We start from the raw sequence: 51,637 nt of genomic DNA on the forward strand, positions 1-51,637 counted from the left end.
TTGTAATTGCTTCTAAGCTGCGTGTAACAGAGCTAAGGCCATTGGAAGCAAAGGACCCAAGGAGCAGGGAAGGAACAGAATTAGGACTTAATGGACAAAGGGATATTTCCTAACATATGACACTGCAGAAGGAGTTCTGAAGGGAGTGGGAGTTCATCTTATTTTCTTCTTCTGCTTAGGGGGCTACCTAAACATCGGTCAAGGGGTGGTGAGCAATTGCTTGTGCATTCCTTGATATATAATATACATATATGGATTTGTCATAATTATTATCCTCTTCCTTTTCCTTAGTAAATCGTTTCATCTCAGCCCGTAAACTCTACTTTGTTTTTCCTGATTTTCTCTCCTATCCCACTGGAAGGGGGGAAGAAAGCAAACGACTGTGTGATCCTCAGCCACCCGCCGGGTTAAACCTTACCATTGAAGCCCCCAGCATGAGAGGATGCTGTCATAGAATCATAGAAACCTTGGAGCTGGAAGGGTCCCTTGAAGACCATCTAGTTCAACTCTGCTACAATGAACAGGGACACCTACAGCTACATCAGGTTGCTCAGAGCCCCATTCAGTCCAACCCTGGATGTCTCCAGCGACCGGGCACCCATCACCTCTCTGGGCAACCACTGACAGTGCCTCACCACCCTTATCATCAAAAACTTCTTTATATCCACCCTAAATCTCCCCTCTTTCGGTTTAATTAGACAAAACAGAGCGCAATACAGTGCGTCAGGTCGGTGAAGCCTGCAGCTCGAGGCGAAGTGCTCTCACCGCCCGGCTCCCGGCATGCCCCTGCTCGGTACCCGTTACCCGACACCCGATGCCCCGTGCTGGGCCGCTGCCGCCCCGCGCTCCGTACCGGCTTCAAAAGGCAGCGCGGCTCACGCGCACCCGCTAGCCGGTAGGGAACGGCTCAGAGAAGAGCGGCTCGGCTCGGCTCGGCACGGTCGGCCCGGGATGGCGGAGGGCAGCCCCAACTCCCATCTGCACCTCTCCATCACCCGCTGGTGTGTGCTGCTCCTTCCCGCAGCTCTGCCCGCGGCCGCGGGGCGGTGGGGGCCGGGCAGGGGAGGAGGGAGCGCGGTGGGATGCGGTTGAATCCGGGCGGAGGAGCTGCCCCCCTCCCACTGGGGGCTGCAGGATCTCCTCGCTGGGAGAAGAGTCTTGAATTGAACGCAATTTGGGAAGACCGAAGTTAAGTTGGGTGTATAGGCTCCGTGGTGGTGGTGGTGCACGAGAGATGTGATGGAAGTGGGTAAAGTTCCCTACAAGTCCATCTTCTGATGTAATTTATGCTGACACAGAGGTGCCTTGATGCTGTAGGACCACCCCAACTGGAGCTGGTTGCTGTGGCTGCCTGGCATACAGTGATGTCAAGCAACTGACACTCTCTGAAGTCATTTCCTTGGGATGAAGGCAGTGGTTGGGCTCCTCTTCAGCAAGGTGGAGTGAGGTAGTCACCATCACTTTTCTGGGTCTTTGAAAAGGAGCATCACCTGCCAGGCGACAGGAAAAGGGAAACCAGGGCTGCTTTCTTCCTGCCCCAAACATGACTGAGTCCAGCTAGTGAGCCATGCTGAAACTTCGATATATGTTTTGAAACCGTAGATATGCTCCTACTTCCACTTGAAAAGACCTAAAGAAAGGGAGTTGTGGAGGTTATCCCACAACTTTGAGACCCTGCATGAAACCACACAGTGAAACAACCCTTCAAAAGATCAACTGCTGTTTCCTTCATCACAATAACCTTCTGAGTCACCTCTCTGTGTTTTGAAGTTTTTTGAGCATTTAGCTCCACTGTATGGTGCACTGACGACAGCAAAGCAGGCTTAGCTCCAGAAGTGGTTTAATAGCAGACCCATACTATGTCCCAGTACAAAACCTCACATATAACAGGTGGCAGACCCCAGAAAACCTGGAGAATGGATCTCATAGTGATCCCAATGGATAATGTGGATAGGAAGTTGTGGTAGAACAGAGGAGATACTTCCCCAGCTGCTTTGTTTTGTTTTAGTTTTTAACCCTCCCTTACCACTCCCTTCCCTTCTGCTCATATTCATTTTGCTATCATTTTGCTACAATGAATGCATGTGTTTGGTTTGCCATTTGTAAAAGGCTCACAGTTTAATGGATGATAAATTCATGAAACAGGATTCCCAGATATTTTGTCAGCAAATGGTTAAATACTGAGATAAAGCTATTGGCAGAAACCAGTTACAGAGCCACAAATTAATTCCTGCTGCACTTGCAATAACTTTTGTGGTGATATATTAAGGATGAATTTGGACTCAGGTTTAATCTCCTCTGAGAGACTGCCCAATAACAAAGAGTTTTGAGAGAGTTGCCTTAGAAGAACCACGTGTTGCTGTCTGCTGGGATGCAGATCCAGGGCTCTGATCTAGAATAAATCTCACTGATTTTTAGCCCCGTGGTGTGAAATATCTCATTGGATCCCTCAACCCTGGAGGTGGGGAGGAGGCAAGAGCTGAAGCGGACATCATGGGGCCATGGCATGGGGATGCCAAAGAGTGTCTGCTGCAGCATACCACTTTGCTGTGGATCTTACTTGTTATCTACTACCAGTAAAACTAGTGCTTTAGACAAACACTGGGCAGCCTGAAATCAGGATATTAAGAACGTGCTGAGTTAAAGTCTGACTCGCTTATCTCACCTGATGGATATGAGAAGCCTGCTTTCTGAACCAACATGATTATTGACAGAGACACTGTGAGGCACTGCGCTATGCCAGCATTCATCTGATGAAATGATCAAATATGCATAAATCATCGGGTACAGTGGAAGTGCAGTCACAGTAAGACAACGCTGTCACACGAGCAGTGTGTCATGCTCTAAAAATTAATCCCCTCTCTGCTTCTTTGCTCTGTGTTAGTACTGCAGGGATCTATTATCCTCTGACATTGAAGACATCACCTCTATCCCATACCTAAAGGCCTTTATTTTGATGAAGTCAATAACTTAGGCTGAAAAGAAATCGAGTTCACATCCTCTTTCTTGGAAAGAGTGGTGAGGCAGTGGCACAGGCTGCCCAGGGAGGTGGTGGAGTCACTGTCCTTTGAGGTGTTCGAGAACCGTGTGGATGTGGCACTGAGGGACGTGGTCAGTGGGCATGGTGGGGTGGACTGGTGGATGGACATGATGATCTGAGAGGCCTTTTCCAACCTTAATGATTTTGTGATTCTAAGACTGCTCTGATGTGTAGGATGGGCAAGGGCTTTAAGTAAAGGATGAATTTTGGTGCCATCAGCTCTGTACATTGTAACTGTAATTTACAGTTTACTGTACATTTTTACTGTAATTTACAATATCTAGCATAATGGTTTTAATGTTAGATTAGTACCACTAAGATGTATTTCTTTATTAAAAACTATTAGATCCTGTTCATTTCTTAGCAGAGTCTCACACAATTGCTCTTACACTTTGGAAAAAAAGGAAGTCAAAGGTAAAAAGCTGAGAACAAACTTAGGATATATACATGCCTATGAAGATGTATCTTTCTTTTTCAACCAGAATACAAATCAGCATAGAAGTAGTAGTTCTTACTTTGATTTTATGCTTCTATAAAATAAGAGTTTCTATTACCAAGTTCACTGTGAGCTATTAAAATTGCAAATTATTAGTTCTTTTTTTTCTAATTCTGACATAAACTGATTGATTCTTCTGTTTTGTTTTAAAGGATAGCCGATAATTTCTGTTTGTGTGAAGGATTCACCATACCCCGTTGGCTGCTGTATGAAATGTATTTAGAAAACTTCCATCCAAATGACAACAAAAAAGTAAATTCAGCCACCTTTGGAAAGGTATAGAATAGAGAGTATCTATAAGATTAGGAGCTGAGAACCAAACAGAAAATCCTATGCTCTTGTATCGAATATATGCATTGTGTTCCAAGAAAAATTAAATAATAGAAAATGGTGCATACATAATGTATTACTAATAGGGGAATTCAGCCTAAGAGCTTAGAAAAGACTGTGTTTAAAGGCCACTGTATTGTCCTTCCTTCTTCTTCAGTTTATCTGGGACTTGTATCCATGTCTTCTGTGGTGGATGCTGATCTAAAAATGACAGCTATGTTTGTGTCTTTGCTAGTATATATCTAGTAAGCCCTCATGTAGATACAGATATACTGGGGAAAAAAAAAAAGAAAGTATTGACTGCAATTGAGTTCATTTTCTTCAGGGAAGATGTGCATGTTATATTGGCAAAGATCCCTGGGCTCCCAAGTTCAAAAAAGGCAGGGATCTCATAGAAGGAGTCCAGCAGAGAGCCACAAAGATGGTAAAGGGCCTGAAGCATCTCCTGTATAACGAAAGGCTGAGTAACATGGGTCTGTTCTGCCTGGGGAAAAGAAGACTAAGAGGGGATCTGATAAATACTTACGAACATCTAAAGTGGGAATGGATGAGTCCATGCTCTTCTTGGTGGTGTGTAGCGATTGGACAAGGAATAATGGTCTTAAACTTGAACACAGGAAGTTCTGTACTAACACATGCAAGAACTTCTTTATGGTAAGGGTGATGGAGCACTGACACAGGCTGCCCAGAGGGGTTGTGGAGCCTCATTCTATGGAGGTATTCAAGAACTGCCTGGACGCTTACCTGTGCAACCTATTGTAGGGAGCCTGCTTTGGCAGAGGATTTGGACTGGATGATCTCTAGAGGTCCCTTCCAACCACTGTTAATTCTGTGATTCTGTGATCTCTTTTGCAAATATATTATAGAAGGCTTTACCAGGGTAAACATTGCAAGGTTAAGAAACCAGTCCTGAGCAGCTGATTCCCCTGTCCTTAGAAGACCTGTTTGGTTGTTACATAATTTTATACTTCATTTTTAAGTACACTTGGGGAGATTCTGCTCCAAACACACACTAAAAATTCTTCACTGCATCTTCCAAGCAAAACAAAAGCAGATGTAAAAAGCAGTCTCCTCCAAGTAGTTACACTCGTCCACTAAGTAGATGTTGATACAACCCACAAGGCAATTACCACTTAGAAATCCCACATGCAACAAATTCTCAAAGCTATTTGACTTTATTTGACCAATTAAGGAAAACAGAATGCCTTGTGATTGATATTCAAGATTTTTTTGTTCAGAACTTCCTGTTTTCACAGCTATTAGTTTTCCATTAGTGCCTGTGGTAGGAGCTGTTTTCGCATTTTTTAAGAAAACATTTAAGTAGAAGTTGTGCCTGAAATCGATTTTGTGTGTGGATACACTCATTTTAGGAATCATTTATCTCAATTCAGTTGAACCTGCTTCATTTTGCTTTGTTTTTACTGGGTGATGATCACTCTTCTTTAAGGTTTGTGTGACTGACTTCACACAACTGTTTTACCCCAGCCTAATGGCTCGTCACCCATCAGCCAAACCATGAGTGGAACTGGTCTGGTTCAGTACAGAGGTCTGCATGAAGCTCGTCACCTTACCATCTCTTGGAAGTCAGTGGAGAAAAATAAGTAGTTATACATGGTTCCTTTCACCATAAATGAGTTGTCTTGGTCAGTTCAGGTGACTCATGACTTGGAACTGACTGTTTTTCTCCACTGACCATGGTGTCTGCCAGGAGTTGCTAATGCATAGGTGAGTCCCACCTCAGCATGAGCTGTGGCTGTGTAGCAGGAGACAGCGGCAAGAGCTGAAGCTTTAAAACACAGGTGCACATGTAAGCTGTTACAAGAGGCCAGTGAATAATATGAGCTATTAATAATTTGTCAAGCTGTAGTAACTTGACCACACTGTATGTAAGGATTTTTGCGATCAAATCTTGTGCGAATGAAACTGTAGTTATTTGAGATGGTGTTAATTTAATCTGCCTGGTCTCTCTGCTCCAGTATGCCACTGTCTGTAGAAAAGGCCTCATTTCACAGAACAGCCTCTTTTGGGAAAAATGGGAGTATGTAACATGTTGAGAAAGGGGGCAGATGAGGTGGATGCACACAAAAATGTGCAAAGAGCAGAACCACACCACTATTGCAACTGCAGGTCAGGGTATGTGATCTGTCCTTGTGTGGGCCCTTAAGCCAACAAGGTGCACTCTGCACAAAGGCATGACTTCGGGCTGCACTGCCTTGTTCAGTGTCAGCATTGTGCCCTCAATCCTGTACTGGTCCAACACCACTTGTTAGGCTCTGCCTTCACAGGAGAGCTCATGCAGAATAATTGTGGTGAAGTGAGGTATTACCCTGACACTATTGTATTATTCTGTAGGGCTTAACCTTGGCAGATGCTGCCTGACCCCAGTTTGCATTACCACGGGGGTGGCCAGAAGGTCACTGCAGTGTGGGGATGCATCCTCTCAGAAACATCAAGTCAGAACCCAGGCTGCAAGTGTTCCAGGTACAAGTGAGAGGGTTGTGTGAATGAACCCTGCTCAGATGAGGAAGGCAGGAGGGGGCTGGAGGAGCACCAGCCTCTCCACAGGCCCCAGACAGATGCCTCTTGCAGATCAAGTTCCCCTGGCTGTGGGTGGTCTCCTGGGCATGCAACAGTGCAGGCAAACCAGGCTGATGTGAAATAAGTCTCACCTGAGGGAGGTAATCCATGAAATTACTCACAATTCAATCAACAAAAGCCTGATTGAGTTCAGTTCAGTGGTTACCATTTGAGAGGTATGTAGGAACGGGTATTAGTCAGCAAGCAATGGAATGAAAAAGAAGTGATTAAGGAGAGAAAACTGTAGTAGGTATGCTTCTGTGTTTTAGAATGAACTTGCTAATGACCTCTAATTTTCTGTTTGTTTTTTAGCTTCTCCGGATAGTTTTCCCAGGTCTGAGGACAAGAAGGCTGGGCACCAGAGGCAATGCCAGGTATTGTTTCTGAATACTTTGTTTGATAAATATTATGAGTGATTGGTCTAGTAAAACTAAAAAAAATAGCTGAATTCTCATCTTCAGCTGTCATGCATCTTCTGATATCTTCCTCCGTCTCCTCTCTTTTCCTTTCCTTCTCTCTCTCTAGCAGAAGCAGGAAGATTGAGGTAGATATACTTTCATTGATTCAATGTCCAGATATATATTCATGCTCTGAACATCCGGACTGGGAGAAACAATGCTTTAAGGGCACTGAGATGTAGTGATTTTACAAGCGTTTGGAGTAGCTGTAGAATACTGGCTTTGAGTGATGGGCCCTTATTTCATCTGTGATTTTTCTCCACTAGCCTGGACTTGCTGTCGGTTTGATACAGCATTTTGAGAGTGCTCGGCCACAAATGCTTCCAGCGTTGGTTGGGACGGTGTGCAGTGCCCCTCAGCCTCATGCAGTTGTTTCCCATCAGCAGAAGCTCACCCTCTACTGGCTGCTGATGGCCAGGAGCCTCCCAGTCACTCTGTACTGGATGCTGACGTACTCTGCCAACACCAGAGCTGTGATAACACCAGGATGGGCATAAAACAATAGCAGTTCTTGTAGATCTAGGAAACTAGGTTTTAGCTTTCACCTATAGGCCACCCAGTCCCTAAGCTATTGTAAACCACCGGGCTGTAAGTGCGTGCTGTCCTCCAGCTTCAGTGGGGATGTGAGGACCTCTGCCTGCTGAGAGGTCTCTAACTTCTCTAATTGTCATCTGCAAAACTGTTGCACCATATTTGCTGGCTTATGTTTGTTCATTTAAAAGAAGATACCATTCAAGGACAAATAATAATAATAATAATATGTAGAAATACGTGTAAATATTTTGTGCCAGGGAAATAAACTTCCAACTGAATTTATAAAGTAAATGTAGCCTTTTTTTTTTTTCCACTTGGTCTTTTCCAGTCTGAACATGCTTTCAATAGAAGAATGTTCATGCTTTGCTAACTGTCTTGAAAATCACGCTTGTCAGTTCATTCTTTTTTATTATTATTATTATTATTTTCTAGATATCATTATGATGGAATAACTATCAAGGAGGACTCTTCCTTTCATGGACGTTATTGCTTTCTGCTGTCTCAAAAAAAATATCACAGGTTTGTTTTCTAAATATTTCAGTCATGAAATATCACATGATAATGTACATACTGTCTGTACGTAGAAGTCTGTTATTGCTGAACATTGTCAACAGTATGACTATTTTCTTCCCCTTACACACACTACAAAAGTGCTGTGACATTAAGCAATTTCCCTAGCAAGAAAAATCAAATTTGAAAAAGTGCCTTGTCTAATCAGATATCCCCAAATTGGATGTTGTTGTAAGGTAAATCATGCCTAAAAGAAGAATGTAACACACTGAGGCTCTAAATGGAAACTCAGAAAAATGTATTGACAATTGCTTCTTGACATTGTAGATGTCAAGATGACAACCATTCTTTAATTGGTAAACAGAAGGCTGAAGAGTTAAGTATTAAAATACAAATAACTGCAGTTTTGAGGAGTCCTACAGCAGTAGTGTTACTTAGTTTTCACTAGAAGATGAGGCATGATACTTTGAAAATACTGCCTCTGTTTTGTTTTAAAATTTCAGGTTTTAAAGTAACCTCTTGTAAGGGGTCAACAATGAGAACATATGTAAGACAGGAGGGGAGACTGCAAAAATGGAAAAAAAAGTCTTAAAGAAACTGATGATAGTGTAGAAGCTAGCTGTAGACTTTATCTCATCTCAGTTGTAGGCAGGACGGGGAAAGTCATCATTAAAGTCATGGTTGAGGTAGATGAGCTACAGACTTGTGTTTCTCCAGGGGAGAAGGAAAAAAAGGAAATGTGTATACAAATGAATTCTGTACTTTGGTTTCCTTTCTTATAAATGGGGATATAATAGCTCTCTATGGCACAAATGTTATAGGGGTACAAGACAGACTATTAAGCACTCAGATATTCTGGCGATGATGAAAGCTGTTTCACTGTCTGTGGTATTTTATTGTATAGTTAATTGAACACATGCTGCAAGAGAATGGAAAAATTATACCTGCGGGTTTGCTGCCTGTCTTCACTGGTTTGATGTCAGAGCAATGCTGCAGCAGTCCAGGCAGTGACAGCAGAGCAAGAATAAAGAATGGAGCAGGGCAAAGGCTCAGGTTCTGCACACAATCAAGTGGCAATCAGTTGTTCTGAGACCAAACAAATTATTCATAGGCAACACGAGGCTCATTTCACATGAGAACCTCACTAAAGTGGTAGCCCTAGCTACCAATGCACATAATATTAAATATATACATATATTCAGATAAACATCAGCTTTCTACCTGCAATACTTTTAGGTAAGTCTTCTAACTATGAAATTATTTTGTCTGACGCTTCCTTCATTTAAGCTGCTGTGTGAAGCCAAACAGCTGCATTTAGAGCAGCTTTCACTCAAAACCCAGCCACATGCCCCCATTTAGAGCCAACATGAGTACCAGCAGCACCTGGGTGTCACTGCTGCTTCTTAGTGTCTGGTAAATGACAGCAGAAGAAAACTGAGAGAAGGCAATAAAAAGTAAACAAATGAAATGCAGCCAGAGACACGTGATTATCATAACCCTCCTCCCACAAAATAACTATGGAAATAAAAAAATTAGGCCACATGCAAAATAAGTGGCAGCCATAATGAAATAAGTCAGTTTATTTCCATCTGTTTTTACAGTTTTGTATATGTTTTACAAATGCACAGAAACACAGTAAGGAAATATCTTCACTGTTTTCTCTAAAAGCTCTGCAGAGCTGTTAGAAATCAGAGTTAATTTTTGTGATCTAGTAAAACCACCACCAAACAAACAAACAAAGAAAACCCCACCCATCCCTGGAATAACCTCTTAAAGTAGAGAAATGAAAGTTAAAAAAAAAAAAAGTCATCAAGAAATCGAGTATTTTTCTACCCACAAGGACAAACATTGTTCTTGTGGAGGTAAATTGATGGCTGCAGCAGAGGGTATTTGACCCATAACACAACAGTCTGAAAGAGTGTGCTGGTGTGAAAAGTTCCAGATAATAGTGAAGCAGATTATTAATAAACCATTATAGTTCAGTCCAAATGCTTGTCTTCAAACTAGATCCAATGAGTAGTAGAGACCTCACTGGCTTGATGCCATGTTCCCCTGGCAGAGACAGGGATGTATGCCTGAGCAGTCAGCATGTCCCAAATGACTACGGCATCCTCCCATGCCTGAATCAAGTCTGACACGCAGGTGTTTCTTCTGGAGCTTCTACCTGAGGGGAAGGTGGAGCCTAGAGCCCAGTGAGAGATGAACGCATCCACCCAAATTCCCTCCAGGCTGTGAAAGAATGGACTGGTGTCAGCACTACTGTCTCCAATTACCAAAAACAGTATTTCTTGGCCTTTTTTGATGTCATCAGCACTTGACATGGTGCTTGTAGTAAGGAACTGGGTCTGTGAAGGGTCTGTGAAGGGTCTCCAAAGGTATTATGGAGATTTAAGGGGGTATGGGATGATTGTAGGAATGGGAGCTTTGTGAATGAGGTCTCCCTAAAATGACAGCTGCTCTGAAAGGTCAAGGAGGCCTGGAGTATGGCAGTGCTAAAAAATGCTAGTGAGTGAGAGTAGAATCATATCATAGAATCACCAAGTTTGGAAAGACCTCTAAGTAAGAGTCACTTCATGATCTAGGAACAGAGGAGGCTTGGGCCTCTGACTTTCTAGTGAAGCAAACCTGTAATTTCTCAGTTAAAAACTCCAGTGTTTCTAAGATATCATCTTTTCTGATCTCAGTGTAATCTGTCAGTCCCATTCACCATTCTTCCTCCATTAATTTTCCCTTCCTGCTTCCTATTCACCTCAGTCTTTCTGCCACCCTATCTCTGGATCACTGCTCTCAGCTCTCATTCCCCAGCCCCATGGGTGGCAGAGCTGAGCTCACTGCCCTCACCTCCCATTCTGTGTGCCCTGTCTTTGCCCAGGCAGTGCTCTCCAAGGAAGAACGTTTCTGCATGGCAGCTGAGCACCCCAACGGTCACTGGGTGAGTCTGAAGCTATTCTAACGATGCTTGCCCTGCCTAGCAAAGGTGAGGTAGCAGCAGGTGGGGGGGACAGTGAGAAGGAAGGCTGTGGTGCCACCCAGCACAGGCAAAGGGGACTAGGCAGCCTGCTGAAGGAGAGGTGAGGTGTGTTGCCATAGCAGCAGCAGCAGAGTGCAGCTGGCTGCCTGCTTGGGGAGAGCGGGAGCTGGAAAATATTTGTTAATTGTATTCCACAGGCTTTAGGAACCTGTAAGGATGAGAGGTTTGACAGCAGTGCCTCTGTACTGACCTGTTCTTTTGTTTGTGGAGACCAGACATTTGCAATATTAATGTTGTGCCCGGCCTTTGGTGGGCAGCGTCCTTTGGCTTCCAGCATTGGAAGTAGTAGTGGAGGGAACAGGAGGAGGCCTGGGCACCAGCCACCAGCTGGGACTGCACGTTTTGTGCAAAACACTGGCTGCCACCTTCCAGATAACAGAGTCCCCGAGGGCCCAGGAGCTTGAAATGGCTTCACAGACAGGCAGCATACGTCAGCAGTGGATGTGGGGGCTGGCTGGAGCATGTCTCCATGTCACAGAATCACAGGAGTTGGAAGACCACTTGGGATCATCTGGTCCACACCCCTGATAAAGTAGGTTCCCTACAGCAAGTGGCACAGAAAAGAGTCCAGGCAGGTTCTGAATATCTTCAGAGAAGGAAGCTCCACAATCTCTCTGGGCAGCCTATTCCAGTGTTTAGTCACTCTCACGGTAAAGCTTTTCCTCGTGCTCAGATAGAACTTCTTGTGCTGCGCTACGTGCCCATTGTCCCTTGTCCTGTCACTAGGCACCATCAGAAAGAGCCTGGCCCCATCTACTTGGCACCTGCCCATTAGATATCCATTAGAGATGATGAGGTCCCCTCTCAGCCTTCTCCAGGCTAAACAGCTCCAGCCTCCCATCTTCTTTGTAGCTTTCCACTGGACTCCCTATAGTAGTTTCCTGTCTTTCTTGAACTGGGGAGTCCAGAACTGGACACAGTACTCCAGATAATATCTCCCTTGTAAGTCTTTCCTTTGACTCTTATGAAGAGAACCCAACCCTTCCATTGCCATTACCCAGCTCCATGCAGTCCAGACCTTCCCTAATGTAAAGGGTTGTGCCACCTCCTCTCCTTTCCTGCCCATCCTCCTAAAGAGCCTTTAGCCATCCATCTCAGCATTCCCACCACATTTCACTGAGGCCCAGGATATCCTGACTCTGAGGCTGGACTAAGGTTCCAATTCAACATCCTCATTTCCTACACTCCATGCATTTTTGTCGAGGAACTGAAGTCGGGACAGAAACTGGCCTACTGCCTGGCATTCCTTTGTGCTGCTCTTCAAGTGCTCTCCCACTGACTCCTGCTCTTTTTTTTTTAACCTCTGGGCAGCCACTGCTGACACTGTCTTCATAGTTCCTCTTCCCCAGCAGTTTTAGGCTTGCCAAGCTTGTAGCCAAAGTTGTTCTTCACTTCCTTCAACAGATGAACCCCATCAGTTCCCAGAATACAAGGTTTCTCAAAGAGAGTGCCACTGGCTTTCTCTCCTGCAGGATTCACCTCAGAAAAGCAGACACAGGAGGGAGGAGATGGCAAAGCAAGAGAGCAGCCTACTGCTGCCTCACTCTTGGTTTTTCAGCCAAAAGTTGATTATTGAGCCTTTGCAGGCCCATGAAAACACTGAGAGTGTGAAGCATCGAGAGAAAGACTTTCAAAGTAGGCAGAGGACAGCCAGATTGTTGTCTACAGTGATAAAGGGAACAGAAACTGAGGTTACTGAGCAATCAAAGCTAAGGATGATTACACTTTCATTACTTCTGTGTCTATGATTTTTATTTTTATTTAAAATGAACTGCTGCTACGAGTTCAACGTCATGAATACATGGTATGTATTCATGGTACAAGAAGTTGGAAGAAGTTGCACTGCTAAATGGCTAGTAAATAGCTGTCTGCAGTGAGTTGCTCAATTTTATCTAGAAATTAGTCTCCAGATTAATTAGAAAATCCTGGGGACACTGAATGATGGGAAAGAGCGATTTTGTTTCTTAAACATACTGCTGTCTACTTCAGCCTAGTACTCTCTATCCACTTTGATCATTTTCTCAATAAACACAGTATAAATTGGTGGGTTTTGTTAAAGGGCTTTATGTTCTGTATTTTACCACAGTGCAGACGCCTGCAGTTCTGGAGATGCAGCTGGTTACAAGAGCAATAGCAAAAGAAAAGGAACAGTGAGTTTCAGATAGATTAGACTTATAATAAAATGGTACTCTGTGTGCTAAATTAGAAATGCTATGTAATGTTGTAACGAAACACAATTAACCCATCACAGTCCCTGAAGTAACCTTTGTCTGTGTAACCTTACTAAATGCTTGCTCCCTCTACTTCCAATGTAGCTAAGTATTTTTATTGTCTAAATGTCAGCTTAAATAATCTTTGCTCTGCTGACTGTTGAAATCATGGCTGACCGCCCAGGTTTCCAATACTGGAGGAGTTAGTTTGGCACTGCCTTCCTTGTCTGAAGCCCACCACTGCAGCTCTCATGCTGTTGACCCAGTGTCATTTCAACTCACTGAGACTATATTGGCATGGGGAGTCTTTAAAACACTGTGAAGCAATCAAGGAAAAAGAACAGCAGACCTGCTCGCCAAATAGGCTGATGCTAGGCTATCTGGTGGCAGTTCTCAAATACACTAGGGAACTGGCCTGATGCTGATTGGAAGCCATCCCACAAATCATGAGCAGCAGGATTATGGGGATCACAGTGAAGGAAAAGGAGAGATTGTGTGTCTTTCTTGTTGTTTTGTTGTTTGTTTTTTTCCATTGTGCTCTGAGACAGTAACGAGTGCAACAAAGTGCGTGTAACAGCAGCTGAAGAAAACCTTGCTGCCACCTTTACAGCAGAGCCAAATATCTCAAGCCTTATTGAGATGATTGCAACTGTAGTGCTATAGAAAATATACCTGTAAAATATGTGTAGCATGAAATATTCACTTGATTTGAAAATAATGTAATGTACCATTTGGAATTTGAACTTTCAGTCAGTCATGCTTGTTTCTTTTACCCACCTCTATTTTCAATAAAAAAGAACAAGCATCTCTCTAAATAATCACGTCTTAATAAAAAAATAGTATCATATGACTTCAAGAAAGTACTTTGTAACTTTAGCAGAAGTGACAAGATAATTGTGTGGTTTTTAATTTTTTTTTAATTCTTTAAAATACATTCTGATGCTATAGAGCAAGGATGTGCACTGTTTTCCATCGTCCACTTATCTGAAAACTGAAGGAGACAGACTTGCGTACGTTGTGCCTGAATTTGGGATAGCCTGTCCTTCGGAGGAAGATGTAGTGGACAAATGCTCCTACAAAATGGTATGTTCAAGTATTCAATAATCAAGCAATTTAGCTCTTTGACTGTATGATCTTTTTTACACTCTTTTTGCTCACTTTCTCCAGGTCATACAGATGGCACATGAGTACAGTAGCCACTGCCAAGACATTTTACAGATTGTAAATATGAAAGAGTTTGACAAGGTATGCCTTTGCTTCAGTAACATTCCTTGTGATGATTGCAAACAAATATGATGATGAAATTGTTTATTTGTAGCTTATTTAGTTGATGGTTTTATCTAAGGTAGATGTTCATTTACGGACAGAAAGAGCACTCAGCCAAGATACTCTGAAATTCTTACATGATCATCTCTTAGAATGTGATGTTGCAGGCACAAAACACAAGGCCATGGATACACATCTCTCATTATATCAACATATCCACAGCACATTTCTTTGTCTCCCTGCTCTTTGTTACGTGTCCTTGCCAGGTTCACTTCCAGGATGCTTCCACTGCTTTCTGAGCCTGGCTCAAGCCAGGTGGGGAGCCAAGCTCTGTGACCATCCTCCTCCTTCTGTGCTAATGTGTGTCCTTTCACAGAGCCACACTTCACATATCACTAGGGTAAAATTGGTGAAAACTCATAAAGGACTCTGCACAATAGGTGGAAGACTGCGTCATGTCATTCTGGAAGAATCTACAGCCTGAAAAAGTAGCATTTCTATCCTTGCCAGATGTACTCCAGCTGTTCAAGCGCTATGACAGATATCTATTCAAGGTACTGTAGACATGTTCGTTGTAATTACATCGTGATTTTTGTCTTCTCTGAAGTTCTACCTGAAGAGAAAGACCAGCTGTTTTTTGTGTACTGCATAACAGGATTTTATCTTCAGTGTATATGCATATATAAATTTTGAGCCAACACAGTTCGAGTTTTGGAAGGAGACAGTAGAATTTGAGACAACAGCCATTTGCTGCCCTATCTTAGTTCATAGTACTGCAGAATATGTCAAGTTGAAAGGGATCCATAAAGATCATGAAATCAAACTTCTGGCTCACACAGGACCACAGCTGAAAGTTCTTAACATCAGTGGAGGATAATGTTATAAATGTGATCTGTGGTTCTGGAAGGAGGGTATGCATCTGAAATTTGGCCTGATACCTGTTTTCTAAACTACAAGGGGATCATTTTTTCCTTTGATAACATTACTGTATTTCTCAGTGAAATTCCATGTAGACATATGCACTTTTCTGCTCAGAATAATTTACTTCTTATTTACAACAGGTCATCAAGCAGCATCTAGTAATTAATTCAGGAAGCAGTGCTTGCTTCTAGGATCTTTTTCGTTTTGTGAATAAATGTAGTTTAATTATTGCCATAAGAGGAGGAAGAATTGAGCTTTTTTCATGACTTAAAACTTTAATCACAACTAAAATACGTTTCATGCTGCTGTAAATATCTGTAGTGCACCAACCATGCAGATCGATGTACTTACATTGTAGGAAATGGATAACATTCTACTTGGTGACTTCCTGGAGGAGGTGCCTGTACAATATTTGAAGTCAATCAGAATATTCAGTAAAAATGTTAAACTCTGGCTGCTTAATGCTTTGGAAGAGCTTCCCATGCCACTCCAAACATCCAAATCCGAAGGTAAGTAGGAGGAACAGAGTGATTTTCGTAAAATAATCTTTGCTTAAGCTGCAGAAAAGATTGGGTTAGAAGACTTAAATTGTTTTAAAAGATATTTTAGCTGCTGTAACCTCGATAGTAGGAAGGACTAGAGTTAGCTGGCACACAGTTGAAAATAAATGATCTCAATTGGTGCGTGAGAACAAATTTAAGTCCAAATCATTCCAAGTTCCTGGTTAATTAAAGAGTACTTGAATCTTTTTAAAGGCCTGTCTTCTGCCATGATCACTTTGTCTGTGTTGATGACTATGAAAAATGAGCACCCTGCCCTCTGAAATTTTGGAATTGTTCTGTTTCTTCACCTTGCAAGTGGTTTTATGCAGATAAATTAATTAATGACTATAGGGCAGTTCAATATAAAGTGGAAAAAAAGCCAAAGGCCTAGAGGGAAAATCTGTCATTACAGCAAGATTTTAAAAAACTTGTAATACACAAAGGTGTGTGTTCTTAAATATGTACATGCATACATATACTCTTAGATTTATGTATGCAAATATGTTCATATGTACATAATGTTCAAGGTCATGTTGGGTGAGGCTTTGGGCAACCCGACCTAGTAGAAAGGGTCACTGCCCACAGCAATGGAACTAGCTGATCTTTAAGATCCTTTCTATCCAAAGCCATTCCGGGATTCTACAGTTTCTATATTACATAGAGTCAAAGAATGGTTTGGGTTAGAAGGGACCTTAAGATCATCTAGTTCAGTTATACTGAAAAATCCAGCTAAAGCAAAATGCTGCTTGGTTGCTAAATGAATGCAAACCATCTCTACAGTGAGAAAGATGGGATCCTAAACAGACAGAGGACTGCTTGCACCCATGTGCTCGAGGATGACTTGCAGTCAGTTTCAAATCTGGTAGTCCTTACGTTTAAACAATTGACAGAGCAAACTTAGTAATGTGCTTTTAACACAATTATGTACATGGAATTATGTAATGAATCAACTACCACACTTTCTATGCATATCCTGGGCTTTGGGGTTTGTACAAACTTCAGAGAAAAAGAATTCACTTGAAAGCCATCACCTATCTGCAGATTGTAAGTTGTTTTATACTTGATTTTCCTGCAACTAAGAATCAGTTATATTTTATTCTTAAAAAGGATATCCTGGGACCACAGTTTTAATAATTCTAATACATTGTATATGGGATCAAATAGAGCAACAGAAATCAGCTTTTATTAACAGTGCTGAAAATTATAGATACATATGAGTGAAAATGCAAACTCTAATGAAAACAGAAAATTTAAAATTCATGTTGCCATCAGTCATGATGGCACCTGAAACCTAATTCATAAAAGAATGTTGCTCTTGCTTGAGAAGTATTTCACAGAAGAATTACTGGAAGTATTTTTTCCTCTGCATCAGGGGTTAACAAGTTTCCAGTGAAGGAAGAGCTACTTGCAATCTTTAAACCTGCAGAGTTCCCAGAAGAGAAAGCAGCTCAGCTATCTCCCTGTGCCCTGAGTGAGCCTGTTGCTCCCACAGGGATCTGCTTTACAACTTAAAGAGATCTGTCTTCGTTAATGGTCTTTGAGAATGTAAAATATTAATGATATGAAACACCTGTCTCTTCTTCTTTAACAGAAGTTACAGTGTTTATTAAAAGACTCAGGAGAAAGACCGATCTTTCTAATATGGCCAAGGTATGTTCCAGAATCTATGAAAAAAGGTAAACTGTATGAGTTTTAATAGGGTCAAGTTCCTATGTTTTGGTCACAACAACCCCAGGCAACATTACAAGCCTGGAGAGGTATAGCTGGAAAGCTGCCTGACGGAAAGGGACCTTGGTGTGCTGATGGACAGTTGGCTGAACATGAGCCAGCAGTGTGCCCAGGTGGCCAAGAAGGCCAATGGCATCCTGGCTTGTATCAGGAGCACTGTGGTGAGCAGGACTAGGGAAGAAATCCTCCCCTTGTACTCGGCACTTATGAGGCCCCACCTCGAGAACTGTGTTCAGTTTGGGGCACCTCAATACAGAAGGGGCACTGAGGTGCTGGAGCAGGACCAAAGAAGTCTCCCAGTGTGCCCAACTGGCTTAAATGGCTTCACTGTGTCCTCACAAAAAAAAAAAAAAAAAAAAAGGACAAAAATAGGGAACTGTGACTCCTTTAATTACACAGCAGTGTCATATCCTTCCTTAATAAATGTAGTTTTCCTTTATAGGAAAACTTCACCACCAATGACATATAAAAGTTAACCTCACACTTAAAAAAAAAAATAGCATAAACGTTCATAGGCAGCCTAACATGTGCAAAGGGTTTACTTCTATCCAATGCTAAGGACCTGTAGTTGCCATTTCCTGCAGCAGCACACTGGAGATGATGAACATCACAAAAAACTCAGCTTTGTAACACTGTACAGTTCTTAACAGTGCTTCTTATACATCAAATCACTTGATCCTTCAAGAGTGCGTGTGCCAGCTATTCCCAGTCATTTGGATCTGATTGCTGTGTTTGGACTTCACAAGGTTGCGCTTGGGCTTGAGGCGTGACATCAAGGTGCTGGTTGTAGCTTTTTGATTTTTCCCTGCACATTCCTAATGCATGGAAGAGCTGTGGAGACTCAACATGTAATTTACACCCTTGAGATTTAGGGAAAGGGAGTTTTTTTCTTTCTCCAGAAGCGGCCACTTAACAGCTTTACATTGACTGTGTACTGTATAACCTGCACAGAGCGAACATTCTAGACCTGAGAACCTGGGTCAGGTCTATACTTTCAGCTGAGCACACTCTGAGCCTGGTTCCTCTTCATGCTAACAAGCTCCTGGCACTCTTTGCACAGGTAAACAGGTAAAAAAAAAGATATTTGCTCCTTCTCCAGAGCCTCTTTAAAATACAAGTGAAGGGCAAGGGAGTTTCAGTCTAACTGATGACCAGTCCCATCAGTAATTTAAAAACAAGTGAAAACATGAGGGCCTTGTAAATCAGCATCCCCATAGTCTTTGAGCAGCTGTAGCCTCAGCTATAACTTCTGACCTTACCCAAGCCATTTATACTGGGCTCCAGGGAAACGGAGTAGGAAACCGGAATCAGATCAAGATTATAGTGCAAAATTACCCCCTCCATCTAACGCATACTGGAAGATGGTTAGCTGGACAGCATGAGTATTTAAAATGTTCAACATGTGAGAAACACACAAGTGCTTCATGGTGAGGTGAATGCTGCTCAGAGAAAACCACTCGGTGCTTTCTTCAGTCAGATCAGCCCCTAGGCTTGTGTGTGCTTGTACTATTTCCTCTGGTTGTCCTCATCAGATACTCAGGTAAAGAAGGCATGCATAGAGCAAGTGATGCCCTACTCCTGGGGCCAACAGGTTGGTTTTGGTATTCACAGCATCTTGGGGTAGCAAGTCCTGGGATTTTATTCTATCTTGTGTGAAAAATTACTTTCTTTTATTAGATTTAAAATTTGTGCCCTTTTTCATGAAATTCTTCCTGTAGACCTCTGTCACATTCTATCTCAGTTATTTCTATCTCAGCCTGAAGTTTAATTCTCTCATGTAGGAGTCATCTGGTATTTCTAATTGTCCTTCAAGGTTTTATCACTCTGAAAAGCACTCTGAATTTCAACCTGAGACAGGTGGTCAAAGCAGGTGACAGTGCTCCTAATGAGAACTGTTACTGAGGGACTATGCAGCTGCAGCTTCTGAATGGTGTAAACACACTGTGCCTTGTAGAGTACTTTGCAGTAATTTAGCCACCTGGTGAGAGAATCTGAACAATTTTGGCAGGGTCAGCATTCAGAAGGAAAAAGTAACTTTCCCATCATGTGTAGATAAAGCAGGCTGATATTTGCTACTACTTGGATGTACAGAAGTAGTTAGAGTATAAGTGCAAATTCCCTGTGAGAAAGGAACGTAAATATAATGCCTGTCATTTCCAAGGGATGATTTCTGCCTTTGGTAAGCTGTATTTAAGTGTTGTCAGGGCCAGTTCTTAGTAATTCAGTGTATTACATTCTATGAAGTGCAATGGGTGAAGAAAGAGAGCAGCCTAGCAAACTGGAACATGGAGCTGCATTCCCAGTGTTCACATTGTGTGCTCTTGTTGCAACCAGCAGCTCTTCTCCCAGTGCTGGAAACTCCATGTAAAACAAGAAAAAAAAGCTTTGTCTTTAACTTGGCTGAAAAAGACTACCAAGAATCAGGATGATTGTGATATTTGAGTAATGATAGCAGAGTAGTGGAAAATGAAAGTACTGGACTGGGAATTATACTTGCAAGAAAGCGTGTCATAATGCAAAGTAGTAATCTCTACCACACACCTGATGAATGGGATTTGTTAATATGTTCATGAACTCTGAAGTTTACAAGAAAATACTTTTCTTCTGGTAGGCCAAACTGAACACAAGGATTACTCATATAAAAGCCCAAATTCAACAGAGCTGTTAGGATCTCATGCATTTCAGTGTGAAAATGAGAGACTAAATGTATGTTTGACAGCCTCAGATTTAATTCCTTTCTTCAATCAGGATATTAACAATTAATTTAAAAAAATTAAAAAAGGAAGAGATTAAGATAAAAAGTTAGTGCATATTATAGTGATAAAAAGTGTATGTAGTATTTATAGGGACAAATATGAAACCAGATTCATTCATGAAAGACTCACAAGCAGAGAAGTGGGACAAATTCCCTACTAATGTCACTTTAACTAGTACTGTATTTCTAGTCATGTTTTTACCTTCTCAAAGGCTAGGAAAACTCAGGGAAGCTCACTTCTGAATGTAATTGAAACACATATTAAAGACAAGTGGTATTGAGGGAAAGTAGATCCTAATACATCATTTTTTTTAGACAAAGTTATGTTATTTGGCATGACTATAGTAACTGCAGGCAAAAACAATTGCCCAGATACTTCAAGTGTTTGTCAGCCTTTTCTGCTCCATCACAGACACTACCACCAAGTCTCACTGAAAATAATATCACCCAGAACAAAACCCACTCAGACAACTTAAGATTCATCTCCTTTGATTCTTTTTATTTCTTTTTTTCTTCTTTTTTTTTCCCCATTTGCAGTCTAGTGGTAAATTTAAAGCCCCACTTCTAACTTAGCACTGAAAAAGGGAAGCTTTTTTGACTGGGTTAAGGGTTTGTGAAAAGTGAAAGACATTAACTGTTTTCTTAATAACTGTAGACAATGAGAACAGTCTTGAACAACAACAGGAAAGTCACTGTTCTGGTCTCGGACTTGAATGCTGTCATCAACCACGGATTACTGGATGTGCCTGGAAACCTCTTTCAAACTAAGTATGAAAATCTAGATGAACTGCAGAGCAACGCAGAAATCAAATGTAATTTTTTTCTATATTTTTCTATCCATTTAAGCCTCTGCCTGACGTTGTTAAAGCTCTAGCATGTTTATTTATGGCATCTGCCCTGCTGGGAATTACAGCCTTTCAGTAACCCTAAGTACTGGAAAAGAGCCAATAAAATTGAGACTGGAGCACGCAGTTTTATCCGTTTAATTTTAAAGGTTAAGAATGAAAGGCTTTGATTCTCCCTTAATGCTTTCTATGGCAGCGGGAGTGGGTTTTGTGTTCCCAAATGATACATCTTCCAAAAGAAGGCTGATAAGCAGGGACATTAGCATTTTATGATTTTCTTTGATAAAAATGAGTTTCCTAGAATTATATTTTACATTTCCCCCTGCTTTAAATCACAGTACACAAAATCACCTCCTGTGGCCAGATTTTGTATGCTGAACTGGATGAGGACTTTTCAGCTTTCACGTCTTTTTGCTCTGTTAGGGCCTGCAGAATTGATGCTGTGCTGTAAACACTAGAGCACACAGTTTGCATGCAGCCATGACATAATACATTTGCCAGCCTACTGAAAAGCAATGGGAGCATAATGGCAAGTTAATTCTAAGATTAACAGACTGCCATTTAAATTGGTAGCAAGAAATGGGCAAGATGGGCTGGCTGTGCTTAGAGCTGACAGAGGAATCCTCAGCTCTTTGTTCCCGGCCCGCTGCAGGCATGCTCCCTGACAGGGGACGCATCACCAACTGTCTGTGACGGCTTTTGGCAGGAATAATAATTCTCTTTGTTCACAGAGCCATCAAGAGAACCATTTGAACGATGTGTATTTGCAATTTAAAGTCAAAAACGATCACTCTTTTTATTAATTATTACCTTTTCAGAGGTGGATTTATTGCATTCTCTGTTTCCACGCCTTTTCCAATTTGTTATTTATAACGAACAAAGTTTTACAGACCCTATGTATATGTTTTCTGACAAGAAAACCTCTAAGCTAGAAGGGTATAGATTCAGAGAGGTATAGTCATGATGCAGCTTGCAGCACACAGTGGTAGGTTCTAACCTTCTGGGGAACATCTGCACTGCTCCTTGGCAATACTGTATATATTTCCATGCTGTGGAATATTCTGTATTTTTTTGGTGTTATCTTACAAGAATTCCCTCCCCCACAACAGATTATGGTTTCTCAACCTCAGATAAGAAATGTGGTATTGCATGTAACAAGATTCCAGCTTGCACTTGTGCAAAGTTTACTTTCTGCTTCTGCCATGAAAATTAGATCAGTGCAGGCATGGTAGCAATGGCTAAGGGAAGCCATTAGCTCCTTAGATCCTTAGCAGGATCCTAAGGGAACTGGCTGATGTGGTTGTTGAGTCGTTTTCCATCATATTTGAAAAGTAATGGCTGACAGGTGAATTCTGCAGTGATTGGAAAAAGTGAAACCTCACTCTCATTTATAAGAAAGGGAGGAAGGATGACCTAGGGAACTAAACATTGGTGAGCCTCACCTCTGTGCCTGGGAAGATCATAGAATAGATCCTCCAGGAAGACATCTTAGGGCACACGAGGGACAAGCACGTGATCCAAGACAGCCGGCATGGCTTCAGCAAGGGAAGGCTGGTGGCCTTCTATGAGGGACTGACAGCTTCAGTGGACAAAGGGAAGGCAACTGATGTCATCTACCTGGACTTCTGCAGGCCTTTGACACAGTACCCTACCACATCCTTACCTTAAATTGGTGAGATATGGATTTGACGGGTGAACTATTTGGTAGATAAGGAATTGTTTGGGATGTCACAGTCAGAGTGTTGTGGTCCATATATTTATGTCCAGGTGGAGGCTGGTAAGGAGCAATGTCCCCCAGGGGTCCATCTTGGGACCTATACACTTAAATATCTTTATCAGTGACATGGACAATGGGATTGAGTTCATCCTCAGCAAATTTGCTGATGACACCAAGCTGAGTGGGGCAGTTGATATGGCAGAAAGAAGGGATGCCATCCAAAGTGACCTTGATAAACTCGTAAGGTGAGCACGTGTGAGCCTAGTGAGGTTCAACAAACCAAAGTGCAAGGTTTTGCACTTGGGTCAGAGTAATCTCAGATATGTATACAGAGTGAGAGAAGAACTCCTTTAAGAATAGCCCTGCTGAGAAGGACTTGGGGGTTCTGGTAGATGAAACAGTTAACATGAGCCAGCAGTGTGCGTTTGCAGCTTCAAAAGCCAACTGTACCATGGGCTGCATCTGAAGAGGGGTGATTGTCCCTGTCTACTCTGCCTTTGTGAGGCCTCATCTGGAGTACTATGTCCAGGTCTGGGGTCTCTAACACAGGAATGATGTGAGGCTTTTGGAGAGGGTCCAGAGGACGGCCACAAATATGATCAGAGGGCTGGAGCACCTCTCCTGTGAAGACAAGTTGAAAGAGATTGTCGTGTTCAGCCTGGAGAAGAGGAGGCAGACTTCATTATGGCCTTCCAGTATTTAAAGAGAGACGGCAAACATGAGGGAAATCTACCTTTTACATGGACAGATAGTGACAGAACAAGGGGAAATGGTTTTAAAATAAAGGAGTGAAGATTTAGGTTAGATATCAGGGGCATGTTTTTTTTCACTGAGAGAGTGGTGAGGTGCTCCAGGTGATTCTGTAACATTAACTTGAATTCTGACTAATTTCAAAAAAATTGCACAGTTACACTAAACAAAATGCTATAAACAGAGGTCTTAATACATTTAAAGCCAGATATAAAAGAAAAAAAAAAGCTAGAAAAGCCAACCACCTGATCTCTCTTTTATATTTCACAGGTTTGAATGACCTATTATCTTTGCTGGCATATTCGACAGATATTCGAATTCTCCTAAGCTGTGTATCTTCAAATCTTCAGGCTTTTATCATCCAGGTATAAAATTAATCTAACGATTTCAGAAAAGGAAGAGCGATCACACCATTTATCCCTTTACACTCTGTCAGAAGTTTGCAGGAGCTACACTGTATACTAACAACATGACCAGACTGCAGATTTGCATAGATACAATTTATGCATGCTGCAGAAAAAGGGAGAATTAATTGGCATACAAAAATTCCATCTGTGCAAACAACTACAAATGTATTTCTATGCATATATCCACTTCAGTGATTTCAGTGTCTGGTCTCATTTTGTAGACACACTCTGTAACACCATCTTATAAATCAAGATCTATAAGAAAAATGTCCGTGTAAATAAAGAGAACACTTAATGACTCCTGGAATTGTTGATTTATGAAAGTATTGGTTTTCAGCAGATTGTAGGAGAGTGATAAATTCCAGCACAGTGGTTTTACCTCTCATGAAAGATTCAAGTATACTCATCCTTGCGTACAGACCTCTCCCTAGGTTACTAGTTCTTGCACCCCTTGTCCATCAGTGATTCAGAATTAGTAGCCTGATAGTACCACTGTACTCTGTTGATTGGACAGACCAATGGATTTGAGGCTGGGGGGTGGTTAATGTCTTTTTTAGTATTATTTTTCTGAAGAAGAATAAAAATCCACGAGGGTAGTTAAACACAGGAAAAGGTTACCCAGAAGAGCGGAGAATACCTTGGAGACATTCAGGATTTGCCTGGAAAAAAAACCTGAACTAAGATGACGTACAAAGATCCCTTTCAACCTTAGTTATTTTAACTTAATTTTCCACCTTTGTATGCCATCTGCAAAGGGAAATATTCCACAACACAATAAGGGACTCTTTTAACAATCTTCATCGTAAAGCATTTTTTTTTCCTCCTTTTTGCAGCCAAATAGCAATAAGCAGGAGCTTAGAAAACTGGCAGCTGATTTCCAGTTGAGATGGAACTTCCTATTGAGTGCAGTAAGCAAGGCGATGACGATCAACTGTGCAGACAGTTTTGGTATGTGAGAGCTTTGTGCCTGTCGTCTGATGTGACTTGAGACGGCAGAGGTACCCGATTGTTTCAATGGACATACAGTCCAGCTACAATCCAAATGAACATCACCTCTCAGGGATGAGTGTAAGGGAGGAAGGGAGAAAGATGCAGCTGGCAGAGGGGTAGGACTTGCTCTTTTGGTAGAAGAGGAGAAATGGGTAACAACATCCTTAAATGCAAACTATCTTCACCTCCATTGCAGGAAGTCCATCAGGAAGGGGTGATGGAGAGCTGGGGCACTGACAGACCTAACCATAATAATTCTGTATCTCTCAGGTGGTAGCTTCCAGACTCCCATATTCTTCCTGTATAATATAGCAACAGCAGATCCAAACACTTGTCAAAGCTGCAGCTAGTTCTTCCTAGAGCTCCTTCCCTTTGCTTATGCCTTATACTCATACACTGAACTGACTGAAAACTAATCGCTCCTTCAGCTGGATGCGTTTTGTCTCTCTTCTAGTGATCAGAGCTGCCTAGCACCAAACCCAACACACACTAGTGCAAGGCAGGAGAAGTGAGGGGACTTTGCAGTCACATTTACTGAAAGTACCTTGAAGTGGCACCATTGTGTCTTGAATCAACTGTTCCGCTTCTATATTGCATCAAACCTAACTTTCTTTCTCTTTATTTGTAAGACCTCTCAGAGGCTGTCTGTCTTTTATTTATTCTGGAGAAATGCTCTGTCTTTTCTGAGTAACACCTCAGCCCAGACTGCATGAACTACCTTTTAGACTTTCAAAGAAGCACCTTCATAATTTTCCCGTTCTGTTAGAGGGAGCTTCACACCAACAGCCAAAAAACCCTCATTATCTTCTTAGACGTTCCCCTTCAAAGCTTAGGGCTTTGTGTTTCCTACAAAGACATAACAAAGGGGTATGCTAAGGTTGCTGCCTTTTATATTCTTCAGTATTCCTTCCCTGTTACTGACTGTGTTTGTGTATGTACATGCACACTCCTCTTCTTCATCTAGCTGTTACCTTTTGCCTCATAATGAGATTGCAAACTCCCTGGAGCAGGATTAGAGTTTTGTTCTCTGACTACATGGAATATAGCACAGTTGGACCCCTTGTTCATGAGCTGCTGCACCAGAGTAATAATAAAATAGTGACCTCTGTCTCTGCAGAAGTGTTCTGCACAAAACTCCCCAAAGCTGGATGCAATATTTTGTGCAATGAGTGAAAACTGTGAATGAATTCCAAGAAGAGCACTGGAAGATCAGTGTTTACTGAAATTGCCTATGATGATGAAATTCTCTCCCCTTTTCCCACCTCAAGATGAGTTTAATGAATCACCTCCCTGTTCTGTAGTAGTTAATGACTGGGGACACAATTAATGCCATCTGATGTAAAGCATCCTATCCTCTGCTGAGCCTTACTCAAGCTAGTACAATGTTTTCATCTCACTTATGACAGTCTCATTACTGTACTTCATTAACACTGAGATTTAATTTATTTTCACATATGACAGAGTTTTAAGAATGCCTTTTAGTCTTTCTCTGTGATGTTCCAATTAAATTGGTCATTATTATCTCCTTTCTTAAAGCCACTGGTTCCTTAAGACATTGAGTTATATGATGTAACAATGTCTCATCTTTCCCAGGTTTCTATTCCCACATTTCTATTCGGAGCCCCAGTGGGCAAGGCTTAGTTACTTTAACAAGCCACTCTGTACTCAGGCCATTGCTTTTCATAAATGTCTTAAAACTCAGCATTTCATACAGAAATGGTGGGGATCCTGCAAGTCAAAATATGCTGCATCCACTGAGGATACACAATTACCTAGGCAAAACATAGAATTTATGGTAAATGTGTGTCATGCTGATGCAGCATGCCTCCCCACAATGTAAGTCACATACCAGAAACCAAATCCAAACTCATTTCTGTCTGGGGCTCTTGCTTGGCACTTCTGGCACAGATAATACACAGGCACTCATACTTCTGAGCTCAGGATTGTCTTTTGCTCTATTCCAACCCAACCTCCTTGTAAGTGAAGCTCAAGTGCAATTGAAGGAACCTGCAGTTAGTCTCCTGCAAGGCTGAAAGGATCAACTGTGTCACAGCACACAAGGCTAATGGGACTTCATGGCATTAAGGGACATGGTTTACTGATGGGACCGTGTAGGTCAGGTTGATATTTGGGCTTGATAACTTTGAAGATCTTTTCCAACATAGATGATTCCATAATTCTATGCTAGAGCTCTTCCATTACCACCTCTTTTTCAGCATGTGTGCCTCTACTTATCTCAGTTACAGAACTTTACGTCAGCTGATACACCTACACTTTCTTTACCAGTGTCTCCCCTGAGACATTCAGTGGAGTACAACTGAGCCACGGTGGCTGAACAGTCACCTACATACACACCTTGGCACACAGATAAATAAATAAATAAATGGTGCTGGGCCAGTTCTCAGCACAAAGTACACCATATCTCAGAAAATAATTTTTTCTGCCAGTATTTGTGATTAGTAGTTAGCACATTCCCCTTTTGTAAGCAAGCTGCTTCAATCTAATCTCTTCAGTGCCGCTTAAGGACCAGCAGTGGCTGGTCAGCAGCTTCTCAGACAAAAATGACACCAAAAGAGGTGGTATTTTTCGTCTTCAAAGCTCTTCAAAAATCTTTGTAGTGCATAGGCATTGTAGTATCCCATTGTTCGTGTCCACATAAATTTGTTTGTGAGATGAAGATGTTATGCACTGATTGATGTTGCTACATTTTTGACATGGAAAAAGATCTCTTCACTATAAGCACTTTCTCAATGGCCTCCATCAGTCCTTCTCTTGGCAACGATAACTTGGTATTTTAGTATACCCAGCTGCAAAGTAGGCTACATAATGCCATAGGTATGGAACAAACTAAAGTCTGTAGGAGGGTTAGCTTGGGGAGAGACTGAATAATTTATCTGTGCTAAGGAGAGATGAGATGATACGTGCTGGTTAACAAGCTTTGTAAGAGTAGCAGATCTGTGGAAAGAACTAGAATAGAAAAGAGAATACATGCAAGCACACTTTTCTCTATTGGTAAAACTTGGGAAAAGGCTTTTGTTTATGTTTAAAATCCATAGTCAGTGCCCATTTTGTTGTGGTATTTGGAGGTAGGTCATTCTGTAAGTATTACTGATGAATGCTAGACTGCTACTTTGTCTAGCCCATCAATACAATGAAGCCCTTCAAGAAAAGAACAGACAGGAAGGTAAGCAAATTAAGAGGTTGCTACAACTATTTCTGGTTTTCTTTAAATCTAGGATCCTGGCATTTGTTTAATTTGCTACTCTTGGATTACGTTGCTCACATCTTCCAGTCCTATATAGAGGAGGAGGAGGAGGAGGAGGAGGAGAAAGAGGAGGAGGAAGAAGAGGAGAAAGAGGAGGAGGAGGAGGAGGGAGATGAAAGTTCCTCTGTCACACAGCAAAACGACCAGCCTGTTCTGTGGGTTTATGAGCCCAGCTTTGGGGGTTATTTTACCGAGGAGGAACCTCAGGCTGAAGCTCCACAGTCAACTTTCGTAAGTTTGATGCTGAACCAGAGTGACATCGAATTAAGCAACATATATTCAGAGTTCTGAGTTGTTTGGGGGAGAAAGCCACCGAAATTTAGGTGAGATAAAATATTAGATATGAAAAAAACTTAAATAATAATAAATAGTAAGTTGGGGAAGTAGGAAAGATGTAGACTTTACAGTTGTTTTTTATTCTGTGAGCCTGAAGTAAAACTAATGAAATCTAGGTTTGCAAGGAGTTATGTCCAACATCACCCACACCTCAAGCCAAAAGGCATCCTCCCACAGTCCTTGTTAAGAAATTATAACCTTCACATTGCCCACCTCCCACTCACCACAGTTTCCCATTCTTTCTTTGTTTTCTGGAAGTCTTGCATCTTTTCTTTAGATTCCTCAGGTGTTGTCCAAGCAAGAGCAGCCTTGTTCTGCTGGGTTTGACAGAGGATTAGCAGGCCAAATAGTATTTACTGATCAGAAGAGAAAGCAAATAGCTTCGCCTTCTCTCACTGCTGGGAGCACTGAGAGACTCTTTTCCCCTCCTAGTTATTACTTTTATCAAAAGATGCAGAAGTGTGAAACACTTTACATCTTTCTGTTGTGCCAGACTTTCTTGCAGTCAGTCCCTTGGTTCCAATTAGCAGCAGAAGGGATGACATGCAGGTAGAGAACAAAATGTCTGAGTCTTCTTAGGACACAAGGCTAAATCTTAGGACATATTGTAACGCAGATCAAGCCTTTGTGGTTAATACAAGTGATATATTCATCATTTCTATGTTCAGCTGTCTTCAGATTTCTTTTCTATGTAATAACAGCACAGAGAACACTGTGTTTTCCAGAACACAGCAAAGAACAAATGTTAATGGCAGCAAGTTTAACAAGAAAAATTATATTTTTGAGGTGATCTTGCTGTTGTTATTTTACTGCTTATCCTGCACCTCCCAGGATGTACTCAGCTTCCATAAACTAGGACCAGGACCAGGACCGGCTGTTTTAAAAAACACCTTTATTAGTTATAAAGACTCTTGGAAGACACTTGCTTTTAAATATAAGATATGCTAAAACTAGTTCAGTAATGAAAATTGGAGGGGAGAAAGGCATAAAAGGGACAAAGAAGAATGATTTACATGTCATGTTGGATATCAAGGAGGAAATGAAGGATGGGGGAAGTATAGGAAGAGCTTAGAGAGGAAAATCTTGCCAACCAAAGGACCTGAAACACTGGGTTCCACCAGTCCATGTGCAAGATGCTGATAGTGGTGGAATGAAAGAGAGCCTACTAAGAGCCTGCTGATGCCGCGCTTTAAGTGTATGCAGCTAGTGAGGGAGATGAAAAACTGGAAGCTGCAGCTCAGAAGAGCTTCAGGAGCTGTGACAGAGTGGGTGAGCATTCTGGCACTGGTGTGTTTCAAATGGGTGGCAGCTCCCACCTCAGCCATTGCCGGCTCTCTCTTCTTGGATGTCATGCTTACTCCACAGATTGATGAAAAATGCAGTTCCAGAAGCATCCCCACCACCTACCACTTTGCTCATATTACCATCTCTGTAGATCCCTGAACTTGATACCCTGTAGATTCCCATTGCAAAGGAGTTTGTCGTCTGTGACTTTGGATCACCTTCCCATTCTCTCAGGCAGCCATCTGTCCCTGCTCCTACTAATCCCCCTTCAGCCAGGACCTGTATACAAACCCTCAGCAGTTCAAACAGCACCCAGCAGCGAAGCTGCTGTTTCCTGGATGGTATTTCAGCTCTCTGATTTACTGCTCTGTGTATCAAGGGTGTGTTTTGCATTTCTTTTTTCCTTTAAATCCTTCACCTCACGCAGCCTTTGCAGGTCTCTTGGGCCTGGTGTCTCTCTGTAGCTCCCATCCTCCACTTCATCCTCTGCCAACAACACCAACCTCCATATCTTTTTCATCTTGTCCCACAAAGCCTTCCCTACAGCCTGTTATGCTCAGGAAAAATCTGTTCATCGCACCTCCACCCGCATCTCATTGAAATTAGTGCTGAAAACTCTGTTCTGCTGTGAAACCCTGGGAAAATGAGAGGGAGGATTGGTAACAGAAATCAGAAGAGAATCTCCCAAGCTTGCCCTTGCATCAGCAGCAGCAATATGCGCCTGTGTCTTAGCAGATCTCTTCATGATCTTCTGGTTGCCACCTTTATTTTTCCTTTTCCTTCCCCATCTGTTTTTGGTCCCCCACCTCTTCTTCATGCTGAATATAAATTAAACTCCTCAGCAGAGACTCCATGTTTTTCCATGTATTTTGAGCAGTGCAGCAGATACATATTTTGTAATTTGAAGCAGGAAAACCATTAATAATCTTGAAAATGGAATATATTCCAAGCTGGTGACATCTCCCAAGGCAAATATTTATATATATATAAATATAGAGGGGGGGGAATGAGATAATAAAAGATTGAAACTGGCTGATAGGCAAATTGAACTCTCTCCAGCCAAGTGCAAATAGTTTGAACTAAGAGTTGTTGGAACTGATGGCACAAAGATGCTCTGAGTGAACTGCAATATGTAACAGGGCAACTTGGGGAACACTGGCCTGATCTTCTCTCCTTACCACAGAGTTTCCAGTCACTTCCTCTCAGCAAGAGTAGCAATTTTCCATCTAGAAAATCCCATTTTGTGCTTCCTCTCATTGTTCACTTGCTACCAAATTGACACAGAGGAACCTGGAGCAAACCTATGCGGAAAAGCAAATACGGAGAATGAAATATATATTGCACATGCATCAGACTGTATGAGGAAATCGACTTATTGTCATGTGAGAAACACTGTGGAATTGGCTTTTTTTAGGTGTTTTTTGAAGAGTGTGTCTGTGGGAGGAAGCTCCCTGAATGTGCTCATTGTTTCAAGAGGGGACAACTGCTCCATTAATTTTAAGAAGGGACTTTTCCTGAGCTAGAGAGAAGCACTCTTGAGGAGTTTATCAAACTTTTATGCATTTTGTTCTTGGGAAATATACATGTATTTGTTCCTTGCATCTACACTCCTCAGCTAACTGAAGTGGAAATTGGTTTAGAAAACAGGACAGCACATGCAGTGAGACCATGTGCTAAAGGAACAGCAGGAGAGCATTCAGTTCTAATGTTAAGAGTTTGGAGGGGAAATTACATGCACTGGTGATGTATCTTTATTGTCTGAGAAATGGATTTCAACCTCAAGGCTTGTTACACTCCTTCAGGTGAATACAGTGAGGATAAAGAAATAAAACAGGGAAAAATACTCAATTCTCAGTGTGTTTTTATTCATAGATCTTTTATATTCAAGTTGAGATACATGGCTGTTATTGCATTTGATGAAGCAATCAAGCAGAAGTTACAACTGTAGACCAACCCTGAAATCTGCTCTTCACAGCCCTAATAAGTTTGTTACATGTCCTTGAGAACTTGAAATGGAGGTAGAATCACAGAAACATTATGGTTGGAAAATACCTCCAGAGTCCAACTATTTGCCCATCCTTCCCATGCTCCACGTCCCTCAGAGCCATACCCACATGGTTCTTGAGCACCTCCAGGGATGGTGACTCCGTAGAGTAAGCCTGTGCCACTGCGTGACTATCCTTTCTGAGGAGAAATTCTTCCTATCACTCAGCCTGAACTTCTCCTGGTGCAACTTAAGGCCATCACCTCCTGTCCAATTGCTGTAACTTGAGAGAAGAAGCTGACCCCCACTTCGCCACAACCTCTTTTCAGGTTGTTACAGAGAGCTATAAGGTCTCCCCTGAGCCTCCTCCAAACTGAACAACCCCAGTTCCCTCAGCCACTCTCCATGACAATTGTGCTCCAGATTCCTCACAGCTTTGTGGCCCTTCTCTGGATGCACTCCAGAGCATGGATTTTTTCTTGTAGTGAGAGTCCCAGAGCTGAACAAAGCATTGAGGTGTGGCCTCACCAGTGCTGAGTACAGAGTAATAATGATCATCCTGCTGCTCCTGCTGGCTGCACTGTTCCAGATACAAGCCAGGATGCTGTGGGCCTTCTTGGCCACCTGGGCCATTTCACGCAGCTGAGTTTGCAGCGCTACACTGAAGGGATCTACTGCCAAGTGAAGCTCCTCTATGGGGCAGAGCCATTTAAATACACTCCAGCATCGACATCTTTGCCTGATTAACACCCCGCCTAGAGACCACAGCCCTGGGCAGCAGCCCTGCGCGCTTCCAGGGAGCCGTGTGGAGCTGTCCAACCGCAGCTAGCTGCTCCCACTCCCAAGCCTCGTCCGGGCGGGCCCTGGGGGCGTTGCGGGCGGCCCCGCGGAGCCGCACCCGTTGCGGTTGGCCGCGGGAGGGTGCTGCGGGCCGCGCCTCAGAACATGTCGGCGGCGTGGTGCTGGTGGCTGCCGGCGCTGCTATGGGGCGGCGCGGCGGGCTACGTGGTGCTCAGCTCGGTGTCCTGGCCGCTGCCCGAGGCGGGGGGAGCGGCGGACGAGCTGCACAGCTCCTCCACCGAGGAGGCGCTGCCCGGGCTGCTGGAGGAGGCGGGCGGCCTCTGGAAGCAGAGCTTCCCGGCCTCGGCGTACCGGGAGGACGCGGCGCTGGGCCCCGGGGCGGAGGCGCGGCGCTCGGAGCACGGGGCCGCCCCCTCCCGCATGTTCTCGTACCGCCGGCAGCCCGCCGCCCCGCCGGGCCGCGCCGTCACCGCCCGCCGCCTCGCCCGGCACGGCGCATGGGGCTTCGTGGCATCCCGGGCCGCCCACGGAAAGGTACCGCGGGGCGGAGGGATGGTGCGGGGAGGGGTCCCGGCTTTAGCGTGTTCTCCTCGGTGTCCGCTGGCGATCAGACCCGCCGAGGCGGCTTTGAGTTCCTCCCGAACAGCCTGGTTAGCTCACTGAACGCTGCACTCGCTCCTGACTCCGTCCCGTTATTTTCTGGGCCGAGCTGCGCTAGTGTGAAACACAAAGCCTCTGATGTACGTCAGGTCGTCGGGATCCGCTTGAGACCTAAGATCTTAGCGCCGCTGCTTTGCACACACAGCGGAGCCCCTTGGTAGGACAGCTCCCACGCGCTCTGCAGTTGCCTCGGGGATTGCATAATGCTGGGGGCAGGGACAGGCTCTGCAGCGCGGGGCGGTGGGCATGGGACCGGCAGCGCAGGGCACCGGGCACAGCCCCGAGGGCTGGACTTCAAGCAGCGCTTGGACAGCGCTGTCAGAAATAGGGTTTGAGTTTTGGGTGCTGCTGTGTAGAGTCAGGAGCTGGACTCTGTTATCCTCGTGGGTCCCTTCCACCTCTGGATATTCTGATAGCTGCTCTTTTTTCTTTTCTTTTCTTTTCTTTTCTTTTCTTTTCTTTTCTTTTCTTTTCTTTTCTTTTCTTTTCTTTTCTTTTCTTTTCTTTTCTTTTCTTTTCTTTTCTTTTCTTTTCTTTTCTTTTCTTTTCTTTTCTTTTCTTTTCTTTTCTTTTCTTTTTTTTCCTTTCTTTTCTTTTTCTTTCTTTCTTTTCTTTTCTCTTTTCCTTTCTTTCTTTTCTTTTCTTTTCTTTTCTTTTCTTTTCTTTTCTTTTCTTTTCTTTTCTTTTCTTTTCTCTTTTCTTTTCTTTTCTTTTCTTTTCTTTTCTTTTCTTTTCTTTTCTTTTCTTTTCTTTTCTTTTCTTTTCTTTTCTTTTCTTTTCTTTTCTTTTCTTTTCTTTTCTTTTCTTTTCTCCATTCTTTTCCTTTCCTTTCTCCATTCTTTTCCTTTCCTTTCCTTTCCTTTTTCCTTTTTCCTTTTTCCCTTCCCTTCCCTTCCCTTCCCTTCCCTTCCCTTTTCAATGTGATTCCTAATAATAAACAGGTATTTTTTAGCCTCTAAGCCTCATGGAAGAATTCCTACTAATATTCATGAGGACCATTTATAAGCACTATAAACATTTGAATTCTAAAAGCGTACACACATTAAAACATGGAAAGCATGCACTCTGTGTAATAACATCATCCAGGGTTCTCTTATTAAGTGTTCACACTTAATTTGGTTTTGCTGTAAAGGATTTTACTAGCCTCACTGAATTCTTATATTGATTGATAATTATACTATTTAACATCAAAATGGCCATGAAGAAATATCTGAAGTCACAAGAAAGTAGTAATTCAGTAAGTATATGTCTGTTGATGACAGCAGAAGGGGGGAGACTGTTCAACTGGGTGTTGCTGTCCTTCCTTCTAGAGCCCCTTGGGAAATCCCCAACACTGAGAACTGCCTGTGTGCAGAGATGCTGATGATGACTTATTTGGGTTTTGCAGATCCAAGGAATGCCCTATGGGAACCTTTTGCCTATCAGCGATGGTCCTGTCAATAACAGCAGTGGGATCCCTTTCTTTTACGTGACGCTGAAAGATAATGCAGTGGCAGATCTCCTGAAGGATCCTGTAGCTTCACTCACCCTACCAGAATTAGATGGGAATTTCTGCAGGTAACAGAATTGTATCTGCCAAGTACCACCTTCAGTGAGAACAAATGCAGGCAAATACCCTAATGATCCTATGAATCTGTTCAGGAACATGGTTTGGTGGGTGACATTGGTGATGGGCAGATGGTTGTACTCGTTGATCTTTAAGGTCTTTTCCAACCCTAAGAATTCTGTGATTCAATGATCTCTCCTTGGAGATGTCTCCATGAAATCCAGGTGTTCAAGATCCAGTTAGAGGCCATAGTGATCTAGTCAGTAATGTCTGCAGAGTTTTAAGGGCTGCAGAAGTCAGAGTATCATAGAATCCTTAAGGTTGGAAGCATCTCCCTGGGCAGCCTGTGCCACTGCCTCACCACTCTTTCTGAAAATAATTTTTTCCTAATATCCAACCTGAACCTCTCTTGATGTAACTTAAGGCCTTACCTCTTGTCTTATCATCTTGGCACTCTACATATATAGATCATCAAGTTCAACTGTCAATCCATCGCAACCATGCCCACTAAACCATGTCCCTAAGTGCCACCTTCATGGACACCTGACAGCTCTGGAGGGGGCCCCAGGAGGGGTCTTGGTAAACAGCAATCTTCCATGTAGAAGGTTGCTGGGTTTGAAAGGCCTCTTTACATGATGAGGTTGATGACAATGAAACTGTATCAGACAAGGCTCCATTAGCAAAGCAGATCACAGCTGATACTGCAGGGAAATAGAATGACTGGGAATTACAGGCTGCCTCAGAAAGAAATGAGATTGTAAGTTTTTACCCTAACTTAAGGTCCTCTCTGGGGGAAAAGAGGCTCGTCTTAGGATCTGTATTCCAAGCTTACCTAGCTGGGGCTGAGTGTCATCTCAACTTTCAGGCCTGCTATCTGAAGAGAACACTGGAAAAAAGCAGTGAATGGCTAATATACAGCAAGGCACTGTGCCTCTTGTCTATATTTGTTTCCAGAGTATACCTCGTTTTCTTAAGAGTTACATGGTGGTAAAAAGTTTTTCTTAGTCCTAAGCATTAAGAGTATTTCAGGCCAATGTCCCATTCCCAAGGAATGGAAGGCTGCCAGGAAACAGCAGCTTCCTCTTGCAATGTAAAGCACTAACACATACTTTTCATCACAACATTTATTAAGGTAATTTATTATTAAGGTAATTAATGTTTATAAAGGCTCTGGGAAGACTTCATTGCATCCTTCCAGTACTTAGAGGGAGTTTATAAACAGGAAAGAGGCTGACTTTTTAGATGGGCAGATAGTGACAGGTCAAGGGGAAATGTTTTTAAACTAAAAGAGGGGAAATATGGATGGGGTTTTAGGGGGAAATTCTTTACTCAGAGGGTGATGAGATGCTGGCACAGGCTGCTCAGAAAAGCTGTGGTGCCCCATCCCTGGAGGTGCTCAAGGCCAGGTTGGATGGGGCCCTGGGCAGCCTGAGCTGGTGGGGTTAGGGACTGATTGAGCTTTGAGGTCCTTTCCAACCCAAACTGTTCTGTAATTCTATGATAATTCAGCTTTGAGTGGTTGAGAAGGTTAACAGAGCAACAGAGTGGCAGAGCTAAGACTAGAATTACTCTGTTCCCTAACATTATTTCATTAAATATTTAGAATTAATCATTTCAAATTGTAATTAAATTTATCAGTTGTTTCATAAAGGGCTAATGGAGCATATTTTTGCTTTCTAAGCTTTTTCATTCAATCAAATAATGAACAGAATATCTAGATCAAGTACTTAAAAATGTATGGCCAGCTTCACGTCCCAGCAGCAAGACAGATGCCCTATTTTCAGAGGCTCGACGCTCAGAGTAGCTGCCATTGATGTCAGCTGCTGGTGATGAGCACTTCTGAGAATTACACACCCATTTAGGCACTGGAGTGTGGCCTTTCATCCCTGACTTTAAACATTCACTTTTGAAAGTCTTTGCCTTTTATGTTTCAGCAACGTTGCTACCTGATTTACCTGCTTGTGAAGTGCCAATTCACCAACAAAGGAGAAATGATTCATGGTTTATAAAAATATGAAATTCAGATACATCACAACCCTTCAAGAATATTTATTCACTGTCATCCTATTAAGTACCTATTAATTTCCCTAACTAACCACTGCTCTGTTGTTCAGTGTGCCTGTGCTTTACACTGCAGCACTCTGGGCACTGCTAACCCCTATTCTGGGACAGCTGAGGCCTCTCTAATTGCCAGTGGCCATGTCCCTACACTTCCTGCTCCCTTCTTCTTTTGAATCAGCTATGGGATTTGCCTGACCTTGAGTTCAAACATAAATCTGATAAAACTTGCAGTAGCTCACCAGGAGCCAGAGGAGCACAAAGGAGAGTGGAGGAGGAAGGTAGGAGAAAATAGGACACTCCCATTTTAGCATGTAACCATACTCTAAATATTGAGCTTGCTACTGAACTGAGTACAAAGATTCAGAGTCTAATCACTGCTCCTTGCATTATTTATTTTGTCAGTCCTTTCAGTTTGCTTTTCATTATTTCATTATTGCAACACCGCAGCCTTCTGCAGCATCCCAACAACCCATAGGAAGGCTTCAGCAGCTTCTGCCAGGCTTCTCCTATGGGTACACTGTGCTTGCCAAGGTGTCCAGAGTGGCCATGTGAGCAGCAGGGAGCATCCTTAGTGCAGGGCTTTGTGGGGCAGCGTACATTCTGTGCAGCAGGCTTCTGTCACCTCCTTGCTCATGTCTGTTATGCTGGCAGACCTCATATTGTGCTGGATGTTAAAGGCAGTTTTAAGTGAGGTTTTCTTTGCAAAGGGAAATGCCATTTATAGAGAGTATTAACACCAGAAGTTCTCTCAGTCTAGAATTGTATTAATTGTTTTAATTCAAAAATAATTATGCAAAATAGCTGAAGGAATAATGCTCTATGTGAGAAAGTTCATATCCTTACGCCAGCAATGAATTTGGCCTTGTAGCTTGTTTAACATGTATAATTTTATTAGAATGTAACTATTAACCTACTCTAAGTTGCAGGACTTAAAATAACTGAAAGCTGTTTGATACCCATAGTCAGTGCTTGTAGGAGTGTTTGGCACTCTCTTGGAGAATGCTCCTGACCTATTGCATACAAAGGAAATCTCTGGCCTTTCAAAAGAAAACATAGCTGACATTTTGATAGTCCTCCTGTATCTAATGAGTATCAAGTGGCTTGAGTGCCTGTACATCAGTTTGATATTAAATTTGGTAGTGGATTTCATTTGTTTTGGTTCAGAATATACTCAAGTTTCAAACCTTGACAATAAATATCCCCTCTTTTTGAGCTGTGAGGGATATAGGGTGGCCTTTTTTGTTTTCCAGCCTTAGAACTTAATCAGATAAGAAAAAAAAATAAAATTAAAAAGCTCGAACTAGTCACAGAACTAACTTCTAACAATGAAAGAAAGAGAGCTGTGATACATGGAATCACAGTTGAAATACATGGCACTGTTGCAGCTATAGTCTGGATTCCTCATCTCTGACCTAGAGATTTCCATTTCCCAGAGGAACACAGGCTGTTCCTCTCTGCACACGCTCTCCTATGGTCAGGCTGGAGGATGGTTAGCAGTGACACTGTGTCTGATCTGATGACAGATAAATGGATAATGGAGGCAAGAAAAATTAAATGGTTCAAGACTATAAATAGACTACACTGGCATGCCTATTCTGCAGAAAAAACTGAAAAGATTGAGCCTTATTCTTACAGATTTCAGAGGGAACAAGACTGGGCCCTATACTAAAGAATAGAGAGGCTATTGTTCTGAATAAATTTCCCAACACACAAGCTGCTCAGAGGATCTCTTTCCAAGTAAGATCCTGGACCTGCCTCATTACAGCTGCAGTCTGGAAAACAGGCAATTAATTTTAAACGTGTGTCGTCTCCTTGACATCAGGTTCAGCACATTCAAAGGGACCAAATGCATCTTCCTGAGGGGATGAACAGTTACACGGCTGTCAAGGACTGGTTTTCACACAAGGGAAAAAGAAAGAGAAGTGATGAGCTGAGTCCATAGGTCTGTTTCCCTTTGCTGTTAGCTTGAGGTTGGTGTTTCAAATCCACCCTGCAGACTGGGAGTGATTTTGAGTGACCCAGATTCCTCTGCTGGTTTATGACGTGCATCAGAGATGGCTCCTTCAGAGCCATTCTACCCACCGTGTTTCATCTTCTACTTGAGGTACCACATTGGCATGAGCTGAAGCATCTCCAGCATTTCTGGAGAGCAGCAGGCCACCAGAAGGACTGCTAGAGGAGCGTACTTTGGCAGGTGAGAGTGCCTGTTTTTTTGGCTTATTGCTGGCTTCCATGAATTGCTAACTTTATTCCCAGGCAATCCTGAGAGAAAGACAGAGTGCCACAAGTGGCAGACACAGCCCTTGAGGTGTAAGTTGGCTGTCCAACATTTATCTGCCTCTCGGCATTGTCTCTTAATCCAAGGATGAATGTAACAAAGCAATTTGGCATTGCACCTTCACACAAGGGGAAGTTACACATACAGAAGACAAAGGCTTAATCCTTCAATTTTTGAGAAGCTGAGAACCACCTCACGGTGTTCTGTGGCACAGACACATTTCTAGTTCTGGTATTTATACCAAATCTTTTCAGTCATATGCAAATAATTATGTCAGTAGCTCTTCCTGAAAAAAATCTGTATTTAAAAATTCAGGAAGACATCAAATTAGACAGTCAGATATGAAACCTACTATCATCATGACCCAATGCACACAAAATATAGCTCCGAAGTACTTCGTTGGTTGTTTTTTTCTCCTGTGTACTTAAATAACCAGCTTCCCAAAATCCCTGTCTGCTGCCCTGACATGTGTTTCTCTGACTTTGCTTACAGAAACAGTTAATGCTGTGATTCTATTTTTTCTGTGAATTGTCTGTGGTTTAGCTATATAAAACTTTCCTGGCTTAATCATACAGTTCAACTAAAGAAATGAGTTGTTATTGTCAACAAAGATAGGCAAAGAATCGGACATGACATCAGAAATTACAGTTGAAGCATTCTAGAAAGCATTATCTTCTAGGAACAGTAGAATGACTTAAAACATCAGGCAGGTAGACTATGAGTGCTGGATGCAAAAAAGCCATTGTACCAGTACTCTTCAGCTCCCAAGCCTGACTTCAGCTCCAGCATGGAAGTCAGCTCTTCTGAAAGCCAAGATGTCTTTTGGGTGTCTCTGCTGGCTTTCAAACATGGCTGATAAAGAAATTCTTGTCAAAGCCAGAGCAGAGTGAAACTGCCCTACCATATCCAGCTGAAGGCCAGCAACAGCTTTTCAGATTATGAAATTGCTTTCAGCAGAGATTTTCTTTGACGTTCATGCCGCGTGGATTAGCAGCACCAGTGCACTCTTTATGCCTCAGAGACTCCATCAGTTAGTGATGAGCAAATGAAATGAATAAGGAGGATAACTTGCTTTCGAAAATTAATCAGATTTAATAATCAGAATTATATGCACCCTACAATAATTCTCAAATGACATAGCATTTCCTCCATTCCTTCATGTAGATTTTACAAGGCAAAAAATCCTATGATGCCATACTAGCTATGTGGGGCAAGGCAGATAGGGGTCCTACACAGGGGGACTCAGTTCCTGCCCTGTGTGGGTGGGAGCAGATGGGAATCAGCAGTGCCAGCAGCAGGTTCATCCTCAGCCAGTCCTAATTGCACAGCTTTGTATGGTTGCAGCTACCACTGCAGGATGGGCATAGGCCTTATGCTACACATGAGTGGCATAGTACCAGGAATAGGAATAGGAATAATAGAGCTTTTTTCTTGTCTTTCCCTTTCTACAATTGCAGAAAGCTTTCACAGGGGAAAAGCAGGCTGGGAAAGAACAGAAAGATTCCCATCTATAGATCCCTGTTCCCTCCCCCAATCCCTGGAGCATCTGTGAGTGCTCCCACTTTCCTACTGATTCCTTCTTGGGGACGCTTGGTAGTCTTTCTCAAGTGCTTCCTGAACCCATCTTGTGCTTTTACTGCTGATTTGTGCCAATGTGTTTTAACTCAGTAATTGACTGCAGAGGCCGAGGATAAAGGTAATACACAGGGAAACCAAGAGCCAGAGCATAATTAGTCGAAGAAAAGATTTTCAAATACAAAAAGGAACCCTAACAAAGTCCCAATATCATCACCTTGTGAACCCGTATAATGACATCAGGCTGAGCCATACATTCATCAGATCTGCACGTAGCTAGTTTTGGTACAGGAGCCTATAATCTACAAGATGGCTTGTGCAGTAAACAATTTAATGAGTAGGTGGCACTCTTTGCCCTGAACCACTTTTGAACTGTGACTCAGAAAGTGCAGAAGCGGTATGCAGTAAAATAAGTGGGACGTGTTCATCAGCAGTATGCTTCCCATCATTGTTGGGAAGCATATTCACTTGGACATTGGCTTGTCCATAGCTCAGCAGAGCTAGCTAAGATGGACCTCTGAGGGCCAGCTGAACCAAAGGGAATGTAGCTCCCTCTCCAACTTCACATGCTCAGAGAAGAGAACTGCCCAGGCTGGGTCAAACTCTGCATACCTCATTTGCTCATCATAAGCAGAGAAATGGAGACAATCAATTCTTCTCTCTTCACAAATCAGATGAATAATTAAGGGAATGTCTCTTAATGCACTGTGTTCTTATAAAGTGCATAAGCTGAATCCTCTTCCATTTTCATCTGGCTTCAGTTAATTTCTGCAACAAGGTGTTTATATTTTATATAAGCATAAATAAATAAACGTGTTCCCTATTGATTTGTGTCCTTCCACAAGTCATTGCTTTCTCTTCCCTCCAGATCTCATCACAGCCTCCATGAAGCCCTCTCCAGGGCTACAGAGGACCTGATTCTCTGCCTGGGACCTAAGAAGCTATCTATGGTTTCCTTGGCATGGGGACAGTGCGGTCAGCATGCCTTCTCTTCCCATGGCTCTGCCTCCCTCACTGCCCTCATCAGCAGTGCACAGATTTTATATAAAGCTGTTTCTGCGCTTCTTGTCTTTGTGCCAACCAAGGCAAAGGGAACTCAAGGACTGAGAGCTCAATATGGATTTCTTTAGACAGAAGGCAAGAAATAACTAGTGAACGCATGACTACACCTCTGTGGATGTGAAGGAGGAATACTTTAGTAGAGACACCTGTAAATTTATCCTTGATATGCCTTTATTATCTCTAGTAAAAATATAAGCCCTGTCACTAGGTGTATCCCCTTACTTCTAGGAAATAAACCTGTGTGTGTATTAATTACTCCAGTCACACCAATGACAATGCAAGACCCACTCACAATTCAGTTAGAAGAGATTTAACTTATAGTGTTTTTTGATGATTTAGAGACTACAAAAGTAATCACACATTAGTAGGGAAACCCTATGCCAAAAATGATGCAGAAACATATTTGTTTCTGAATATGAAGGGCTCCTTTGATAAAAAAAGTACTAATGTTAGTATAAGATTAGAATATAAGGTCAGTGCTCTGAAACAGAAAACCCATGATAAGGGGCAGTGTTGAAAGCAAAGCCAGTCAAGTAATAATATTAGATTCAAATGTGTGGTTGTTCTTGTTCTGCTCTTCTAAACTTCATTGTGCATGTTTTTAACAAATTATTTGCCTCATTTCCCCAGAAAAATAAACTTCTGCCTCTCCAGAACATTGCTTGGTTGTGCAAAATTCAGTCTGAATAACTTGTACTGATATTCAGGCTGAATAACTTGTAATGATAGTATTGTGTGCGTCAGTGTAACACCCTGAGAGGAGAGGATAACATACAGAAAGCTAAAAACAGGAGAAGGAGGCAGGGAAAAAATATACAGCAATAAAAAGATTACAGATACGGATGTACAGTATGTAGGTTTTGTCATCAGCCATATATGCAGAGTGCAGTTTTTCCTGTAAATCAGGGAAGAGCCACATCTGACACTCCTATCAGGCAAAAAAATCTCTTAAGAAAGGAAGGCAGCATTCAGTGCATAACAGCAACACCAAGTTGATTGATTGCCAACTCAAAAATCATCAGGTATTGAGAACAAATGAGTATTTGCACAAAAAGATCAAATAATTGCCACTTGAGAAGGTATCAGACCTCTTTCTGCTCATGCCTACAGCCACATTTATCACCTTGATCCACTCTGTGAAATGTAGACATCCTTTAATAACAATCTCTGAAAGTAATTAACATTTTACCTAGGAGCTGTACCAGGCAGAAGCAGATGCAAATAGTCCTCCCTGCTTTCACTTGTTTTATGGCACTGTTAGGCTACGGATTAAATGGTTTTCGTATACAAAGGGTCATTTATTTAAAACAAATGTTTGAACTGCAGTTTTGCTACTGAGAATTCCCTTTCCATGTTCATAAGACTCAATGTGTTAAATGTATAAAAATATGTAGAGTGCCAAGGTGATGGGATGAGAATTAATGGCCTCAAGCTGTGCCAGGGTCATTCAGGTTGGAAAGTGGGAAAAAAAATTGTATCAGAAAGAGTGGTAAGGCTACCACTGGAGTGGAAGTGGCACAGGCTGCACAGGGAAGGGGTGCAGTCACCATCCATGGAAGGTGCTCAGCATATGTGTGGATGTGGCACTGAGGGACATGGTTTAGTGGACATGGTGGTGATGGTTGGACTAGGTGAACTGAAAGGGTTTTTCCAACCTTATTGATTCTATGATTTCTGTGACCATGTAGACAAGTCTATACTATGAATGCACACTGGTAAAATTCAACCTTGAGTCAGGGATCCTTGGTGGCTGACCTTCCTCCCATGTGTGGCAGAGGAAAAGGAGCATGAGTGCAGTTTGTCCAGACATCGTTAGGCTGAACACCACTTTCAGAGAACAGCTGCTCCAGCCTGAACAGGATGCTGAAAACACACCCCAGAGATGATGTGACTGCAAACAGCTCTTTGGATCTCAGGCTACAGACTGTGCCAAGTGCTCACTGGGCATAGCTGAGTATCAATCAGCCTGTTGTATTTCCTTGCATATTTCTGTTTGTGGTCCTATCTATAAAAGCAGACACTTTATCCAGTGAGCTACACAGTCTTTCATAACCATCTGTAGGGAATCTGCAGGTGTTAAATTAGCTGCAGGAGGACGCCCATATGTTTCCTGCATGTGATAGGCACACATTGAGAGTTACAACAAAAAAAGCCATTGCGGATTGCACGCAGTTAAGGCTAAAGGGATCAAGCTGAGATCTTCAAGTGAAATTGCACACAAATGAGATGTAATTTATTGTGCTGCTTCAGATTAAAACAGAGAACAAGAAATGCAATCTTCATGTCCTAAAATAGTTTTCAGGGCTTATGCTCATAAGTGGGGACCCAGTCCTGGGCAATGCTGAGCAGCGTCAGTGTGCTGGCAATGAGCCGTGGGGCTGTTCAGCACAGCTCAGGAGCAGACCTCTGTAGTCATTTCATGAAATGTTTTTGCAATTTGTCAGTTTACATGTGATTTATATCTCTGTATTGTAAAAATCAGAGTCAGCAGTTGTCCCATAGCTACTAATGGGAGTTATTTATTATTACTGTATAGAAAGAGCCAAAAAGCAACAAGTACCTACCCTGTCTCAGTTTGAAGGATGAATGCAGTTGGATATTTTTTTAATAGACCTTACTTGTCTCTTTTATTTTTTTTGTTAGTTTTGTGATGAAAAGCAATGTAAAGCAGTTGAAAAATGGATAAAAATGAACAAGAATTGATTTTCTAGGATAGGCAGAAGGAGAAATTATAAGAAATACAAGTAATGCATAGTTATTTTGTAGGCACAGTCATATGTCATCTCACTAATTCTTTTCAGGGTCGTGAATTTGAGTCTGCGTGTATGTCTGGAAATCCTGCCATTTTCACGTTTCAAAAAATATTTATTAACACAGTTTTTAAAAGCATACATTAAGCAAATATAAACAGTAGAGATCTACATCAGGTGAGTATGCTGTCAACAGTCCCCCTGAATGTTACAGCTGAGTGCAGAAAAGACTTGCAAAGTTTGAGAAGATGTTAGAGTTTTCAATATTTATGCGAAAGCAAACAAAACAAGCTATTACATGTCAGCTTTTTTTCTCTGTGCACAGAAAAAATGTAGTTGATCCGGAGGATCCGAGGTGTGCCAGACTGACACTCACAGGACAGATGGTCACGGTGCCTCCAGAGGAAATGGAACTTGCCAAGCAAGCAATGTTTTCTAGGTCTGTATGTGATATGCATATAGTATAGTACAGCCTGCAGTTTTGAGACAAATATATAGATGTGGCCATTTGGTTGGGAAAAGCTGAGAAGTAACAAGCCTGATTTACTCTGGGGACAACGAAGTATGTTGACACCTTTGCTGCTCTGAAACAACAGGCAGAGCTTCGCAACCTCCTTTTACCTCCTGAGGCAAGGAATATGGAGACACAGTTACTAAATGTTAGATGTAAGTAAAACATGTGTTCTGTAATCAGGTGGCTCTGAGAAGAGATTCCATGAATATGGGGTGTGTTTGTTAAGTGGGATGCTCATTTAGTAATTCTGCCTCATCACAGCACAAGAATTGCTCCTAATCCTGCCAACAGCCAGAGTAGTGCTCTTCGTCCTTCCAGGTACCAGCCTTAAGCCTATATGCTTCCGTGAGGCTGATCCTAATGGTTTGGAAGCAAAATTATGTATTGTCAGCTTCTCATCTCTTGGAAACTTCGCAATCTGATATCAAACAATTTGTACTTCCCAGCACTGTAGTTCTTGACACCTTCAAATGAGCTACGTTGGAGAATAAATGAGTGTGTTGTCAGGCTGGGCCTGAGAGAAATATAGGTCTTAAAGAACATAGCAAGTGGTCACACCAAGAGACTGTGAACAACTGCTTTCAAAGCCATGATATTTACAGAACACAGTCTCCAGTCAACAAATGCAAGCACAGCCCTGACATCATCCACCTCACATCCAGCGTGTGCCTCACACCCTCAAGCAAGACCTGTTTTTATCATCAGTGTAACAGTCATCAAAAGCCCAAACCTCAGCTGGGACACACACCTCCAACATAAGCTGCCAGGGATGGTCCTCCAGGCCATGTCCTGCCCAGTACAGCAAGTACTGTGAGGAAACTGGGATGTGCTGACATCCAGCATGGCCCAGATGCAATGCTCTCTCTGGCCTGCTGGGAAAGATCTGGGTGAACAGGTTTTAACAGGGTGGCATGAACAACAAGGTCAATCTTGAGAGAATGAGGAAGCTGCAAAAGAAAGGCAGGCAGGGCTACTTAATTTTTTACAGCTCTAGGTAGTGGTGGTCCAGAACAGAAGAGGAGCGCACCCAATGAACGTGATTACAGGATAACCAAAGTCCAGCGATGCTGACCAGTGCTTGTAAGCAGCCTCTGTTTTTTAAGATGCTCTGTAAGGAATAAACATATACACTGCAGCTGCTCAAGGGAGTCCTCAGGGGAAAATCCCTGGGCAGCTGCCAAAGTAGCTGGGTGGTCATGGGGATGAATGTAGTTGAGTACAAGGAAGCAGACACTGCTGTTAAAGGCAAATTTGAACAACACTGTCAGAGAGCCCTCATCATCCTGGTGGTAATTAATGGAACAACAGAGAAGCTGCTCCAGGTGGTCATCTAGAAGTGATGCAGGTAGAGGACTAAGCTGCACCCTCAGTAGAGCTGTAAACTTATCCCAGAAGTAGGCAGTCAACCTTAACCTGTTTCCACACCATCCAATAGACCAGACAGAAATTGCTGCCATTTAAAGAAGTGCTCTGGGTGCTTGTAGGACACCAGCAAGTCTGCAATAAGATCAGTTAATTTGCTGCAGCTGCTCAGGAATTGGTAAAGGTTGGAATAGTCCTTGCAGCCTTTACCTGGTCTGAGTGCGGAACTCTGATGACCTGCACATGGCCTCAAGCCCCCACCCTCCTTTTATACAAAAAAAAAAAAAAAGGCTCACCAAGGAAGGAAGTGGAATACTGAATAAAACAACAGCCTAAACCACCCTTCACCCTTTAAGACCACTGTCTCTGGTGGATCACCATCCTCTGGAGTCAAAAGGAGAGGAGAATCTGGGAACAGCTCAGTGAAGCAATCATACACCCAACAGGCGGTAAGGCTGCTGCTTGTTTTTGCTCATAACCATGCCAAAGAAAAAAACACCATAAATTCTGTCAGAAGCACCCCTGATATATCCACAGATAGCTTAGGTGAGGCTGACTGGACAACAGGGAGTTAGTGGAACCCCCTCCATGGGACCCTGCTGGCAGGAGTACCATCAATAGCAAAAATGGGGCCAAGGACAGATGGGCATTATATTTGCACACAAGTCTTTTCTACAAAATTTGCAGAAATCAAATTACTACTAGAGCTTCCTTTGTACAGAGACAAACACAACCTTGACACGTGTTCAGAGAATCTCCTCTAGTAGCTTTTTACTTAGAAACCAAACCATATTTGTCTGCAACAAATTCTCTGTTTTGCAACAGAGGAAGGAGGTATTCATTGGCTGCCTTGAGCTGCAGTTTTTGTCATATTGAGGCATGGAACATCATAAACCTCATTTCAAGGTAGGGCACGAAAAAGATGGATGATGGTGACTGTCAGATCTCAAGTTTCCTTCTGGCCAAGCACACTAGACACACTAGAAAAAGCAAACAAGGCATATGTTTTGGCACACCTTTTAACTGATGTTTTTGTCTTTCCAGGCACCCAGTGTTAAGAAAGTGGCCTCGAAGCTATGAGTGGTTCTTCATGAAAATGAACATTGAGCACGTCTGGCTTCAGAGCTGGTATGGAGGTGTTTCCAACATTGCAGTAGAAGAATATTTAAAAGCAGTTCCAAGTAAATCTTGATCGAATGGGCTTTGGGAGAGAGATCTGTGGCACTTCCTTTCTGAACACTCTAAAAATTTTGGCTGGATGGTTATTTTACAGTGATATATATATATACAATATATATATATTGTTTTCAGAAGGCTCCAAAATAGCTCTGTCTTACGTGGAGCAGGGTGAAAATAAATCAACATGGACTTTCAAATTATAAAGGAGAGGTAGATACCAGCCCTACCCTGCAATGTAGAAACACGTCATTTCAAACAGGCAATGTATCATCTTGAATACTGCTTGAAAATGTTTTGTATTTGTTTGTTTAAACTTTTTTTTTTTTTTTTTGCTTTGCACTCAGTCACTCCTTAACTATAATGTTCTGCTTTACAGAAAAGGCAAACTTGCCAGTTCACAACCCTCCATGTATTGTGGAAGTGTTATTGCTGCTCAGTCTCTCCATTTATAAGCACCCTCTGCTAAACCTAGTAACTGCAACTTTAGATATTTAAGTTGTTAAAAGACTGTGCTAAATATGCTCTCATTTGCTAACTCATATTTTCTACATGTATTTTTTCCTTATTGTCTAATTTGATATTTCACTTCGAAATGGAGTAGAAAGGCTCCAATGACTCTTTTTGTGGAAAAAAAATGCAAGCTGCACAAACAACACAGTTTCATTAGAATTTGTCTTCTACTGACACAAAGCTGGCTAAACATGTAAAGAGACAAAACCAAACCAGGCCCACAGGGATTATTCCAATACAACTGTGAACATTCTCCTAAGAAGAATTTAAGAATTCTTAGCTAGCCTGTTCCTGTTATGAGACAGAAAAAGTCTATCAATACCTTGTAGTCCCAAATTTTTTGCACCCCATCTTCAACCACCACTTTATTTTTAACTCATTTATGTAGTGGACATTTGTAAACCCTCACCAATTCATCTAGGGGTGGAGTCAGTCCCTTAATTCTGATTTTTTCCCTAAGCTTTAAAGGATTTGTTCATGACTTTTTTTTTTTTTAAGAAGTCTGAAGATAGATATTTCAGACCAATGAAACACTCATTTTTCCAGAATGGAAAGTGCAAACTTGTTTGCAAACACACTGTGACTGGAAATGATTAGGCATCTTAAATGACAATCCCAAAAGAGTACAAAGCAGTTCTAGTCATCTTCATCCCTTTCTTGAGATGTACTGGGAATCTTATTCTGCAATTCCTAATGGTGTGATAGTGAAGATGGTCCCATAGCTAGCTGGTCACACCATGACACAGTTTGAGAATTACACATATGCTCTTCCTGTTATGTTAAGGAGGCAGATTCAGATGGCTTTCTCTGCATCACTGGGAGGTGCAGGTGCCCTTGGCACCATCCCACACCAAGGCAGGCATGAGTAGTGTGGGTTTCGCAGCAAGCGACCTGAGCTTTTACAGGTTAATCCCTGGCCAGAGCTCCAAGGCAGTTCAGGGAGCTGTGACCACCTGGAAGCCAATTAAGTGTAGCTGAGCTTATTTTGGTTCAGGCATGAAGAAAGAACATCATTCTCTGAGCAGACGTGGGTACTGTGCTGTTTCAACTTCCAGGGCCACTTAGACCTTGGCTTCAAGTCTGCAGGCATTGCTAACGTTCCTAATATTTGGTAAGAACTGAAGGAACATGTAAAGGAGAAACCTTCTTTAGACACTTGGTAAGCATTTTTTTTTTCTTGTCGTACTGCCAGTGAGTCTGCAGATCTCTTGCAGGGGTAATTACACAAGAGGAGGAAGTATCCTGCCTGAATGTATTTCCTGTATTTTCTTGTCAGATGAGCAGCATCCTCCCATCTAAATTTGCCCCCAAATCTGGTACTGAATCAAAATAGCTGGTCCTGTCCAAATGTATAGAATACCATTCAGTGAAATCATTCTTGATTTGAATAATTTTGCCATGGACATCTTTGTGCACTATGGATTTGACACCTGGTCCGTTAGGAATTAACGGGACTTTCAAAACAGAGGTCAATAGGCAGAGTCCTAGGTTCTCTAAGGGAAACTCCACATGTCCAAACTACACATTTCTGTGCAACTTTCATTACCGTTTTGTCATCCTTGTTCAGTGCTATTCCTAGAGGCACTTGAACTTCTCTCCCTCTCCCCTCCACAAACACACAAAGTAAGCAAATCCACGAGAATGTTAGAAATTTTCACTTACACATCTTGATAACAGAGACTGGTCTCAGTACATCTTATCCATTGCAGACTAACACTCCTTTAAGCAGTCAGGGAGTGTGTCCACAATATTTAGATAAAGAGCTTTAACTGTTTAAAAAATGTGTGCTATAAGAAAGGTTTTGAATTTACACTACTTGCTGTCTCCCTGCACAGTTAGATTAATTGGAGATACATGGTGTGTTATAAATTGACACATTGATCGGTGAGCTTTTTCATACTGACAAGCCTTGAGATTCTTAACAGAAGCTCAAAACACGAAGCAGGAATGGCATGTAAAGTGACAAAAGAGCCTTCATAAAGAAATGCTGCTGTAAATCACCTGTTTACATTTCATGCTTTCTTCTTCCAGGGAAGTGTTTCCATTAAAGTTCTTAAAAGTCTACAGGAATTTATCAAAAATATGATGTGCAGGTTTTTGAATGGAATTTTCCAGAGCAGAAAAAAGGGGAAGACACAGTCAATAATTTGTTTAACTGTGCTTTACATTATTTATTATGCACTACTTCCAATTTTTCCTTAAAGAGGCAAATGTATGAAGTGGTATCGGTCATCATATGCCAAGTGATGTTTGTAAAAGCTTTTAATCGAAAGAGTCTTATTAAGATAGCATAATGAGAACAGATTTCCTGTAGACTGTAAAGGCTCTCATCTTCCTTCAGCTTAAGTCAGTAACAGAACTCCTATTTATTTGCTGTGCTTTGATTATTAGATCAAAGAAGCATTTTTAGAAAGTCTGGATAAGCCCTGACAAATTTATTAAGTATTTCAGCTAGTTGATGTGTAATTTATTGCCACACGTTCTGTATTTTACTTATTTCTTTAGCTTCCCCCAAAACACTTGTTGTGCAATGCCTATGATTTAAAACTTTAACTGGGGTTTTGTAATATTTAAGAGATGCATTTAATCATGTCTGTGTATTTGCTGAAAAAAAATGGAAGACAAAGTTCTGAATCCTGGGCTCAAATGTTTTGCTAAGTTGTGCACACATCATGCATGCACAGTATGTAAGCACAGCTAGTTTTAACTGCTGTTCTTATTTAACCAAAGAATACTCCATTACTGATGAAATTTTCATTACTTAGCTGGATCAAGTTCGGTATGTTTTATTTCTGGATGTGTACTGCAATCTACAATGCATTTTGATTTCTAAAGATACTGAATGATAACAAATGCCTATCAAGGACAAAATGCAAATAAAAGCATTTTCAAGGAGGAACTGTGGTTAGTATATCCTAATGTATGCAGAACAGTATGAGCTCGAGTGGCTTACCTTTTTTCAACGACCATTCAAATTTCTGCTTTTCTCTGTTTTCTTGAACCAAGCTAATTTCTTCCAAAGTGCTTCTGGGAACAGAGAATCAAGTCTGTCTTCGTGTAGCTTCACTTCTCCTAGGGATGAAACAGCTGGGCACCTTTTATCTCCCTTTCATCTTCTCAGTTCTATCAGCTCTGTTTTCAACGTGGCAATTAATTGTTATTATTAACAACATTCACTGTTCCTTTCTGTCCAAGGAGACTGAGCCGGCACCTATCAGGTGTGCATTAATGGTGTTTTGGAAGATTCCTCAGTGCTATTTTTTTCCACAGCTAGCCTTACTCTTGTAAGTTCTTGTTACAGCTTGTTCTTTTCTGTCTGCTTCCCTCCGGCAAGATTTCTTAAGCCCAAGCTGACAATTTACC

At 42.2% G+C, this 51,637-nt stretch overlaps 2 protein-coding genes across 2 annotated transcripts; both read left to right on the forward strand.

Moving 5' to 3' along the window:
* The first annotated feature begins 951 nt into the window (after window positions 1–951).
* RFX8 (regulatory factor X8) lies at window positions 952–28,663 on the forward strand. The gene is made up of 15 exons (XM_065741142.1): window positions 952–1,001; window positions 3,689–3,812; window positions 6,756–6,817; window positions 7,868–7,954; window positions 10,818–10,877; window positions 13,063–13,126; window positions 14,135–14,269; window positions 14,354–14,431; window positions 14,893–15,006; window positions 15,732–15,882; window positions 17,507–17,565; window positions 21,054–21,210; window positions 23,981–24,075; window positions 24,951–25,065; window positions 28,344–28,663. Exons 1-15 carry the CDS (start codon window positions 952–954, stop codon window positions 28,661–28,663), a joined length of 1,671 nt encoding a protein of 556 aa, XP_065597214.1.
* A 4,258-nt stretch (window positions 28,664–32,921) lies between these two features.
* CREG2 (cellular repressor of E1A stimulated genes 2) lies at window positions 32,922–47,829 on the forward strand. The gene is made up of 4 exons (XM_065743723.1): window positions 32,922–33,311; window positions 34,825–34,994; window positions 45,035–45,148; window positions 47,630–47,829. The coding sequence occupies exons 1-4, from the start codon at window positions 32,922–32,924 to the stop codon at window positions 47,775–47,777; spliced, it is 822 nt and encodes a 273-aa protein (XP_065599795.1). The 3' UTR covers window positions 47,778–47,829.
* Window positions 47,830–51,637: the final 3,808 nt, after the last annotated feature.

The sequence above is a fragment of the Cyrtonyx montezumae genome, unplaced genomic scaffold (genome assembly GCF_038088225.1).
Source record: "Cyrtonyx montezumae isolate F1298 unplaced genomic scaffold, pur_monq_1.0 scaffold_3, whole genome shotgun sequence".
NCBI lineage: Eukaryota > Metazoa > Chordata > Aves > Galliformes > Odontophoridae > Cyrtonyx > Cyrtonyx montezumae.

What these genes read in the sequence shown, in the direction of transcription:
- RFX8 (XM_065741142.1), top strand. Translation starts at nt 952, where the DNA reads ATGGCGGAGGGCAGCCCCAACTCCCATCTGCACCTCTCCATCACCCGC. An exon ending in AGCACCCCAACGGTCACTGG is followed by an intron (nt 10,878 to 13,062) that starts GTGAGTCTGAAG and finishes ATTTTACCACAG; the next exon opens with TGCAGACGCCTGCAGTTCTG. An exon ending in CAACTGTGCAGACAGTTTTG is followed by an intron (nt 25,066 to 28,343) that starts GTATGTGAGAGC and finishes CTTTAAATCTAG; the next exon opens with GATCCTGGCATTTGTTTAAT.
- CREG2 (XM_065743723.1), top strand. Translation starts at nt 32,922, where the DNA reads ATGTCGGCGGCGTGGTGCTGGTGGCTGCCGGCGCTGCTATGGGGCGGC. An exon ending in CCCGGGCCGCCCACGGAAAG is followed by an intron (nt 33,312 to 34,824) that starts GTACCGCGGGGC and finishes TGGGTTTTGCAG; the next exon opens with ATCCAAGGAATGCCCTATGG. An exon ending in AAGCAAGCAATGTTTTCTAG is followed by an intron (nt 45,149 to 47,629) that starts GTCTGTATGTGA and finishes TTGTCTTTCCAG; the next exon opens with GCACCCAGTGTTAAGAAAGT.